A 72,089-nucleotide genomic window follows, 5' to 3' on the forward strand; every position below is an offset into this window, starting at 1 on the left:
ACACTACAACCCTTAGGAAACAAATTCCAAATCACTTGAACATTTTACAGCAGTAAGAAATATGAAATATAAGACTACTGTAAAAATTTGGAGAATTTTAATTGTGATCTGATGTCAGTACAAATTCTCACAAAATCTAATAATTTTCAAAGAAAACATTAAATAATATATTAAAAAAAATCCAAAAATTCTCAAAACTTCATGGTAGAATGTATCAGTATCATATTAGTTTTCCACGAAATTTCATTAATTTTGGAATATTTGTAGTATATATTTTATTTTTCTTCGTCAAAAAGATGTTTTTGAAGAGTTTTCTATTTTTAAAACACGATTTTCAAGAAAATTATGAATCTAGAAAATGTCCTTTAACCTTGTTCTTATTTGATGAACACAAGAAAATTTTGAAATTCCACAAAACAAATCATCCTGAGATAGCTATTTTTTCAACTTTTGTAATTTCTCAGCCATTATTTTAAATGAAATTTCACTCTTCAGTCAAATTTTCAAAATCCTTTGATTCAATGTCCGATCCGATCCGATGGTTATTTTAGTCTATTTAAATAGATCAGTGTATTAAATTTCGGGACGAATCGGAATTGAAACACTCATGTAGATCATGATTTTGAGCACACACATATAATATCGAATTAAATTTAATTAAATGCTAAAAACCATGCAAAAATATATAAAGAATACCAAATAATCCTGAAAAAATCTGAAAATAGTGCACCTACCTATGATGAAAATCCTCGCCGAATCCAAAGGCCGAAAATTCCGAAAAATCTCGCCGACGCTCGATCCTGCGTCCTTTCTTCCCTTTCTTTCTTTGCTTTTTTTTTATTTCCACCACGTTGATCGCGCTCCTTGTCTTTAGGGTGCGTAGATCCGAGGTATATGCTTTGTCGCACCCTTTTTTATGATGAAGAAGACCTAAAGAACACTCCAATAATTCTTGATTGTATGATGCCTTGGAGAAGAAGGAGGAATTCAAGAATTCCTTTTTTGAAGAACACTTGAGAGAGAGATCACACTTCAAGGGAGAAAAGAAAAAAAAATTCTTGGGAGGAGAGAGAAAATGGACGAATTTGGATTTTTTCCCCTTTTCTGGATTGTTTGCTTTGATTTTTATATAAAAAAAAGTTAGGGTTAAGAGAGAAATAGCAATTTCCAATGTGAGAGCTCCCTTTTTTGCTTGTTTCCAATTTTCCCCTCTTGCTTTCTTTCTTTCTTGTTTCAAAATTGGATTTGATTCAAATCTTAATTTCTTGTCAATCAAGACATGTTATTCTCATTCCACATTGCTTCTTTGGAAGAAAACATTTTTAAGCAATCATTCCTCTTTTCCTTCTTTCCTTTTTTTTATTTTTTATTCTTTTTATTTTTCTTTTAACAAATATGATGTCACCATTGTGACATCATCAAGGTGGGTGCTCAACTCATGTGGGTCAACCATGTGGGCCGCCCACCATGGTGGTTGACCCATATGGGTGAACCCACATGAGCTCCATCTTTGCGGGCTTTAGCCCAATGGGCCATTTCACACGGGTTTCGGGTTTTTTCATAAAAAATCAATAAAATCTTTCTAAATTCAACATTCTATATATGGACTTAACCCATTTGACATTTATGGTGCATCCCTCACACATGATCGGACCATCTTTTTTGGGAAATAACTTTTCGGACCAAAATGCCCCTACTTGACTGTTAGACATCCAAATGTGACCAAAATACCCTCAGATTGGTTCACCCCTAAAGGGAAAAATTAAAAATGGAAAGTCTTTGTGGTCACACTTCAAAAATAGAAACTTTTAAAATTGGGTCATTTCGGTGAGAAATATTAAACAGAATCATTTGGTATCCCCTGAAAATACTCAAAATGCCCTCAACACTTAAAATTTCCAAATTAAGCGAAATTCCTGAGAAATTCTAAATTTAGCAGGTTTTCCAAAATTCAGGAAATCATTCATAATCTCTCAGACATATTTCGGGGATCAAAAGAATTACACAGGAAAAGACCAAATTACCCCAAGGTGCTAGAATTTTGGCGAGACTAGGGAAAACCCTGAGAAATTCTAAAAATAGCAGATTTTCAAAAATTTATAAACGGACTCAAGATTTCTTAGACACAACTTAAGGACCAAATATGATATGTTTGGAAATGTCTAAAATACCCCCGAAGTGAAGACTAAGAGAAAATCTTGAGAGATCTAAATTTAGCAGGTTTTCCAAAGCTTACGAAATTACTCATAATCCATCAGCCGTACCCTCGAGATGGTTTTAGACAAATGAGAAATGATTGAAATATCCATAAGATGATAAAAATGTGGAAGCCCCATGAGTTTCTAAAAATAGCAGCTTTTTCAAAATTTATAAAATCACTCAAGATTTCTCAAATATAACTCGAGGGTCAAACGAGACACATCGGGAATGACCAAAATACCCCTGCAGTGCAAAATAGGCAAAAATGAGGGAAACCCTGAAAATTCTAAAAATAGCAGCTTTTTTCATTTGCTTGGAAACTTGAACTTTCATCTTTCAGAGGCCAAAGGAACCCCCTAGAGACATTCAGGATTGTGAATCAACTTCAAAACTCTCATAATGAAATGAAATCTACCCTAAAATGCATAGATGCCTAATCTAATGCTGAATACGGATATAAAAATTGATGATACTACCGAATCTTTTGCTTTTTAAAGCCTAGCAAAATGGGGGTGTCTACACATTCTAAAAAGACTTTGATCTTCAATGTGATGCTTCAAGTCTTTATGCGTCTTGGATCTCCGATGTCTTTGGCCTTCCTAATGTGGTCCAATGAGAGCTTCTTGGCCTCAATCCAAGCAATCTTGTCTTAGCGCAATTATAATCTACAACTTAGACATTCAAACACATTAGTGATATAAAATCACTTGTGTATTGGAATCATCAAAAGAAGATGGGAATGCCAAGGTGAGAACCATTGGGCTTACAGTAAGGATTAGTTGTATCCCTTTCATTTCTTACGAATCATTCATATCCACAGGGGAGAGAGAGAGAGAGAGAGAGAGAGAGAGAGGCTATAACAGACATTTGGTGAGAGAGAGAAAAAGAGAGTACAAAGGTATAACAAACATTTGGTTTGGCGGCTTCTTTTCGCCACCGGCTAGAGAAAAGGGGAAGCATATGAAAGGTGGCACTAAAAAGATGAAAAGTGGACCGGAAATAATGTTCATAACAAACATTACCCAGACTTTGCGATGAGGTAGAGTCAATCTCTATCCATAAATATATAATACATATAATTAAATTACAAGCACAGATTTTTGCATATATGTAATAAAACACCCTAACAAACCCATGCATTCAGTCATATCTCCATAAATTGAATTCATTCCCTCTATCTTAACATAGCATCCTTTCTTTTATCTGATGATATCCTCCTTATCCCCTCTCCCTTATCATCACCACCACCACCCCCATTACCATCATGTCTGCTCTTTCTTCTTCTACATCTCGCCATCTTCTAAGCAGCCTCCTCTCGGCGCCTTGTCAATTTTGCAAGGACTCCCACCAAATCTTCAAGGGCGGAGAATGCGCGCTATCTCGGCCGTCCAGCTTCAATGGACATCATCGTTCACCTTGGTTCCTCCATCGGCGCGATCTCATGATCCAACAACTTCTTACCCATCTCCCCTTCCCATTACCCAAGTTAGGGCACTTTAAGCTCGATGCCCTCTCTCCTCTGCCGTCTCCATCCAAAGACGATGAGGCCATAATAGATGCGAAGAAACTCCTCCAAGTCACACAGTTGGAGCGACTGAGGACAAGGCTCAAGACCCTCCCAAAGGATTGCGTCTCGTATGTAGAATTGGTGGATATGTGCAGGGAATGTGTATCCTTATCATCATCATCATCATCATCCAACTCTGCCATTCCTCAACAGATTGCTCAGTCCCTCGATCAATCTGGCAATGTCCTTGTCCTTGGGGACACTGTCATCCTTCACCCTGAGAGGGTAAGATTAGAAAAATAGAAATATGCTTTCTCCTCCTCTGTTGGATTTTTTTAAACATTAGCCCTCGATCGGAGATCCGTAATAAAATAATATAATTAAGGCCCTGTTTGTTTTAGATTCTGACAACCGATTGTGACTCTAATACCGATTATTGGAATCAAAATTAAACATAAATTTATGTCCAATAATCGCATTGGAGTTACAATCGGTTGTGAGAATCTTAAACAAATAGGGCCTAAATCCGTTGATTTGATGGGTTCTGTCATAGGATAAACCCTTGATCAAATCCGCCATGGAATGAAAAAATCACATGGGTTGATTAAATAGCCACTAACCTTGGATAAATTTTTTCCTAAACAAACATAATACACACCACATGCACAATTACCCCACATTTTCTAATAACGAACATGTTGTACTTTACTCATTCAGGTGGCTAGAGCTATCAATGGTGCTTTGGATCCCTTCTTGTTGGAGCATCCCCTTTGGAAAGAACTAAAGAAGATGGAGAATGCCAAGGAAGGCATAGACAGGCGGGCCGAGAGGGTGGTTAAAAGGGAGCTGTGGTGTGGCCTAGGTTTCCTTGTCTTTCAGATTGTTGGGTGCATGAGACTTACATTTTGGGAGCTCTCTTGGGATGTAATGGAACCCATCTGCTTCTTCAGTACCTCACTCTACTTCATTGCTGGTTATGCATTTTTCCTCACTACATCAAGAAACCCATCCTTTGAGGGCTTCTTTCGAACCCGCCTCGCCTCCAAGAAAAAGAAGCTCATGAAGGAATCCAACTTCAATGTCCCTAGGTTCAATGAGCCCCAAAACCTTTTCAAGGATCGCCATTAGCTAGGATTATTTTCTCATTAATTTTCACCCTTTTAATAATTTTTTTTCTTGAGAGAGAGGGAGAAAGACTTCGGATTTTCCTTGTTTTTTTTGTCAATTTTGTTCGCTTAGGATTTTCATTTTGATTGTCACTTTTGCTAGGTCTCCTCTTATTTGTGGGAACCCATTTTTGTTGTTGTTTATTTTCTTTGATTATCCAATTGTGAGCAGATAAGGGCCATAAGGCTGAGATCCGAATTTTGGATAAACTGTCATGGAAGCTTGTTACAATTTTTTTTTTTGCTTTTTTTGCTTGTTCATTATTTTGTTACAGTTCCAGGTTGATGTGGTGCTTCCAACTGGTTAAAAGCTACAGAAGAGCTTGCAGAGTAAGTATTGGAGTGGATCTTGGATTGGCATTAATATTAGATTAGAGGGACGAGATGGGTTATGGATTGCAAATAAAATGAGTCATAATCATGATAGAAAACCCATAATTAATAAAAGAGAATGATCAATGAAAGTCATGTGTAGATCAACTCTCTGTTACCAGACATTGACAATATGTGGATTGTAAGACGCTTTGTAACAACCTCAATCGAGGAGGATATGTTGGGTCTTTTAGTTCTTTAGGAGTACCCTTGTCTTTTACTTCTCTTGAATCTTATTTAGTTCGGTTGGGTTATTTGAATAAGGGATAACTATGTATCTTATCCTGGTAGGTAGAGATGCTATGTTAGTTGAGTGTTATCTTTTCCTTAATTGTAGGGATGCATAGAGTCTTTATATTGCTGCTGTAATTCTCTTTCGGGTATGAAGAAATAATAGAACTGAAAACTCTGCGTGGTTTGCACATAGGAGACTCATCCTCTCTAAAGGATTTTCTGATACAGAGGTGAAACCTCACATCTGGTATCAGAGCCAACCTATTGGCATGCCAATGCAGCCTACAGGGTTGAAGAGGATGGAAGAAAAGGTCGAACTTTTGGATTCGAACATCAAGGAGATCAAGGAGCTTCTACACACAGTGATCACACGCCAAGATGCCTTATCCTAGTCCGTCAAACGCTTGGAGCAGAATTCCGGTGTTCTTGATAGAGCGTCACCGACTCGTTCTTCACAACCTCAATTCCTTCAAGGAGATCATAGCGGAGGAAGCACGGGAGAAGGAAGGATTCAAGCTCAGTTCGTCATAATCGATTTTCCACGTTATGATGGAGGTGAACCATCATAATGGATTTATTAGGCGGACCAATTTTTTCAATATCAGAAAACGCCAGAGGATCAGCGAGTTCTCACTTCCTTTCATATGGATGGAGAGGCATCCCAATGGTTTCAATGGTACCAACAGTCAAAGCCAAACCTTACATGGAGGACATCATTGATGCTCTATGTGTACGTTTCGGACCTACTACATATCAAAACTTTCACGGATCTCTTTCCAAACCTCGCCAAATAGGGACCGTCCGCAAGTACCCGTGTGAGTTCGAGTGGTTAGCCAACAGGGTAGTTGGATGGGCAGAAGAGGCCTTAGTTGGTTGTTTTGTACAAGGACTTTTGGAAGATCTAGCACTGAATGTATTGGTTCACAATCCCAAGAAACTCGTCAACGCCATTTCCCTTGCCCGAGCTCAAGAAGATAAGGCACAATACCATCTTCGTTTCCAACCTGACAAGCTACCACCTAGCTCAGCGACAATGGCTTCCACGTTGACTCCTAGCCCCAAGATATCCAATCCAACGACAGCCGTATCCAATCCACCTATAAAGCGGCTCAGTTATACACAGTTGAAAGAACGTCGCGACCGTGGGCTTTGCTACAATTGTGATGAAAAGTTTGTTCCCGGTCACAAGTGCAAGTCCATTCAAATCTATATGCTGGAAGGAGATGCAGACTATGATGTATTCGAAGAAGATCTGGAGAAAGTTGTCAACCATGGGCTTTTCAGCGTTGAGTACAAGGCTTATATGAAGCAGGGAGGGATGTAATAACCTCAACCGAGGAGGATATGTCGGGTCTTTTAGTTCTTTAGGAGTCCTAGTCTTTTACTTCCCTTGAATCTTATTTAGTTCGGTTGGGTTATTTAAATAAGGGATAACTATGTATCTTATCCTGGTAGGTAGAGATGGTCTGTTAGTTGAGTGTTATCTTTTCCTTAATTGAAGGGATGCATAGTCTTTATATTGCTGCTGTAATTCTCTTATGGGTATGAAGAAATAATAAAACTGAAAACTCTACGTGGAAACCACGTAGGAGACTCATCCTCTCTAAAGGATTTTCTGATACAGAGGTGAAACCTCACACGTTTCCACTACATAAGCAAAAACTGGAATTAGATCTTGGAAATGATCGACTCAAATAGATGCTCATCACAAGCCTCTTTTTTTCCTCCTCTTCCTATTGATCTAAAATTCTAACCAAGTCAACCTTTGAAAATGGAGATGCTATTGGCACTTTTGCTTTGATATTGGTAATTGTCTCTTTGTTTGTAATTCTCTGTTGATAGCATGTTGAATTGTTAGAGCTAATAAGAAGCAGAAAACAAAAAGATGCACTCCAGAGGTGATTAATTCCATGCTTTATTTGCTCGGGAATGTAAGCTTTGCTTCAAAATCTACCATAAATGGCTGCCTCATCCAGCGTTTTTTTTTTTTTTTTTTTTTTGTTGTGGCAGATTTTGATCGAAAGATCTTTTTGATGTCACCAATTCCGGCTTGCCAATCAGGTGACAAGTGTTGCCTTTGCAATTACTGTGAAGAATCCTCTTCAAATATTTTCATGCACTAAGGATTGGCTTTACTCATTTGGAACAAGGTTCTTAGTTATCTTGGAGTTAATTGGGTATTTCCGAATTCGATTAATAACATGTTTTGGTTCTTTTGGGACAACACTTTAGTACATCATGCCTTCTGCTATTTTTTTGGATCAGTTGGAAGGAAAGGAACACACATCTTTGAAAGTAGGTAGGATGTTTTGGCAAATCAAATCGACAACAGTCTCTTGGGGTCTTCAGCATGACAGCATCATTCTTTTTAAGGATACTCGGATGATATCATCATTAGAAACTGGAACACAACCTTGAAAGGTAGCGTCCCTGTTATAGTGAAATGGAAACCTCCTAGAAATGTTCTCAAACTTTATGTCGACAATTGCTCCCTTGGCAACCCTGCAGGCATTGGAAGCATGTTCAGTAATTTTTCGAGTGATATCATCTACTCTTTTGCAGGTCCTAAAGGTATCACAGAATCAATAGAAGCTATTATCTTCACGAAGGATTGATCATTTTCACTAGACACTTGGAAGGCGGATTGGAAGTGAAAAGTGATTCTTCTAACACTGCCTTGCGGGCTAAAAGGATAAGCAATAGCCCGTGTAGACTCAGAAATCTTGAAGATAAATAAAAGATATGAGGTTGTTTGGTGTTGTAGACACCCCATTTTGATCGGACCCAAGTTCGTAGTGTTTGTGCAAGACCTCGTCAAATTAGTGAGTTGAGGCCCTGAATTCTATCCTAAGCTGGGTTAGGGTCCCACCGAGGCCCCTGTCGAATTTCATCAAAATCCGAGCATATTTGTCAAATAGGACAAGCCAAGAAAGAGTTGTAGCATAAGTATAGAAGGGGGGTGAGTTATCTGCGGAAGGGGATGTCCAGATGAGAAGGGGGTGAGTTATCCTGTGATGGGCGCTCCCAAGTCGAATAAGACAAATCTGGCGGGCGCGCCTCCTCAATTTCCGCGCGCCTCATCAATTAGGAGTGCCGTTATCAACACTTTTATTTATATATATATATATATAAAATCAAAAAAAAAATCAAGAGGAGAATCATTTTCTCGCTGGAAATCCGAGAGAGAAAAAAAAAGAAGAGAAGAAAACCTTGTTCCCTCCGGTCATTCACCATTTTTTCCGACCATCCAAGGTCAGATCTGTTACTTTGCCATCTCTCTCTCTCCCTCAATCATCATCGTCATTACCATTCCCAAAACCTTATTTCTTTCACCTCCAAGCCCATCACCATCAAAACCCTAACCGATTTCCTCTTTTCTTTTCTGGTAGAACTCTAATCTTCTTCTCCGACGACTTCACCTGATCTCCGATCCTCATCTCCAGTCAAGATCTGGTTGATTTCTTTTGTTTTTTTTAAAATCACTTTATTTTTCTCTTTTTGCTAGATTATTCTATCATTTTCTTCCAGCCTTTAAATCCTAGCTTCTAGCAAACTCTAACTCATCTCCATCTCTTTTGCTTTTGAAACCCTAACCTTTTGTTCTTCATTTTCTGATCTGATCTTTGTATTCTCCAATGAATCCTACCGGATTCCGGTCATACTCCGGCCGAAGTCTTTCATCTTCGCGATCGATTCTCGCTGGAATCTGATCTGGCAGATCTGGTGTGTTCATATCGTCAACAAGCTTTCCATCAGTCAATTTTGTTAAGAACTTCCGGCAGGTAATTCTATTTTATTTTTCATATTTCTTGATGTTTCTTTAAGGCATGGATTCGATATTTAGTGGTCTAGATCTAGATGAATGACTTGAGGATATCTAAAACCTTGCTTGTAATGCTCCGATTCATGATGTGTATATCATAGATTCTATCTGAAATCATGAGAATATGAGTTGGTAATTCATTGACAGGCATGCTATGATTTAAATTCTTTCATCGTGAAAAAGCAATTCTAGTTGAGACTCCTTTGAATTGGTTTCTTCTCGACAATCTAATTTCTGGGTTTTAAATGCCCAAATTCTCTGGGTGTTGGTTTCTATTTTGTGTTTAAATTGTGCTTCTCAGTGCTCTTGGTTGTTGTTATGATATATCTCTAGGTAGTTGTTGTCATTCATAATGAGAAGGGCAGATTGTAAAAAAAAGAGGATAGAGGGGGGAAGAGGTCTTTTGAATTAGAATTGAAGATTGTGGTAGTGGACCAGGTTCTATAGTATTTTAGCGTGAATATTTGAATTGTGGGTAATGGGAAGTGTATATTTGCATGTATTTGTTATCATAATTGTGCTTATCTTTGAGTTTTGAACTTCAGATATTGACATAATACATGCCCATCTTTTTTGTTGGTCAGTTAAATGATTCTTTTAGGTATTTTCCATGGTTCAAGTTTATTATCTTTGTAAAATCAATCTTTCTTTTCGACTACAGAGGGCAAACTAAATTTGGTTAAATCAATTGGCAAATCTGTGTTGTGATAGTTTATAGTCTGAGCTGATATGATTATCCAACTTAAGGAATAAAATTAGAATGTACGTGATTGGATCAGAATAATGGAGCAGGTTAGTGGTTTTGTATGTTATCCCAAACATTGATCATAGTTGTGTTCGTTGGCTGGTTGTAGCTTTAATTCCAATTTTAATTAGTATTTCTTTTTCCCTGAAAATGATACCAGCACAACAATATTTGATAGGTTCACAAGCTCTATTGGTTTTCCATTGTGTTAGTTTTTATTAGTTTGCGTGAAAAGCTATGATTATGTTGTCTGTTGATGTGGTGGTAAGAAGTTAGGATGAATTGGTACAAATTTTAGAATGAAGTTATGAAATATTAGTTTCAAGAATGGAAATTTTGGGGAATATGTCTCATGCATAAAACATCTTGTGTGAAATTGGATATGTATGATAAGTATGATAGGTATGGTAGAAATGCCGTTATCAATGAGCTTGTAAATCAAATGTGAGCATAGAATCTAGGTATGGTAGAAATGTCGTTATCAATGAGCTTGTAAATCAAATGTGAGCATAGAATCTGTTAGTCATACTTTGTTGAGATACTTGTGCTACTCGACTATGATAGCAATCCTAGATCTATCTCCCAAATCTGTTGGGTCATCACCCTTGATAAAAACAGCCCTCTCACCCCTTTTGATAAAAACAACCATCACATTTTGAAGATGGCATTCCTCCCCAGTATATTCTTCAGTGATTGACTTTGGGGTCATTTCATAAGGCAGTAATTTGATGTTTTTCTTTTGCCTGAACAGGCAGTGATAGAGTAAAGATATGTTTGTGTATGTGTGTAAGTGTATGCACCTGTTTGTATGGCTGTACTATCTAACTAGATGATTTATTTCAAGTGAATTTTCAAGAAAAATTTGGTTGCTTGAGGAAGAGTGAATGGAATTTGAGCATTTGCCTTTTGTAACAGTGATGATGTTTTCGATTATCTTGATTTATATCTCAAATCAGTTTTATTATTTACCTCATAACTTATTCCGCATGCCTATAACCCTGGCGCTGTAATGACTATCATTTTTTTTTATTTCTCTTAGTATATAATAAGCTACAGATTATACCTAACACATCTCATCGAATTCTTGGGAGGGTTCCTTCATTGATTTAGAACACATTTTCATTTCCTCTAGTATCCAAGACACTTGCACTGGACCTGCACATACATATATATATATATATATATATATATATATATATATATATATATATATATGTGTGTGTGTGTGTGTGTGTGTGTGTGTGTGTGTGTGCGCGCGCGCGCGTACGTATGTGCATATGTGCATAAGTAAATATTTGTCAGTCAATGTGCGTTTATCTGTGAATAAATGTATGTGTATATGTATCATGCATGAGTGTGTGTATTTGTATGGTTGTGCAAGAATATATGTGGACGTATGGCTGTTAAGATAAAGTAATGGGAATGTCATTTGTAGTTCTTCATTGTTTCAAATTATATACTAACGAGGAGGCATGTTCTAATAGGCCTATAAGAATTCAGGTAGAGGCACAGCATTATCAATCCAGGTTATCTAATTTCTTGATAATTCTTTCATATAAGATGCCACATGTTTTTATATGCAAATTGAACTATGCTGCTATTTCGATAGATGTTTCTACATTAATCTGGTGTGCTGCTGGTTCTATACAATACATTTTCCTTAGTTAAACCCCCCTCATTCATTCATAGTGCTAATAAAGCTTGATTTTAACATTGTAGTATGATGATTTTATCTCTCAGAAATATTAACACGCATTGAGTTAGTGTTTACATTGAAATTGGCATTCGTATTGTTTTGAAAAGGTGATCGAGTCATATATCTGTTTTAGTGTATGTGCCACCATAAATCATGAGGATGTAAAAATTTTGGAATAGTTACTCGATTCTGTATGTTGTTTCTTGGTTCTGTGATTATAAGATAATGATTGACATGCTAAATTTTAGATCCATGACCATGCACTGTTATGTACAAAGGGAAGGTAAACATGAATAATTCAACTTCAAGGCAACTCTTTCTTCGGAAATGTTATCAATCTTAGCGTAATTGTATTGTGGCTGATCCCTGTTCTATTCTTAGCCTTGACTCATACTTACGTTTCCTATGATTACGAGTAAATAAATCAATGATTTGTGTCATTGGGTTCAATCTTTGTGTTTGGTGATTTTAAAGTGTGAGAAGATGTGCCGTGATTTGCAGATTAATCAGATTAATTGAAATATCCTAAGATTGCTCAAGTATTTCTTGAATGATGATTTTCTTGTGATTAAGTAATGCTCATATAATTCTTCTTTTACTTCATCGTCACTATTTTGAAATGTCTCACCCCTTCTTTTGTTTATGGTTAATGTGAAAATTATGTTTGCTATGGTAATTTGAGTTCTGCGGATAATCCTAACATGATGAAATTGGTTTGCCATATAATGTTGTGTGCTAAGATTTTAAGGAAATGTAAAGGGTTTGAATCATTCCTATAGTTTTAAGCTGTCAAATATTCTTTGGGTTCAGTTTTAGTGTTGATTTTTTTTTTTTAGTCTATTATTTGAATTAGCAAACAACTGAAGCTTATCATTGAGTGCCTGTATATTGTGCCTATTTGGAAAATGAAGATCAGAAGCTGTACAAAAATACTTATAGAAACTAAAAGATGTTTGTAAATTTTATGTAAGTTCAGTTGTGTTGAATAAACCATATAATGCAATTGTGCATTTCTGAGTGTTATCTCTATATTATATAATATTTACCTGTGCTGTAGGTGAAGGATAGTAATTAAAGAGGTAATACTCTATGTTTCTCCTACTTGTTTACTCTACTGAGTAGCTTTCAACCTTATTTAATTTTAGTTTTTGGCATTTCCATCAAATAAATTCATGATTGAATTCCTAATTCAATTTTTGGAGAAGTGTATCGGTTTGAGCTTTCATTGATTTTAACTGTCACTTAATTGAGTCTCGATATAAGTTTGATTCTCATTAAATTGTTTTAGCTTTATCGTCATGTTTTGACAATGAGATGAGCTCATCTCCCTGTTGTGAATTTCCTAGTTGCCAAAGGTCCGTAGCAGTTCTCAGCTTTTGCTCATATATTTTCTTCTACTCCTCAATTGAGAAGAGCCCAACTTTAGGGGACTTGCTCAGTCCTAATAGTTTTCCCCTCTTTCATTTAAAAGGCTAGTCCAGCCTTTTAGACTCGTTTAGACATTGGACATTAGTAGCCCAAGTCCATCCTTAGGGGATTTGCTTAGTCCAAGTAGTGTTCTCCTCTCAATTTAGTAGACTTTCCAAGTCTTTTAAATACCTTTAGATAGAATCATTCCCTCATTGCAAGGGCAATGAAAGAGTCATCTAGAGTCCTCCATTTAGGAGACCATTGCAATCTCATTAGTGAGTAGCATTTAGGAGACACACTCGTTCTCATTAAGGATTTTCCTTTGGAGACATGCCTTGTCATTTTAGAATCTATCCCTTAGGGAGCCCTTTTTTTAGTTTTGTAGAAATTTGATCCATAGGAGACATACACTGTCTCATTAGAGTTTAGATGTATCTTTGAGGAGACAAGCTTTGTCTCACTAGAAAGTCATACCTTCTTAAGGAGACAGGCTTTGTCCCATTAGTGAGTTTCTCTTTTAGGAGGCTTATCCAGCCTCATGTTAAAGTCCCCCCTTTCTTTTGGAGCGAGTCTTTGACTCGTTTGTCCTTTTAGCGGTATTATTAGAGTCTTTGACTCATTTGATATTATTAGAGAGTCTGCTACTCATTTGACTTTTAATGGTATTATTAGAGAGTCTTTGACTCACTTGTCCTTTAGATGATTTTATTAAAGAGTCTTTGACTCATTTGTCCTTATTGGGGAGTCTTTGACTCATTTGTCTTTCTTGGCGGTATTATTAGCGAGTCTTTAACTCACTCGTCTTTCATTTGGTATTATTAGAGAGTCTTTGACTCATTTGTCTTTTAGGTTGTATCAGTATAGAGTCTTTGACTCATTCGTCCTTTTGATAGTGTCATTAGAGAGTCTTTGACTCATTTCCCCCTTTCTTTAGTTGTTTTTAGGAGCTTCTCCTTAGTGTTGTCGTCGCTTTTCTTCTTTAAAGACTAGCAGTCTCATTAGAGCTTTGCCTTTTGGGATCTTAGATCATTTCTTTATCTTTGACTTTAGCTTACCTGGTTTAGGGGTTTCCCCTGTTAGCCCTAGGGTTTGACCCTAAGGTGTTGCTTTGTGTTCCCTTAGGTCTTTGACCAAAAGGGTGAAAACATTTAAAAATTCAAAAACACTTTAAACTCCAAAAACATTAGAAACTTTCAAAATCCAAAAACATTGGAAAAGCTTTAAAATCAAAAAAACATATTGGAATATTTGAAAACTCAAAAACATTAGAAATTTAAAACATCAAAAACATTTGAAAACATCAAAAACCTTAAAAAAGTGTAATGTGTTGTGTTTTGGAGTAGTTTAGGAAAGTTCGTTTCGAACTACGTTGGCTTGATCCTCTTCCACAAGGTACGTAGTGTAGCTTGGGATCCATATCCCATGTCCAGCCAAACTTTTGTAAATAGTATTTTAAACCTTCTTCAAAAACCTTTAAAACCTTGTTTTCAAAAGATCTTCCTCTAGAGTTAGGAGTTTCTCCTAGATAGAGAGTTTTAGAGTTAGGAGTTTCTTCTTGATAGGTTGTTTGATTGTTTGTTTGTTGTGTGCTTGTTTTACAGTTAGGGGTCTGTCCTAAAGTTATAGGAACGCCTCCGTCCGGTCAATTGGCGATCCACATCGCCGATTGATGACTAGAATAGGATACGTTAGTCCATCCTTAATTTTCCTTAGGAAACACAGCCTAGTTACACATAGGTTGTAGGAACCACCTGCATTAGCTTAGGGCTAACCTGCATTTAGTTAGGGCATATAGGGTGTCCTAAAATCCACAATTCACTGGAATTTAAATAATCGCACAAGAAACTTTAATAACTAGTCTGGTCTCTTAGATCGAGTCTAGGATAGAGGTCTAGGTGTCTTAGGAATCATAGCTTAGAATAGGCGCGAAGAACTACGTTGCTCTGATTCTTGCAGAGGCGGGGATACGTAGGCTTCTTTGGATGAACATCAGACCATCCAAGGACTCGGGCTCAATCATTAGAGTCTTATGATTTGTTATGTTGTGTATTTTGTTGTTTTCTCTTACTTTCATGCGCAGACCTTATACCTTTAGCTGTAGCATGCATGTGTTTGCACACCAGAACTTAGACACCCATTAGGCATGTCACTCATAATCTAGTTGTGCTTAGGTGACACATCTTTTATCTTGTTTTGTATGTGCTTATTATTTCATTCCCGAGTCATGCATGATTAGGTAGACGTTCACTCGGGGATATTTGTTCCCATTTGACATGATTTTCGCCCGAAACTCTTCGAGGTTAATAATAAATAGCATAAGAGACCAAGTGCTTGCACTCGGACGAATTGGGGGTGCTCTTCAGACCTTCTCCATTCGTAACCAGGCACGAGCCCATATATATTTCTGGTTATCCATTGCACAGAGGATTTGATTTTGGGGTTCCATGGCCTATCCATGGATACCGACTCTGAGTTTATTTCAGGTACATCTTGGTTTGGGGATTTATCCTTGGATCATGAGGTATCTCATTTATCGTCACTCGTGCTTTGCTATGAGGGTGGCATCTGTTTCGAGAGTTCCTTGGCAGAGCTCTCCTTCACACGTGGATGATCCAGAGGATGTAGGGACTCGTTTCCTCGGCATCCTCGGATCGGGGTCCACAGGTGTTTGCACTTTTTCTCTCATTACAACCAAGTCTAGCCAAGCTTCTAGCTGCTAATTTTACATGGGGCAATGCAGACATGATTTGGGTCCATCCACTTGACCCAAAAGCTTTGCCCTCCCTCTCTATCGATCCAAGGGATGGAAGGGCATAGTCCCCAAAACCCAAAATCTGCTCTATCTAACAAACGCGCTGTTTCAACCAAGGGACCTCCGTATCGTAGGAATTTTTTATCTAATAAAAGGAGGGCAAAAATAAAGACAATAGATTTTGCATTAATTTCTCGCACTTATGAAGTTAATTCGAAGAATTCTAATAACCAAGAGAGATGATAAATGTGCCCCATTTCATCACTTGGGACACCCAGCGGCAGTGTATCAATGACTACATAGGAGCTGATGTACTTCACGTCAGAAGGATTCAACAGATTTGATTGCCATGTACACTGCAATTGGGTGTCCCATGTGATGAAAAGAGCGCATTTATCATATCCCATAACTAATAGTATAATGGCGCGCCCATCTACAAGGGGGACCCTATTGGTCAATCATAGTATGGTTCCCTTTGTCTATGATTTGACTAGAATTCCTATCTCCAAAACTACTGCAAATGATATCCATACTCCCCTCCTGTTTCAGTAGTGTACTTGAACAACAAGCTTTGTTATAATTCCCAGAAGTCTATTAGCAACCAACTTTAAAAAACAAAAAAAACAGCAAATAAGAAAGTGGGATGTGCCAAAATCAAAGCTAAAGAGTGCCAAATTAATACAGAAGTGATTTGACATGAGTGGAAGGTGAAAAGCCGCAACCTTCAACTCCCAACGACCAAAATACATATAATTTAACTAAACAGAATCAGCCCATTAACTTGGATTCTTGGCCATTGGAGATCACAAAGGGTCCGTTACACCTATCTCCACGTAGAGTAGTTGTCAAGTGGGGTAAAATAGTAATGATGTGGTCTTTAAGTAGTCTTAGTAGAATGCATCAAAAGTAAATTGATATTGCATTTGATTGCATGTAAAATCCTAAGTAGAATGCAAGCATAATCATCTCTTAAACCTCTCTTCTCCACACCACCCTCCTTTCCCAAGTGTTCAAACAAACCACACAGAAAGCTGAAAAAAACGATGAACAAAATATTTGCGCGAATTTACATCAAGAATCTTGTCATTGCAACAACAAGAAGCAATGAAGTCTTGTTGTTAGAGGAATAAACACAGTATCCAATGTGTGAGCATATCCATTCTTACACGTTTAATCATTACACGAGGTGAGGCTCCCTTGTAGAACTTAGGATCACGGCATTCAATCAATATGCCATGATCACAAACATAATAAAACAAATTAATCTAAAGAATCTAACCTTGCAAATTACTAGAGTACACAATTAATCAATATGCCAATATGCCATGATCAAAATTAATCACAAACTTAGGATCATGATATTCAATCAATATGCATGATCACAAACATAATAAAACAAATTAATCTAAAGGATCTAACCTTGCAAATTACTAGAGTACAAAAGAAAGATTGAAAACATATCTCGATCGGCCATGGCGGTGATCGACTGAGCTGGATCATCTACTGCTTCTTTGGCCTGCCTAATCTCTGATGGGAGAGATCTCCTTTGGCCAAGCTAGATGGCCGCAAAGACTGACCCCATATTTATAGAAAAGGCCTCCTAGAGTTCCACTGAGAATAGAACTCTATTTGGCTTAATCTATCTAGACTTAACTGTAGGTGGATTGGGCTACACACTAACCATCCACGTCTCAAAAGGGATGAAATGCACTGATTACCTGTATAGCCTTTACTGATCATTGTCTTCAACGGTTTCATTCTTCAATCTATTACGGAGCATTGCGTTCTTGTTAGCCCAACCCTCTTGCAGTGAGACAGTATAGCATTTGTAACTACGCCTGCCGCTAATGCTCAATCTAAATCTAATTTCGCACATGGTTCTGAGTCTTCTGACTGAACAGATGTTACTGCAAAATGCATCTGTATTCAAAACTTCCTTTTTTTTTAATGGTATCTGTATTCATAACTATCTTACACAGATGATACAGAATACAGAGGTCATTGGCAAGGATGGATAAGTCAACAGTCTGCTAGTTGTCCATAGGATGGATCATATCTATCTACCTCTCAAGTTCCAAGTTGCCTTTACTGTCAGAGAGCAGAATGAATGCCCATAATTCATCAAAAACTAAATAAATATACAACTAAATTTGTTATTGAAACTCCTTAGTTTTATGTAAGGGTGGACCTGGTTGGGTTCGGTTTTGGGGTAAACCCATAACCGAACCACCAATCATCGGTTCCCAAATACTGGAACCAGAACCAAACCAGGCAAACCTGAAACTGAACCGAACCAGAACCGATTTCATTCGGTTCGGTTCGGTTCTAGGTATACAAGGAGTTCAAATGGTAGGTTTTTTAACCTGTTGTGTAGGTTTTCTGAACCTGTTGTGTTGGTTTTTTGAACCTTCATAATGATATTAGCAGCCCTTTCTTTTGTTAAAGAATTAACCAATTCATAGCCTCATGAATGGTATCAACACCCCCCTTTCTTGTTAATATTTAATAAAATGATACGAAAATAATAACATAATGGAAAGAATTCTCGGTTCGGTTCGGTTCTCGGTTCCTCATCCCCAAAACCAAAACCGAACCGAAATCCATCGGTTCCAAGATTTGGGAACCAGAACTGAACCGAACAAATTTTAGAACCGAACCAAACCGATGCAGCCGGTTCGGTTCGGTTCTTCAGACCATGTCCAGCCCTAGTTTTATGTATTGTTTATGGAATCCTGTATCGATTACAAATTTCTATAGAATCAACATACACCGCTCAATACTCCAAACTCAAAAGATAACTCCATCTCCAACAAACTAAAATCTCGATCCACAAGTATTCCACTTAATTTGGAAGTCTCTTAAATCAAGTAAGGCGAGAACAAGAAACGGTACTAAACACTAGCAGCATCAAAAAACCTATAAGACAATTGTTTAATCCCCATGCCTAATTGCGCTACATACGGTGGCACTGTACTAGATTAATCTACAAGTCTACCATTCTCATATACTTGCAACCAAGAGACTGTAAAAAGGAAGAAAAAGGAACGAAAAACATGCTGCAGATAAGGTTTTCTTTTCACATGCAGTTATGTTTTCCCAACGCACTGGTTCTTGGAACTTTCAAATACCATTTAACATCTCTCACGGTGAAACCATTTGTAAAACATTATGCGAAAAACACATAACAAAATCAAATTTTGAATAGCCAGAATTTGTTTATACCCACCCTACTTCGACTGTGACAACCATATCTACTAAACTCTTTCACCACAGGAAAGCTCAATATCCGCAAGACAAGGATCATTAAAAGGATTAAAAGTTGGCCCCGCCACAAAAACAACAAAAGCAAATGCAGAACTTCAGAACTTCACCTTTACTCAGCTTTGGCCCTCACCGTCGGCCAATTCCCTCTCCTCCGCCGCAGCAGCCATCAACTCATCAAAGTTCTCCGTCTTCCCCAGCAATATCTCAATCTATATATACAGAAGAGCCGAAAATGTTACCTCTCAAAGATGGCATAACAAAGAATGCAATAGGAGAAACCCATATAAAATGCATTCTTCAAATCTACCTTTGCCTTTTGGATAGGCCGTCCTCTCGATTCATCTTTCATATCAACCGTTGATGTCATGATCTCTGCAGATAAGAATTAAAAAAAAAAAAAAAAAATTGGTTTGATACTTGCTTGAAGTTAGAAACACAAAAGGCGGCAGAATCTCACTCTTCTCAACAGCCAGTCCATTGTTCTTCAGTATCTCTGCGATGGTAACAACAGTGGCAATTGCTGCAGATATAACAACACTAAATAAATGATAAGAAAAGATTAATGAGCATTCACTGCAATTCATATCCCAGATTTCAAAAGCACGGTTTTTATGAAGATTCCCTGGTTAAACATTGAGTTTTGCCACATTCCTTTGTTAAATTCTTACATGGGCTTAATATTATAATATAAATACCAGAAACAGTGAAGGCTGATTCATGTGATTGGATTGATGGTTTGGACCATCAAATCCACACAAATGTTAAGCAATATGGCCCATCGAATTCTAAAAGGAAGTGCAAAAACCATCTAGAATCCAACACCAAAAATCCCACAAAAGAGGTGTAGATCGATCATATTTCTTTTTTCTGTTTTCTTTCTTCTATGGGCCACCTCGGCTCCTATCAACGTATTTTGTTTGGACTTTTAGTAAATTCTTTCTCACCTTTGTAAAAATATTTATCAAGCAATATAATCAAATAGAAAATGAAACAACTTATTCAAATGATAAGGTTAATATCAACAAAGTGAGGATGAAAATCACAAAATGACTTTCCTTTAAATCAAGGAAAGAGACTTGTTTAAAAGTAAAGTCATTTTTAATTAAGGAAAGAGACTTGAGAGTTGAGACTTCATTCATGTCTTTGATTTTAAAAAAGTTTTTTGCTACCGTTTCAAAAAAAAGGGGGCAAGAGACTAGTTCTGTCTTTAATAATCAGTTTACGACAACTATCTCTGTTGATCGAAGAAGCGTGAGATTATGAAAAATATATGACAAAATAGAGGCATAGTGTCTGTTATTTGACTTTGTTAGGGTTGGGAAGTGCAATAATTGGGAGTGTGTGTGTGGTTAAGAAGAAATAGTTATCGGGGAGGAATTCCATTTAACATAATGATTGGCTAGCTTTTGTTCACTTTTTTTTCCTTTTCTTTTCAGTTATTTTTCCTCCTGCAGTTTGTCTGGGGTGATCTCGTCCTCTTTGTATTTCTCTCTCACTCTGGGTAAATTCTCCTTAATTGTAAAAAAAGTGAAATGCAATGGGCCTGAATACTTACCTAGTGCATCATATATGGCTTCTTTGTATCATTTATTACTTGTGTCCCATTTAAATATGAACAGGTTAATTATGAAGAAAAAAAAAAGTTAAGATTCAAAGCACACAACACAATCCCATCCATAAAAGGTACCAAAGTAAGCAAAGATGCAACACAAAGGTTTTTATATTTTATTTTTTGAAAATTGACAAATATATTCATACCAGCAAAATTACAATGGGGACTAGTAATCCCACGAGATTTACATAGTATGAATTGCCCAGGAGCATTCTCCTTGGCCCAAAAGAAAAACACATTACCCTTTACATTAACCAATAGCCTCAATTGAATCGAATCCAGCAAAAAGTGCCATATTTGCGGGGTCTACCAAGTCAAGATTGTGACCTCCCACGTCACACCAATTTCTCCACCACAATCTAGCTAGCAAATTCAATTTTCAAAAATCCCGCTCGCTCGAAGGCCCAGAGCTATTGTGTGCTCCTGACCGTGCACGATAGCCAACCACCCAACATCATCATTTGATCTCGGGCGGCCTCCACCTCGAACCACCACCAAACACCGGCGTGTCCCCATTAAAAATATATCAAATCCTTCCACCATCCTCTCCAAAATCTACTTCTACTAACCCAAAAATCATCCCATCCGAAAGTATACTCCAAGCCCTAACCTTAAACCATGACCCTAAAAACTATAATACTCCCCTCCTCCTTCCCCCTTCAACCCTAACCCTAACAACCCTAATACTCCCCTCCTCCTTCTCCTTCAAACCCTAACCCTACATGGCTACTAATGCGTCTCATTGCCACTGTCCACAACCTCCCTCACCTCCACATCCAACCTCCTCCCCTTTTTCCCTGAATCCGGACACCATGTTCCTTACATCGGCCCCTTCCACAGCCTCCAACGACTCCCCCACCCATTTTCTCTATCAACCCTAACCATATCCGGCCTTTTCACCTTTAAATCCGACCTTCTCGAGCCCAGATCCAGCCATTCCGCCCCTCCAGCCACCATCTCTGCAATTCCTGCGAGATCGGCCCATATCCGGGCAACATTCAGCCACCTTCTTCTCCCTTGCCCATCAAGAGATAGATAGATCAGAGAGAGAGAGAGAGAGAGACCAAAGGGAGCGGGAGAGATCAGAAAGAGAGAGGGAGAGAGATAAAAAAAGGAGAAAGAGACAGGGCAAGAAGAGAGAGAGAGAGAGAGAGAGATAGAGAGAGGGCAAGAAGAGAGAGAGAGAGAGAGATAGAGAGAGGGCAAGAAGAGAGAGAGAGAGAGAGAGAGAGAGAGAGAGAGAGAGAGAGAGAGACAAAGAGACAGAGAGAGAGAGACGCCTCCCTCCCTAGGGATTCCGTCGACCTAGGGAGGGAGGGAGAGAGCCCACAAAGGTTTTTATTTGATGTCATGAAGTATGGAACTTAACAGCTTCATTACTTTACGATCTAGTTTAGTAACTCAGCATTTTACCAACACCCAAAGTACATTCTTGCCCACTACCAACATGGATCTTACAGCAAAAAGGACACACTACATTGGTGAATTATCACAACATACTGTGATTGTAGACAGCGCGCCCCCTCTGCTATCCGGGATCCACAGTGATATAGTTAAGGAGATATTATATGGTGAAAGTGCATGTATTACCATGGTAATACACATGGAGCCACAAGTTCAACAGTGTCCACATATCGGGGGTTAGGATCATCCTACGGAGATGGTTTTTGGGGCACTGACCATCTACTATAGGGACCAACAAATGAAGGGTTTAGATCACCCAAATTTGAGGACCCCACTATACTTCGGATGTATGTGCGGACACCATATCGGAACTCATCATTAAGTATGACATCTAAAACTATATGACTATGCAAGTATACTTTGGTTGTTACTAAAACTTTGAATATGCTATTGTGACAGGCCAACAATGCCGATGTTTCTGATGCTTTCAAATTGTCGGCGCAATAAGAGTACCCATCTCTGACCACATTTATTTAACAAACCATTTCAGCGTGTTGAAACAGCATTCCTCAAAAAAATTTAATGCAGTTTTGCAAAATCCATCTGGACTGCTACGATATGAGATGAGCCTAGTTATGTATTTAACTATCATCAAACACTCGGCTACTCTCAATCACAAACAATTAAATGATAAGACACCATGTGTTGGTAAATATAGAACTTTAAGCTTAGCTACATTTAAGTATCCACCTAGAACTACAATTTAAAGGCCTTGTTTGAGTGAGGAAAAGAACGAAAAAAAATTGAAAAAAAAAAAAAACTCTAGATCAACTATGAGTTTTAGCGGATATTTGGCAAGTCAAGAACGCGGAATACCCAAATAAGGATATGGATACGGACACGGACACCGTCACAAGAATATAGATACAAAATAGAATTTTTTGAAATCCAGGACATGGACACAAGTAGGGACAAGACAATTTTTATTTTTATTTTTGAACGGTGTATATTTTTTTTTCCTGAATGGTGGAAAAGACGTGTATAATTAAAACAATATAAAACTTAACTGAATTCAACAAGGGAGTTGGAATTAGTACTATATTACAATACTCATTCTCAAATTTATAATTGCAAAAGGTCAACACTAGAAAGCAAAATGCATAAGGTTATTTTTAAGAATAATTGACAAATAGAAGTATCCATACAGTATCTGGTAAGATATAGGTCGTGTTTTGTGTCAGAAACAATACATGGGACAGGTACCGAGTATCATAGGTCAGGAAGCCACATAAACACTTCATGTCATGCATGCCCCATATCTGCACCATCAAGTTGAGGATGCCTCAAGCACCCAAGCCTTACAGTTCAAAAAAATGCAAGGGTTATAAACACAACAGTTGAGGAGCCACCTACCTAAACTTTGTAATGATCACAACAGTTACAATGCACCGGAGGTAAAATTACATTTGCACTCCTCTCTAAAAAGGAAGGCTCAAGACAGAAGCCTCCAATAGCATTGTTGAAAGAATTCAAAGAAGGGTGGAAGACTGGAAAAGGGATGGTATATGATTGATTGATGCAGGAGAGATCTATGAGAGGAGATTAATTGATTAAAGATTGGGATTCTGAACATGGGCTGTGAAGACTGGTGTAACAGATCTCGTTTGATCTACGAAAGCAGGGTAATCAGAGGAGATGTGATCGTTAGATCGTTGCGACATTTATATGGGTGTTAGGAAAGCACCACAAGATGACAATATTTCGATTTGGCATCGATTAGATAAAAAAAAGTCAGATCAACATATATGAAAATTGATTATACAACAGTATCCGACAGTTGGATCACGTTGCACCTTAGAAAATATTATAGGCGCCAAGATATCCAAAATTGACGCAAATCCAACTATTGGATATTTGATCTAGGTGAAAAGACTGAATTTGCAATTTTTAACAATGGATGATCCAATCCATTAAAAAAAAACAGAGAACAATGGCTGGTCCAAATCTGATTTTGAATTCAAATCTACCTGTTAGATCACTCTAGGATTTGGATATGTAAGGACAATTAAGAAATAGGAGCAAAGCCTAAAGTTTGGACAAGATCGGACAGTTAGATAAATGTAGGGGTGCAACTTGGGTCGGGCTCAATCCGAACCCGACGGGTTAAACCCGATTTTTTCCTGGGTTGGGTTGAGCACCACTGGGGTTGGGTTGGGTTGAGCACCACTCGGGTCGGGTTGGGTTCGGGTCAAAAAAAATGAACCCGAATAAGATTCGGGTTGGGTTATGTTTGACAACCTAACCCGAATTTTTTTTCGTAAAAAACCTAAAGACAACTATGCTGGCACACTATTCAAGTGATTTATAATATAATACTCTATTTCCCTTTGTTTGCATTGATTGTGTTTTCTTTTTTATAGGCGTGCTCTTTATTTGTCTTTTCTTAGCACTAATAGTTTATTTGTCTGTTCCTTTTGTCAGTCTCTGGCCATCATTCGTTTCTTTTTTGGGAAATGTCGCTATCACCATTAGTTCTATTTGTCTCCTTCCCTGTAAAACCACAATCCTAGTCTGTATGGGCTATTTTCTTTTTCTTTCTAAAAAATATGAGTGAGTAATGGAAGCTCTTCCAGATTTCCTCCTCCAGACCAGCAGCGCTTAAACATTAACAGTAAACAGCTGGAAGAAGGCCATTTTCTTGTCGGCAGCATATCTGCACTTCCGTGGAGACGACCTGGAAGTCCCTCTATTAGAAGATGTGGCCTGGGTTCTTTCTCATCTTCTTTTCTTCCCCTGTTGTTACTAATTTCTTTTTTCTCTTCTGCAACTCGGGTCGGGTTCGGGTTGAGAAAAAACATATGCGGGTTGGGTCGGGTTGACTCCCTTCGGGTTGAGATTCGGGTCAGGTCGGGTTAGGATTAAGCACATGGCCCCTCAAGTTGGGTTCGGGTTGGCCTCAACCCGACCCGAGCAGCAACCCTAGATAAATGGCTATGATCGTCGGAGTACGACTAGTTGCAGACAACAGAAGTGATATGAAAGAAAAAAATACAAGAGAAAAAAAAACATTGAAGGGAATAGGTAGAGATGGGTGGATCCCAGATCTGGAGGGTGCGCCCCTCCGAGATCTCCCCACGCGTCCTGGCACGTGTGTGTTGCTGCTCGTTGGTTATTGTCATTTTTTGTTTTCTTTGGTCACGGAGTGTTTGTAAATGCGAGCGTTTCCTGTGAACTCGGGATAAAGATCCGAATTTCACAGAAAATAGATTCTCAGAGTCGCCACCTAGGTTAGGGCCTAGGACTGATGTCTGTGTTTCTGATGAATTAGGGATAAAGATCTGAACTTCATAAAAAAGACAGTGACCAAAGCTACCATCTAGGTTAGGGCCTAGAACCCGTAATTAAGTCTGTTTTAAGGCATGGTCTCAACAGAAATCTGGGTAAGGGATATGGTTACATTCGGGGAAGGTATTAGGCACCTCTCATGCCCGAGTAAACCCGGTCTCTTGACTTGACTTGGCGGTTTTGGGAAAACTTAACAGAATTAGTTTTAAAACCCTTATTACGATTAAGCTTATTCTCTGGTTGGATTTCAAACAGAAGTGAGGGTGAAAATAGTAAAGAAAGTAGGTCTTTTGTTATTTATTGAATACAGAAAAAGAAAAGGATTTTCTTTAGTTCAATCTTCGACGAACAGTAATGCTCACAAGATTGAGATTGCCCATAAATCTACTTCTTAGGTGTAAACCCTCTTGAACAAGTCAAATGAGCACCTAGAAGCGAAGACGATTTCAAGCTAGTTGATTACCAACGGGTAAGAGTGAGAACTCGAGAAAATCTTTACGAAGAGTGAAAAGGGTTTAATGAAGGGAATTTCCTTAATCTAGTGTATTTATAAACAACAATACTAAATAATTGGGATAGACGTTGTTTTGGATTCCAGACATCGGGGGGGGGGGGGGGGGTCGAAGCACATATTTCCTCGTATCACTGACGAAAACCGAGAAGAACAATCTATGGTTAATCAGATTGCTTGTTGCATATAAATAACCGGAATTAATAAAATATCCTTCGTTTAAAAATAAGGAGAATGAGGGGATTTATGCTAAGGGTTTGGGGCCAAAGGATCCCAGACCCTATAGCACCCACTTCTGAGTTTTGTAAATGAAATACAGAAAGCTGGTAAAAATACCTAGCAAGTGGTGTAGCTCTAGGAATTTCGACAGAGTGCCGGTGTCCTAGAGCTCGCAGGAGTGTGGTGTCGCTTTGAGTCCTCAAAATTTCGGCAAAGTACGACGCCCGGAGTTTGTAAGGAATTTTGGAAGAAACTGAATAGTCAAGTATGGCAATAAACCAGTTTCTAAGAAAATTCCAAAAGCTTCTCTAGTATCTCTCTCTCTCTCTCTCTCTCTCTCTCTCTCTCTCTCTCTCTCTCTTCAAAAGGAAACTAGGAATTTTGAAAGAAACTAATTTCTGGGAAAAGCAAAAGATGGAAATCAAAATCTAGATGATCCTGATCTGTTTCTAATCTGAAAACAAAAACTCAAATGGTTCTGATATGCTTTTTAAACTGGTTTTCACTTCTATATATAGGGGAAAATCTGGAAATCGCAGGTTGTGATTTGAAATAGCAACCTGCGAATTGCTCTGACACCAATGTCAGTCGGTAGGCAAATCGCAGACGTGCAATTTGGAATCAAAATCGCAAATTGTGATTTTTAGGAAATCGCAGGGGGGATTTTTACTTCAAAAAGTGGTTTTTTGATTCCTGGAATTAATTCTTTGTTCCCGAGAAGCAGTTTTTTGCTCCAATAGTTAGTTGTTGGTTCAATGCCGTGTAAAAACGGGCTTTTTGGTAGTGCCGTGAAAGGCGGGTGCCGTTCAAAGACGGGTTTCGGTTTAACTTTGAAACAAATTCGTTTTAAGGAAATATTTTCACTCGGAAAACTTGATAAGATCAAGAGAAAGACGAGAGAAGCTCTGGGACTCATCATAGGAAACATTCTCGTGACAACCTATCATTAGCACAACCTTGAAAAAATGGGGTGTCTACAAGATGTAACCTGGAATCCCACCAGGGTTCTAAGGAACCTCTCCCCTGTGCTTCTAGGATTCCCACATAGATGGATCAAGCATCACTTGTAGAGAAAAGGCTTGACACCATAGAAAATTTTTCAAGATGCAAGACTGCGTTTTTATTTCATGTTCCATCATGTCAAAGGCCATATGGCCTTGCAATATATATAAACAATCCATTTCCACGAAATTTGCAGAGGAAAAACACTACTAGTAATAAAGTCCTACCCACTTAGAGAGTTCTAGACCTATCATGCTAGTAATCCTTCTTAAAGCAAACTTCCGATTTAAATCCTATAACTAAAGAGTCAAGAGTCCCAAATAGAAACAAACTCTATTAGTAACACTAACTCCTATTCACTAGCTACAAGCCAAAGTTGTCAACCCATGACTCGACCAGTGGATTTCTCAATTTTATAACTCGTGACTCGTAAGAGTTTTTGCCAATAACGGAAATTCAGTTGAAAAAAAATATAATTATATATCAAAAGATGAAGCATGTAAAAAATATAATCTAATAGCACATAGATAAAGCAGTAAGCACAAAATATAAATAACTATATGCTAGTAACTTGCATGTATAAAAATAATTAATCATGGGTGAAAACTTTTCCTTGCTTTAGATTTGTATCCGCCCATGATTTATGGTATGTTTGGAAGGAAATTTGTGGTGGTTCAGGCCAAGAACCCAAGATTGTAAGACCGGGAGCCTCCCACACATGGGTTTTGAAGCTAAACTTCAACGGGGGTCTAGCATGGGGAATCATGGTCCTGCCGGAATTGGAGGAGTCTTGAGAGATGAACTTAGAGCTATGAAGTGGGCTTTTGCAGGTCCCATTGGAGTCGCTTGCGCAATGAAACTGAAGTGCATGCTATCTACCAAGGAATAAGATATCTTGAGAATGAAGAATTGAATAAGGTAGTAGTAGGAGACGCTCAATGTGATAAAGTGGCTTAGTGGCTCTCATTCCTTCCCTTGGAGATTTGCCTCTTTCTTCAATGACATACAAGACAGCGTGGGGGATGCATCGATTTCTTTCCATCATGTTAGGTGGTCAGCTAATAGTGTGGTGCACAGTTTAGCTAGATATGGTGTCTTGAGGGAGAGAGTTGAGCAATTTGGCTTCCTTCCTCCTTGACGCTTGTAGTGGGGTGTGTTCTGGTATTTCTTTTTTTTTTCTGTCTCTTTATTTGTATAGACCTCTTCGGTCTTTTTCCGTATTTAATGCAATTGCCTGCCATTAAAAAAATAATTAAGTTTTAAGTTCCAACTTTCAAGTTTTCAACTTGTAGACACCCCCATTTTGCTACGCTTTAAAAAGCGAGAGATTTGGTTGGTCTGTTAAATCCCAAGTCAGTTTTCTGCATTAGGTTAAGCATTCTCGCATTTTAGGGGAATTTCATCTCATTTTAAGTGTTTTAATGTTGCTTCGCAATCCCGAAGGTCTCTAGGGGATTCCATTAGTCTCTAGTTGATGGTATCTTATGTTTCCAATCAAGTGTGAAAACCTGTTATTTTTTGAATTTCTCAGGGTTTTCCCCGGTTTTATCATTATCTGCATCTTAGGGGTATTTTGGTCATTTCCAATGTATCCCAGATTATCCCGAAAGTCTGTCTGAATTGATTTCAAGTATTTTGGGGAACCTACTATTTTTAGAATTTCTCAGGGTTTCTATCTTTCTTGGAAATTTTGTGTTCTAAAGGCATTTCTAAGGAATTCCAAATGGTCATGTTTGATGTCGTCCATCGAACTTTATTACTTTCTATTTTTTAAGTTTCCTTCGCATACTTGCTATTTTTAACTTCGCCCTTAAAGGGGTATTCCGGTTTGGGGGCATTTTGGTCACTTTTTTATATGTGTTGATTAAACGACGTCATTTTGGGCAAAAACGATTTTTCCAAGAGGTGAATGAGGTTAGGCCATGTGTGTAGGACCCACCATGTGCATCACATGGTGTGAGCCCACCATTATAAATTTCGAATTATTCTTTGAAATGGGTTGGATGTCATAAAAGATGAGAAAGAGAAAGGGCTAATATGATCAGATCACTAAAACGACCATAAACTTGTACTTGTTGGAAACATCTCGAGAAGGGCTATAATTTTCTAGTTTACAACTTTTCGTGATTCTTCCACGAAATAAGTCAAAAACGAGCTTTAAAATCAGCTAGTGTCATTTGTACGGGAATTCCAGCCCACTAAAATTGTCATAACTCTTTAACCGATTGGCCAAATTTAAAGTGTAAATATGTGTTGGAAAGATCTTTCAAAGGGCTACAACTTTGTAGTTTACAACTTTTCGTGATACTTCCGCTAAAGAAGTCAAAAACGAGCTTTAAAGTTGGGCAGTGCTTTTTGGACGGGAATCACCATGATATCTTGCATTGGTTTTTATTTATTTTGGAAACTATAATATTTAGAAATGCAAAATAGAATGCCTAGGCCATTAAGATAGCCTTTTGTATGGAATTTGGAAACAATTACAATTAGGAATCAAAAAGAAAAGCAAGCCAATAGAGAAAATTAGAAAGAAAGGTAGAATGACAACTCTCACATGGAAAATTGACATTCTTGTTTTTTGCCCTAACTTTCTTTACAAAAGGAGATCAAACCAACCTTTTAAGGACTTGCAATTTCGTCCAGCCCATTCTCTCCCCCAAAAAATTTGTCCCCTTTTTGTGGAGGAATTTGCCATATTTCCTTGGATTCAAGTGAAACAAACCCATCTCTTTCATCTCTTCTTGGCTATTATTCGAAGCGGCTCATCTCTTCGTCAAACTTGAGTTTTTCTTTGGCATATCAAAGGCTTGTTAAAGCGTATATCTCGGATTACAAGCCTTAGAGACCTCGGATTTGCGATCAAATGTTAGTTCTTCAACCCTTTTTAGAGTAGAACTAGTAACATGTTTAAGGGTGTCTTTTTCTTGTTTTCCATAGTTTTTTGTAGAGAATTCATGAGATATTGTCTTGCATGATCATAATATGATTTATGATGGGCCAATTCACATTATTACTGATTTTTGTGGAAGAAAAACCATTTTACATGTAGAAAATAGGATGTTCAACGAATTAGGGTTTCAATTGATCTTTGAGTCAATTTTCAAAGAAACTAGTTCAAAACCAAGGATTTTTTCTAAGGTTATATTTTCTGAGTTTTAATTGAGTTAAAAGAACATTAGAAATCCAAAAATTTCAGTAGGATTCTTTCATCTTGATGATTTCAAAATTCTTTTAAAAAATACCTAGAAAAATGATATTTGGCGAATAAAAATTTGTTTACATATCAAAATAATTCAAAATTTGACGAAATTTTATTCTCGGTAGCCTTTTGATATTTGAAGATCATACAAAAATTTTGAAAGGATTTTGAGTTTATTTATTATTTTTATTGAATTTTTTAATGAAAAATAATTATTTTCCACATGTATAAGAGTGATGTTATCAAATGAACTCCTTGGAAGCTGAAATTCTATAATAAGATGGATTGGCCCAGAAAAATCATATTATGAATTTTTCAAAATTTTTGAGCATGTTTTGATATTTTTAGTGATTTTTATTTGAATCGGCAAGAACATAAATAAATCTATTAAAAATAATAAATTCCAGAAATAATGTGTGAAATTTCTACTGTGATTTGCTATTATTATGAACATGTTCCAGTGTTAATTGGATCAATTTGGATGATTTTTGCTATCGGTTGCATTAGAACTCCAATAAATTGCTTAAATTTGTAAAAATCATTAAAAATCACATAAAATTCTTAAAATCATGAAAAATTCCAGAACATCACAAAATTCCAGAAACATCATAATTCTCATATTGTTTAGATAAAAATTGTTAAAACTTACTAAAAGTCTTCACGACTTGCTAAATTGGTCAAAATCCTAATCTAGGTGAAGTTACCCTTAGAGACTTAGAAAACCTGATTTCTAGGTGATAGGAACCCTTTAAAAGATGAAAATTACTACCTTAATAACTTGGGTTGGGCAAACCCAAACTCAGATCAAATCTGGAACCGTTGGATCACGGTCCCACATCGTAGGAGCCTTTAGAGCCCCCTTTAAGAACACTTACGTCACATCAAGTTCTAGGTCTTAAGGAGTCCTAGAGTTAGGAGTCCAGTTAGCCTCATCACAGCCGGTTGCTACTATTAGCAAATGAGCCATAGATTAGAATTTACTAATTAACCCCTTTTCCCTATAGGACATGCCTAGTTAACCTAAGATATAGGGCACCTGCATTAGTCTAGGGAGTGTCTTGAATTTAGATAGGATCATATAGCATCTTAGATGGAGTCCTAGGATAATAAAATGTAATCAAACTGGAATTAATTAATTTCTTTTAAAATTGTTGAAACAGTCTGTCCAGTCTAGATCGGTGTCCTAGATGAGTTAGGCATGTAGCTTAGTTTAGGCCACCAAACTACGTCAACTTTGATCCCAGTAAGGCTTGGGTACGTAGGCAACTTGGATGGCATTCCGAGCTCAAGTCGACCCTACACACACTCCAGTACGGTTTTAGGATTTTTATTTTGTTTATTTCTTTATTATTTTTCGAACCCTTAACTGAACTGATTAAAACACTTAGGACTTCCCTAAAATTAGATTTTAGGAGAACTCTCACATAAATTGAACCAAACTGAATCAAGAGAATAAAAAGATGCATCTACGAATCACATTGAAATTAGATCATCTAGGATGTATGTCTCGTAGCTTGCACATCAAGAGAGTTTAAATGAGCTTTTTAAAAGAAATTCAAAAGAGTTAACTTTTGGAATTGAAGACCGGATTACCGGGCAAGAATGGTGAATATGGTGGTAATCCATCATACCTTCCATTTACGTAATCAGGTAACGGATCTAGACTTCTGGGATCGAAGATCATTGCAGTGTCACTTATGGGTCCTAGGTCCCTTACTGTCACCCCCTTAAAATGTTAGTTCACACATTGGCTTGTGGTGGCACCTTGCACCCTTGCCAATGTGCACTTGGAAAATCAAGGTGGGAAGAAGGCCATGGGACCAAGGCTTTGGCATGGCATAAGGGGCATAGGCATGGGCTGTACTCATCTTGCACTAGACTGGTTTTGGGCACTGGTTAGGCACTGGACTGGTCGGACATTGAACTGGTTAGGCACTGGACTGGTGTTGGGCACTAGTTAGGCACTGGTTAGGCACTGGACTGGTCGGGCATTGAACTGGTTAGGCACTGGACTGATCGGGCATTGAACTGGTTAGGCACTGGACTGGTTGTGGGCACTTGCTGGTTGGGCACCATTCGTAAGCACCAGATTTGGTGTGCACTCATTCGTGGATGCAAGCAAAACCAAGGCACCAGTGGGCACCGGGCATTTGGCAACACATTGGCTTGGTTACAAATGGGGGGAACGGTTAAGACAAACCTGAGCGCTCTTGGGCGTCACTTGGGCAACACTTTGAAAAAGAGTGGGAACTGTTATATTCAAATGAAGGCTGTTGTTTGTGGCTATTATGCTCACATTGTGGGTAGTTGTTTGTGCCACATGGTGGCTTTGTATTGGTTTGTAACTAAGCACATGGATTGTGCAAAGTTTGAATGTAATATAGGCACTCATAGGCAAAAACGCCCAAGGCATAGGCAATCTTAGGCAACTGTTGGAGTTTCTTTGTAATTGTACTATGGCAATGGTGAAATCCGTGGAGTAGGCAGAGATTTGGCCGAACCACGTTAAAAAGTCTCTTGTGTTGTGATTGTGTGTGTATTCTTGTTGATTTGTGTTACTTTGTGTGTGAGATTTTGTGTGGCTGACTAGCGTAGTGCTAGGCAATCACGGACAACCCTTTTTATCAAACAAAATTTGATTTTTGGTGAGTTGCCCCATGACATTTTGGTATCAAAGCAGAAAGTTTGAAGGAGATGGCGGGTGGATCTGCCATTGAACAATTGAAGGAGAGGGTTCAAAGGCTAGAAGACCTTGTTGGTGTGCCAACGGGTGAGGCAACAGTAGCAATTTTGGAGCAAGTTGCTTTTCTTGCAAGGGAATTGGAGATGCTCAAGAAAACTCTCGAGAAGGGCAGCAATGAGTCGGTTGTTTCTTACGAAAGACGTCTACAAGAACAAGCGGAAGAGATTGTCCTTCTTAAGAGAGCGTTGTTGGGCAATGTTGGTGGTGGCGATGCCGGTAGCCAACGTGCGAAAGTCCCTGAACCAAAGCCTTTCTCTGGCCAAAGGTGTGCAAAGGAATTGGAAAATTTCCTTTGGGATGTGAACCATTATTTCAAGGATGTTTGAACTCCTGATGTTGACAAAGTAGAATTTACAAGTATGTATCTTGTTGGAGATGCAAAATTGTGGTGGCGCACACGATCTGAGGATTCAAATCGTCCACAAATCACAACTTGGGAAGATCTGGAGAAGGAAATGAAGGAACAGTTCCTTCCAAGCAACACAGTGTGGGTTGCTAGAGATGCTTTGCGGAGACTTAAACACAAGGGAACATTTAGAGAATATGTGAAACAATTCTCTTCCTTGATGTTGGACATCAAGAATATGTCAGAGGAAGACAAGCTTTTCAATTTTATGAGTGGGCTGCTGCAAGGTTGGGCTCAAGCGGAGTTAAGAAGGCAAGGCGTGAAGGACTTGCCTGCGGCAATTTCAGTAACGGATGCTTTGACGGACTACAAACAATCAACAGGGAATTCTAGTGACGATTCTTCGAGCGAGGATGGGAAGAGGAATTCCAAAGCAAAGAAGGGCAAGGCAAAATTCAGCAAGAAGGAAGAGAAGACTGCCAAGGAGGTCCAAGTAGAAAAGACTTCAATCACTAAGAAGTTGGGGTGTTACATTTGTGATGGTCCTCATCTAGCCAGAAATTGTCCAAGGAAGGAGCAATTGGGTGCCTTATTTGCGGAGAACGAAGGCGCTTCTAGTTCACAGCCCGTGTTAATCCTCTCCAACTTCTCAATGTGATCCAAAGAGAAGGGGAGCAAAAACAGGGTTTGATGTTTGTAGAAGCTAGGGTCAACGGGGTGTTGGTCCGTGCAATGGTTGATAGCGGAGCAACGCACAACTTTGTTTCGGAAATTATGGTGCAACGGCTGGGTTTGAGGTTAACCAATGATGGGAGTCGTATCAAGGCAGTGAATTCGGAGGCAAAATCTGTGCAAGGAGTGGCGAGAAAGGTTCCTCTAAGTGTGGGGGAATGGAAAGGTGCTGCTGATTTCTTGGTAGTACCGTTGGATGATTTTGAAGTCATTCTTGGCTTGGATTTCTTTGTTCAAGCCAATATATCTGTGGTGCCTTATTTGCGTGGGATCTTTGTTATGGATGCATAAAGTCCGTGTTTTGTGCCGATTCTTGATGTTAAAAGGGAGGTGACTGAAAGGTGCTTAGTAATCCGGGTGGAGGAGCTAAGCGAGGATGTCGTTCCAGCCACATTGACAAAAGAAATGGGACACAAAAAGAAGCAAGGTTATGAGAAGGCATTTAGTGAAGAGAATACCAAGTTGGGGTTAGTGGAGAACCTCATTGAGAAGAACCTACCAAGAGATCCAACGAGGACGTTGTGGGGGAGGTTTCTCACCCCCTTAAAATGTCGGTTCACACATTGGCTTGTGGTGGCACCTTGCACCCTTGCCAATGTGCACTTGGAAAATCAAGGTGGGAAGAAGGCCATGGGACCAAGGCTTTGGCATGGCATAAGGAGCATAGGCATGGGCTATGCTCATCTTGCACTAGACTGGTTTTGGGCACTGGTTAGGCACTGGACTGGTCGGACATTGAACTGGCTAGGCACTGGACTGGTGTTGGGCACTGGTTAGGCACTGGACTGGTCGGGCATTGAACTGGTTAGGCACTAGATTGGTGTTGGGCACTGGTTAAGCACTGGACTGGTCGGGCATTGAACTGGTTAGGCACTGGACTAGTTGTGGGCACTGGTTAGGCACTGGACTGGTTGTGGGCACTTGCTGGTTGGGCACCATTCGTAAGCACCAGATTTGGTGTGCACTCATTCGTGGATGCAAGCAAAACCAAGGCACCAGTGGGCACCGGGCATTTGGCAACACATTGGCTTGGTTGCAAATGGCGGGAACGGTTAAGACAAACCTGAGCGCTCTTGGGCGTCACTTGGGCAACACTTTGAAAAAGAGTGGGAACTGTTATATTCAAATGAAGGCTGTTGTTTGTGGCTATTATGCTCACATTGTGGGTAGTTGTTTGTGCCACATGGTGGCTTTGTATTAGTTTGTAACTAAGCACATGGATTGTGCAAAGTTTGAATGTAATATAGGCACTCATAGGCAAAAACGCCCAAGGCATAGGCAATCTTAGGCAACTGTTGGAGTTTCTTTGTAATTGTACTATGGCAATGGTGAAATCCGTGGAGAAGGCAGAGATTTGGCCGAACCACGTTAAAAAGTCTCTTGTGTTGTGATTGTGTGTGTATTCTTGTTGATTTGTGTTACTTTGTGTGTGAGATTTTGTGTGGCTGACTAGCGTAGTGCTAGGCAATCTCGGACAACCCCTTTTATCAAACAAAATTTGATTTTTGGTGAGTTGCCCCGTGACACTTACCTAGGTGGCGACTCTAGTTATTCTCTTTTGCGTGAAATTCGGATTGCTTTAGTGATCCCAAGTTCACAGAAAAGATTATTCATATCAATAATCAAAAGCACATGCCATTCGCGTGGGTACGAAAGACCAAGAGAGGCGGGTCGCGCCCCTCTCGCGGGATCGGGTCCCACACAACTGTGAAAACAAAAAAGCCTAGGCTCAGCTACTCGACTTGACTCGTAAGAGTCTTTTTTTTTTTTTAACTCGACTCCCAACGACTTGGAAGAGTCACTAGACGTCTCGTAAGAGTCTTCAACAGAGGGGACTTGCCTCGAAAGCCCAACGACTCAACTCAAGATTTGACTCGTAAGAGTTTGACAACTATGCTACCAAGGTCAAATTTATAAAAATATTACAAAATGACCACCTTACCCTCCCCTCTCTTGTTGCTGCATCTTGTGGCCTTCCGCACTAAACTGTGAACAATCCTGGCACTATCGGGATATTTTCAAGTCACAAATGGCCCTCCATCATTCTCCCACACTTGAAAAGGCACAACCCAGTCAAGTGTGTAATAGATCTGGGCAAGTCTGTGAGAACAGGGTAACCGAAGCCAATTCAACCATTGGATGGCTACGAGATTTATATGGATGGTAGCTAAACACTGGAGGATGACAATATTTCAATTTGGCGTCGATCGGATAACAAAAACTCAGATCTGTCTGGGTTTAGAATTCTGCAGGGTCTCTAATAACAGATGTAAAAATTGATCGTACAACACATTCCTACTGTTGGATCACGTTAAATCTTGGATATGTACAGGAGAATATAAGAATGATCCAGACCTGAATCCAAATTCAGATCAAACCGTTGGATCAATCGGAAATTTGGAAATGTGAAGGTAATTAAGAAGTAGAGACAAACCCTAAAATTTGGTCTGATTCGGACAATTAGGTCAACGACCAAGATAGTTTGATTAGGACTGATTGCAGGCAATAAAAAGGGTGGTGATCAGGGATTAGATAAAAGAGAAAAAACAGTAAAGGGAATAGATGTAAATGGATAAGGATTCACACCATGGGTTAGTGCTTCCCACCACAAACGAACCAAAGGACCCCACCTATGGGCTTCTAGGATTCAAATCTGATCCAAGATGGATCTGTGGGAGGAGATTAAAGATTTGGATTCCGATAGTTGCCTGCTAAAAGTGGGGTAATGAATCTGGGAGAAAAAAGGATAATCCGAGGCGTTCCAACCGTTGGATCACTCTGAGATTTAAATATATTGTAGGAAAACAGAGGATGACTTTCAATTTCGGGTCGATGAGATAACACAAACGTAGATCGGGGTCGGTTTTAAAAGTTCGTAAGATTTCTAATAACATATCTGAAAATTGATCATACGACACAATCTGACCGCCAGATCATGTTGAATGAATGCAAGCCGGGTCGAAGAGGAGAAGAAGACTGCTACTGGCTTCCTACCTGGGATATTGGTACTGTAGTGACTGTAACTACCACAACTTCAAACGCAGAACGGAATGCCGAAGATGCCAGAAGAAATATTGCCGAGCTTCTAAAGGAAATGCCAATTAGAAAGCCCCACGAACATCGGACTACAAATTTCCGTTATGGCCAGAAGACGGAAAAGCTGTAGTGGTGGAAGACGATGATACAAGGACGGTGGAGATTGCCGGCGAACAAGTAGACACTCGAACGAAGCTATTGAGAGCTTGTCTGATTGGCAAGTCCGTAGATAACAAAACAGAATGGAGCTTGGAAGAAATATGGTGTTGGGCAAAATGGTTTTGGGATCTACCGGACTTGCCGGAACCTTTAACCGTCAGCACAAACAAGGTTTTATTCGGATTTAAATCAAAAAATCAGACGAATCTGGTGTTTGCAAAAGGAGCCACGCTCTTGGCGAATTTCTACTATCCTTCTTTTTTTTCTTTTTTTTTTTTTAGAAAATTAATTTCTACTATCCTTGAGTCCATGGCATCAATCATTCAAGACTGGGGCCAAATTTATTTGGATGCGATTCTTCGGGATTCCTCTGCATGCTTGGGCTAGAAAGACGGTGGAAGCCTTGGGTAGTTTGATAGGCTCTGTATTGGAGGTGAAAATGGAAGGGGGAAATCCGCAGAGTAGTCTCGAATATGCGAAGGCAAAAATCTTCACATCGGAATGGGCATTTCTAAGATTCGTCCTTAGACTCGAGGTTGGAGATTAGATATACTTGATAGGCATTGCGGGTAAATACGGAGACGATATAAATATCCCCGGCGAAATCGGGAATCTAGAAGGGTGCAAACTATCCTTTCTCGAACCACGACGGCATAAGGATCCTAAAACGGGAGGCAAGAAATGGGAGAAAGAAGGAACGAAAGGGTCTGCAATTGCCGCCGGCGACAATTGCGAGGAAGACGAAAATTCAACCGTCGGATGTGAGGCGGCCCAACGTCTCCTCATCCGACGACTTGGATATGATGGCAAAGAGAACGAGGAAGGGAAACAATAAAAACTCCTTTGACTCTCCTGAATTATTACCCTGTCAATCGAGTACTCGGCCGCGCAAACCAAGAACTCGACCACATCGTGCCGAGTCGACTAGGGTTCTCTTCAGCCACGTTCCGGTCCGCGTTCCGCGTTTTTAAACACCGAGGTTTGTACCAAAAGTTGCAAAGGGGTCACTCCAAGAGGGTCAAGCTTTTTGTCTCAAAATTTTCAAATCCAGACACCACAAAATGATTTAAATGTATACAAATTGAACATTTAGAAAGAAATACTAGAATGGTTAGAAACATTACCAAACATATATTTGAGGACTGGGACAAACAAAAATTTTGCAAGACAAGAGAAATAAGATGATAGTAGTAGTTGGGCAATAATTTTCATATGTTATGGTTGAAATGTATATTTTAGAAATACTAGAGTGGTTAGAAATATTACCATACATATATTTGGGGTGGGACAAACAATAATTTTGCTAGAGAAGAGAAATAAGGTGATAGTAGCAGTTGGGGTGATGATTTTCATATGTTATGGTTGAAATGTACATTTCTTTTGTAAGAGATTGTGAAAAGGTAGATGTTGAAGGAAAGAGATGCTTGAGAATAATAAAAGCAAGAGTTTCCTAGACATCCTTTTTATCTAAAATTAAATGAGGAGAACGAGAACTACAGGAAAAGAAGCCTCTAACGAAAATATGTTTGAAAAAGAAAAAAAGAATATCGAACTATTTTTTGTCTATATATACAGGGAAATCTCTCTGATGTCCCTGAGTCAGGGGGTGTTATCTCCTACACCCCTACTAGCAGTCAGTGTACCACGAATCTATAGATGCCTCATGTTTCTATAGATTACCATTTTTTGCATAATTTTACAAGTTGATCTCTACAGTTGGAGTCAGATGACGCATGCAACCAAATCAATTATATGAATCAGCATCTTTAAGTGGTAGGGTTGTACTGATTCCGAATCGGGAATCTCGACGCTTCCCCAAAAAGTGGGAAGCACGATTCCCCAAAATGGGAAAGATGCTTCCCCAAAATGGGAACGCATTCCCCGTTGCTTCCACTAGTTTTAAACTTATGAGAATCACAAAAAATGGGAAACATGCTTCCCCTTCGAGCTTCCCCGGCGCTTCCCGCTTTCGCTTCCCACTCTGGCAACCTTGGTAGTGAATGCTACGAAGGGGTCACTACAAGAGGGTCAAGTGTCTTATCTCAAAATTTTCAAATACAGACACAAGGATAGGATTGAAGTGTGAACAAATTGAACATTAAGAAAGAAACTAGAATGGTTAGAAACATTACCATACATATACTTGAGGTTTGGGACATTACTAGACAAGAGAAATAAGATGATATGAGTAGATGATTTTCAGATGTTCTGTTTGAAATTTATATTTCTTTTGTATGAGATTTTGTAAAAGTAGATGTTGAAGGAAAGGGATGCTTAAGAAAAATGAAAGCAAGAGTTACATGGACGTCTTTTTTATCTGAAATTGCCAAGAGAACGAGGAGAATGGAAACTACAGGAAAACAAGCCACCAACGACAATATACATGAAAAAGAGAAGAAAAGAATATCCAACTAGTTTTTATCAATAAATAGGGAAATCTCTCTGATCACCCTACATTATGGGGTATTATCACTTACACACACCCAGAAGTCGATGTACCCCATATCTCTAGTCACCACATTTTTCTCACTTTTTTCATACGAGATGCTTACTGAATACAAAAAGCATGGGATCCCGGGACATACTATGCCAACTATAGCAGAAAACAGAAAAAATAGGGGAAAACAGATGGTGACACCCTGAGTTATAAATTCTATTCAGTTCATCATAAGATAAACCCGTGCTGACGAATAAGCAACCCGCAATGTTCCGGCCGGAATGGAGCGGAATTCCGGTTCCGGTCTGGAATCCGGAACGGAACGACCATATATTCCGTTACGGTCCAAATTGCGGTCCATTCTGGTCGTTCCGGCCGGAATTCTGTCGGAATCCGAAATTTTAGACAAAACAGGCGGAATGCCATGTTTCATCCGGAATTCCCCATTTTTTGTGTTTCATCATCTCCTCTTGTTTCCTCTTCATGGTTCTCCTTTTTTCTTCCTCTTTCTTCCCAGTATTTGCATGTAAAGTCATTCAAGTAAATGTCTCCATTTACTTGAGATTTACATGCAATTAAGGGAATACCCCCCATTTGGATCTATTAAAAAGAGTTTCAAGACCCAAATCTTAAAGGATAAAAAGTCAACTTTCTAGTTCTAGTACAAAATTCGAAAAAAATGGGTCGGGTCAAAATCTTAACTTCCATAACTTCCAAACAATGGTGTATTTTTCTAATTTAAAAAATTCATTCCAAACATTATTAAATCCCAAAAGTCCAGTAGAAAAATCTCATAATTTGGTCTCTAAAAAATTTTCATCTTGTCAGGCACTAGTCAATACACTTAAGATTTTCCTTTACTTAATTAAATGTTGGATCTTTTACATATTTTCAGAGATCTGATTATGGAAGTTTTAACTCCTCGGAATCATGTTCCTCTTCTCAATCGTCGGGTGACTTATATCTGTGTGATGATGAAGAAGGGGATTTGGGAGTCTTGTCAGGAAGTTTGGATGTGAGCTCGGGGGAGGAAGATGATGGACCGGCGGAGATTTGTGCGGTTGGGGAAGAAGATCTGGTGCAGGATAGCAGAAGTTGCTATCGTACACCACCTGCAGCGCATATAGGCTAAGTTGCACCGGCGGTCTTTTCAATTTTCAATCGGTTGGATTGCCAGCTGGATACAGGTGGAGGAGCGTATGTGGTATTGATAATTCTTTATCTAATAGGGTGGGGCCTTTTTCGATTATAGACTCTTTTGAGAGTATTTTAATCGTGACTTCTCCGAGGCAGGCTAGAAAGGCTTTTTTGAGTGATCCAAGGGCCAGGGACTTTGATTTTGGGCCTGGGCCTTTATATAAGAGCCCATATGGTAATATGGATATGCGTGAATATAATGGGGGGATGGTGAATAGCCCGGCCCAAGTTTTTAGTAATAGGTGGGACCGTTGGCATCTAGAAGATAGTCTGGATGCAACTCTCAGCAAGGACTGTAGAGATCCAAGCATTTCAGTTCGAATGAAAACCTAGATAATTTGGAGGTGGATGCTTCATCTCCGTCCCTGGGTGAAGATGGGTCTGGAAGGCTTGGATTTCACCGTCCTGGGTGGAGAAACTTGAAAGATATTATTATCACCCTGGACTTTGAGTCGATTGAGTCTGAAGCAAACCCTGTTATTGTGGCATTGAATCCGCAGGGAGCTGTTGGGCTGAGAGTGTCTCTTGGTAATTCGGCATCGATGGTGGCAGGCTCCGTCTATTATCTGATCTCGCCTGCGTATAAAGACAGCTTAAATGCGAAGTGGCTTGGCCAGTCAAACTCCAAGAATCGTTGTTCTAGAGGACTTCCCGATAAGCAGGTATCTTTGAGCATGGGGTTGGGTGCTTTTCAGTTGAAGAGTGGCAGCCTAAGATGATCATCTCATGGCTATTGAGAACGAATCAAATCAGATGGTTCTATTTCTCAATCTTTCTGACTTGCTCCTACGGAACCAAGGTCGAAAAGATTGAAAAAGTGATCCAGGTTAAAGCATCTCATTTGAGGGTGTGCTATGATGATGGGAAGGATCTGATAGAACCCTCCTGTGATCCTGCTTCTCCTTGCTCCCTCAGCTCACCTGTAAATATAAGTGAAATTCGGTCCGAGTACGAAGGGGCTGATGGTCCTTTATCAGAAGGTACGCTCCCTGATCTATCGTTAGTTGGTCATGTTTTTCCTTCACCTTTGGTTGATGTGCAGGGTACTCAGTCGGGCATTTCATCTCCATCTCTGTTTGAGTCTCTGGGCTCCGAGAATTCCAATCCATACTCTCTATTGTCGAATCAAGGGTTATCATCTAATAAGGTATGGGAAGGTTCTAGAGAAAAAGCTGTTGAGTTTTTGGTAAATCACTCTGTTGCAGTTGGCAAGAGACTGGGTCTGGAATATGCAGGGATGGGTGAGATGTTAAAATCAGCCTTGGAAGCTGCAGAACTGAGAGACTATGATAGCCATTCTAATATGCCGATTCGATCTGAAGAAAAAGGGAGAAAGAAATGTCGAGAATTAGAAAGATTGAAGTCTAATAATTTGTATGATGGGGGGATTGTTGATGAGACTGGTGCTATGACAAAGCCTAGTGGGCAACAATCCAGTGTAAGGAAGGGGAAGAAGGACTCTAGAAAGGGTATCCCATAAAGATTGTGTCTTGGAATGTTAATGGCTTGGGCTCTTAGGAGAAGAGAATTCAAGTTAAAAAGTTAGTGAAGGAAATAAAGCCTAACCTGTTTTGCATCCAGGAGACTAAATTGGAAGACATTAATCGAAGGGTTATTAGGAGCTTGAGGGCTTGTTCGGAGTGGGATTTCTCTTTTTTTAAATCATCAGGTGCGTCTGGGGGTATTCTGATCGCTTGGGATGAAAATTTTTGGCTTAAACAAGAGGAATGGAGTGGTAGATTCTCCATTTCTGTATCTCTTCCAAGGGATGATAATTCGATGTGGTTGTTCTCTAAAGTGTATGGTCCTATTCTTAGATCGGAGAAGGGGTTATTGTGGGAGGAGTTGAGTTCTGTTATGGCCCTATGCGCTTATCCGTGGTGTCTTGGGGGTGACTTTAACGAAATCAGAGCAGTGGGGGACAGATTGGGATGCATCAGATCGAACCATAATATGAGGTCATTTGCTGACTTCATTGCTAAGTTTGAGCTAGTAGACCTTCCTCTTTCGGGGGCTTCCTTCACATAATGTCGTGGTCAGAGTAGAAGTCGTATTGATCGCTTACTTATTTGCCAAGGATGGCTTGATTTAACTCCTGAGGTTCTTCATAAAGCCTTGCCCCACTCTGTCTCTGATCATAGCCCTCTTATCCTTGATCCTAGATTGACGTCGTGGGGGCCTCCTCCTTTCAGATTTGAATTATTGTGGCTTTGCATTCCTAATATGGTGGAAAAAATGAGAGATTGGTGGGTGTCTGCTTCTCCAGCCGATGTTTTGATTGGCCTAAAATTGAGGTATGTGAAGAAAAAATTGAAAGAGTGGGTTGGGGAGCGGAAGCGGCAATATGGTGGAAGGAAACTTTGGTTTGAGAATCGCCTGGTGGAGCTAACTGCCTTAGAGGAAAGTGGCCTTGGTGACGAAGTGGAGTGGGAAGAATTCGGAAGGTTAAAAGAAGAGCATAAAAGTGTGCTTCTTCAAGAGGAGATTTCTTGGCGTAAAAAATCTAGAGTGAAGTGGCTCTTGGAAGGGGACAAAAATATGGCATACTTTCACGCTATGGCTAGTGCTAGAAGGAGGGAAAACAGAATAGAGTCACTTAATGTCAATGGAAATGTGGTGAATAGTAAAGAGGAGATTTCTAAAGCTATCTTAGATTTCTTTTCTTCTATATACTCATCAGAGAACATGGTTCGACCCATTCCTGAGGGAGTTGAGTTTTCTAACCTATCATTAGAAGAGTGTTCGAGCTTGGAAAAACCTTTTGGGGAGGAAGAGATAGAAAGAGGATTATATTCTATGGGTAAGGATAAGGCTCCTGGGCCCGATGGCTTTTGTTTAGCATTCTTCCAATCGTGCTGGTCGTATGTGAAGCTTAACATTTTACAGTTCTTGAATGAATTCTATGATGGATTGTCTCTGGATAGGGGAACGGGTGCGACTTTTACTACCCTTATTTCTAAGGTGGAGGGAGCCTCAAAAGTCTTGGAATACCGTCACATTAGCTTGGTGGGATGTTTGTATAAATTGTTGGCAAAAGTTTTGGTAGATAGACTGAAAAGCGTGCGTCCAGTAGTCATCTCGGATAGTCAAAGCACTTTCGTTAGCAAGAGGCAAATACTGGACTGTTCTCTCATTGCAAATGAAGCAATTAGACTCCTATCAAAAATCTGGAAAAGGTGGTGTCTTATGTAAACAGAATATGGAGAAAGCTTATGATAGAGTTGAGTGGGACTATTTGGATTACCTCTTTGGGAGGATGGGTTTTGGTAGCCGGTGGCGAGGATGGATCAGAGAGTGTTTCCTCTGCTTGGTTCTCTATTTTGATTAATGGATCCCCTAGAAGTTTTTTTAAATCATCTAGAGGTTTAAGGCAGAGGGATCCCCTTTCTCCCTTTCTATTTGTTATAATTGCCGAGACTCTGAGCAAGATAATAAAAAAGGGTAATAATTTGGAACTCTTTGAAGGTTTCAAGATCGGCCGTGACTCTGTGGGAGTGTCATTACTCCGATTTGCAGATGATACCCGTCTCTTTTGTGCTCCTATGGAATATCAAATGTTGAACTTAAAAGCCACTCTCGATAGGGAGTTGAATTCAGTTTCCTAGCTTCTAAAGTTGATTGGGGGATGTTACATCAAAAGATCTAGTTGTGATAAGAGAGTATGGATTTGGAATTCATCTGGCATCTTTTCTACTAAGTCCTTCTATCATCATCTTGTCCCCGGCGGTGTACCCTCTATCTCAGCCAAGGTATGGAAATTCCATTGTCCTCCTAGAGTTAGTTTCTTTGGGTGGGCGGTGGTTCATGGTCGGATCCAAACGATAGACTTTCTTTGGAAACGGGGCATGTCTCTCGTGGACCATTGCCCCTTATGTTTGGAAGATGGTGAATCTATTAACCATATATTTATCCACTGTAAGGTGGCTAGAGAGGTGTGGAGCCGCATTCTTGTGCGGTTTGGAATATGTTGGGTTTTTCCTCAGTCTATCCCTAATTTAATGACTTACTGGGAGAGTGTCCCTTGGAAGAAAAAAGGGAAGGTGTTATGAATATTTGTCTCCTTGCCACATGGTGGGTTATTTGGAATGAGAGAAACTCAAGAGTCTTTAATGGGGTGGCCAAATCTCCATATTGGCTCTATATCAAAGTAATTGTTCTTTCTAATGCTTGGGCGAAAAGCCTTTCATTGTTTCAATTTGTCTCGGCCTTTGATTTATGGGAGGAATGGCAAATAGTGTGCAATGAAAGTGAAGCTAGATCTCGAATCATTAAACATTGGGAGCCTCCTTCGGTGGATCGTCTCAAGTTTAATTTTGACGGGTCCAGTTTGGGCAATCTGGGGCCGACGGTTTTGATGGTCCTTCTCTGGCCCTATTGGAGTTGGTGACGGTTTTGATGGTCCTTCTCTAGCCCTATTGGAGTTGGTGATGCGACTGAGGCGGAGGTTAAAGCGGTGTACCAAGGAATTATAGTAAGACAACTGTAATTATAGTAAGACAACTGACAAGGCTCTTTATAGTAAGACAACTATAGAGGGTGATTCTAAAAATGTGGTGCAGTGGCTTTCGTGTTGAGTGGTTCCCCCTTGGAGATTTTCCTCTTTTTTTTAGAAAATTGAGGATTTAACTCAAGGATCCTCTATTGTATTTAATCATGTAAGGAAATCTGCTAATTCTGAAGCAAACTCTCTAGTTAGGGATGGTGTGGTTAGGGGGAGGTTGGAATGGTTTGATTTCTCTTCCCCCCTGATTTCTTGGTTTATTTTGTATCTTTTCTATCATGTTTGTTCCTTTAAGGACCTTCTTGGTTCTCTTTATTAATTCATTATTTTACCATTTCAAAAAAAAAATTGTTCTTATATTTTTCTAACTATTTCTGCTTTTTCGGATTTTTTTCATATTTTTAACTAATAAAAAAATATTTCCCTCCTCGTAGCGGAACGAAACGCCGAACGAAACACCGAAACGTTCCGTTCCGGTTGCCAAAACAAAACGACGAACAAACCGGAATTTAGAACTTAGCTGACACCTATTAACAAGCACCAATCACCACATGCCACCACTAAAAGGAATTCTCAATAAGCATGACTAAGCCCCTACCCAATTATCACCTACAAGAAGGCTTGTATGCAGACGCGAGTAGATTCAACACTGACCAGAGAGGTAGTAGAAAGTCTCCTCATCCTCTCAAACTAATAGATTCAACCCGCAAACTCATAAACCGCAATCATTTCCTTGTCCTCTCAACCAAGACCATACACAAGAGAACCCACGAAAACCCACCCAAGAGATAAACCTGAGAGAAAACCCGGATCCGTTTCAAGCGGATATTATTCGAATCCGTTTATGAGATATCCGGCTCTTAGCGGATGCAAATCTGGTAAATGGTATATCCGATCCGTTTAACATCCGAATCCGAGAAGTAAATTTTCTTTTTAGAAAAAAAAAACAAAAAGTGTTTTGAATAAGAAATGAAGTAATCTCTCATTTTAAGGGCATTCTTGGAGTTTGACATGGCTTCTTTATGAAGCAACAAATGTGGGCTGTAGGATGAAAAAGACAAATGGATGATGGTGATTGAAAGAAGATGTCATAGTTTCTAGAGAATTCTAGAGCAAAAAGGCCATAGTCATTGATGGTAAATGGACAGCTCAGATCAATTTTCCAACTTAGGGTTATATAAAAACCCAAAATGCAATTAAAAGAGGGGACTTCTAAGGTTTGCAAGGAGAAGCAAGAGAGATGAGAAAGGAGGAGGCTGAGACACCATCTTCGGCATTCCTTGGTGCCTCCAATCCCACCAAAATCCACCGCCGCCCATCTCCACCTTCTCACAGCCACCTCCATCACCGCCAGTCACCTCCATCTCTAACCCAATCATCATCTCCATCCCCATTTCTCTTCATCTTCCACAATCAGCACTCCCACTTCCACTGTTCAAAATAGCTCAAACCCATTCCATCATATACATAAAAAAAGAAAAAACCCAAAGACCATTACCACTACCATCATCCATCCCCACCGCCTCTCTCTCTCTCTCTCTGCCTTTGTTTTAAAAGGAATAAGAGAATCTCATATATTTTAGGGTTTGAGAGTTAATTTTGTGAAGAGAAGGTAGAGGTATGGTTTTAGGGTTTGGAAAATTTATTCGAGGAGTAAGAATGAGAAGAAAGATAAAGTGCTGCAATAAAATGTTTAAATTTCCTGGATAAACGGATACAGATAATATCCGAATTCGAAAAATATCCGACGGATACGAATTCGGTAATAGATATTAAATATCCGTCAAATTCGAATCCGAATCCGAATTCGGATAGTGTATACTATAATCGAATTCGGATATAGCCATATCCGATTCGAATTCGATCCGTCTACACTCCTACACACCTTCCACTAGATTTTTTATTTTTTTTTGTCATTGTGTCTTGTGCTAACTATGGTTAGGAGATGTCAGCATGTCAAGTTCTCAACAAGTCCCGATGTATTTGTCATGTCCTAAATAGACATGTCTGCTAGTACTAAGTGATAGCATTCAGCAGAAATAGTAGCTAGCTCATTATGATGGAATAGCCCAATAAAAATTAGTTATTACGAGACACAAGACATGGCTGAAAAAAATACTCAAACGTGGAATGGGAAACAGAAATTTGTTACAAAATATCATATTCTGCCATACGAAGGTAGTTTACACTTACTTGTAAACCACAAAACAAGAATTTAATGCATAATATCAAACAACAATATTCAATAAAAATAGGATGTAAACTAATTAAAGTAGAAATTTCATATATTAGATGATTTCAAAGATAAAAAAATGATTTCAAATTGTTAACTTACCAACTTCTCCAAAAGCTTAAGTTGTTGGAGAAGGGCGTTATTTATCTTTTATACTTTACCACTCCCCCACACGTGTGGCCCACTTGGCAAAAACGTGGCACATGTGGTCCCACTTTGGGCCGACCATCGCATGTGGATTTTTGCTATCCGGGAGGTTTGAACTCGAGACCTTTGGATCTGATACCATGTTAACTTACCAACTTCTCCAAAAGCTTAACCTGTTGGAGAAAGGCGTTATTTATCTTTTATACTTTAACACAAATATTTCATAGATTAGATGGCTACGTCCTTCCACCTTCCGAGGGGAAGGATCAGAAGATTCAAAACTACAAATAAATTAGAACATCTGAGGTTGGAATGTTCTACATGAATGAAAGGCAATCGCAAACTCTCTGAATTCATTGTCTCTAAATCTATCTTTCCAGTTGTTCTTAAATTTCAAAGAAATTAATCATCATTTGATCAGGAAAAAAAAAACCTTTAGTCCCAAGTCGTGATTATCTAAGAGAAAGACCCCAACTTTCTTTCATTTAGATAGAAATTCAAAAACTAAATTAGCATCAACTAGATATCTAGACCACAATTCTATAATTTATCAAAACAGACACCGGTGTCGTGTGTCGACACAGACATGGAGTGTTGGACACGGCAAACCCCAATACTTTAGACACGGGGACATAACTAAAACAAAAGGTATATATAATCATGATTTGCGGATATGGATTCATGTGTCGAGTTTCGTCACAGATACAAGATGTTTGGCATGGCAACCCTTATAAATCTAGAAATTGTGACACGTGCATACACGTAAATACATACAAAATTACTGATTACTATCATAATTTGCAAAAATATAAATACGGTATTCATTTAACAAACTAATAAAGTCTAAGATTAATCTACTATAATCTAAAACTAAAATAAGATAATCAAATAACAACGTATTCATAAATTTAATATATTCTCTCTAGTCTCCAATATGCAGCGAGAAAGGGAGACTAAAAGGATACAATGAATATAATAATGAAATAAGACTTTGTTTAAGGTTTTATTAATTTGGTGAGGGGGTATAATAGCAAATATTAGTTAAAGAAGAGTATAATAAAAGAAAAATTAATAATAAAAAATGACACACAACATTAAATAATAAAACATAATGTCACTGACACGGTAAAAAAAAATTATCGACACACGCGCAATAAGTCTGACACTTCTAGCTGTACATTTAAGTGTCGAAAGGAGTGTCGATAAGTGCGGACACGTGGATACGACACGACATGTGTGTCAGCAATAAATTAAAAATGTCGGCTAAATCATAGCATAGCCAAAATTGCACTTCACCACAAAGCCCAAGCTTTCCCGTAAAATAAAAAAGTAATTATCAATTTCCAGAGCCTCTTTAATAATACAATAAAAAGTGTCTTTCCACCAACAAACTCAGGTTTCCAGAAACATGTAGCAGCCAAAATAAAATTTATGTACCTCTACAACCAGACAAGAAAGGGCCAAGAAAAAACTGACCATATAAATGACTCATTACAAGAAAAAAATGCATCGATTAAAAACAGCTCAAACAATCAAGGCCCTTGAAAGTACAAAACCATAAGATTTTGATAACACCCATTTGATATATGTGTGTGTGACTGGAAGTATCAACTAACTACACAAGGAAAAACAAGTAGATGAGAATTAGGAGGTAAACAGAAGCCAGTTGTATAGATGCAACTAACTTATATAAATTGGTCCAAGAAAATTAAATAAATTGGTTCAAGAAAATAAAAGATTAACTACGCGAAAACCATAAATGTGCAGGTGAGGGGAGTATAGGAGACAGATAGCTGGAAAGTACCCATTCCAAGAGCAGAAAGCTCCACTTCATTATATTGCTGCATATACCTCTGCAAAGATGATTGAGCACTGATAACATCAAATTTATGTAAAGAAAAATACAATATAGATGTCCAAGCTAAAATCAGCATTTCATGGTCTATCTTCCATACAGCCACAATACATACACATATGTTTCAATACAACCATCAGATAGAATCAAAAAGAAACCCTAGCCTGTTTGGATGAACAATAAATAGGTTTTTTAATGTGATTTTTTCGCATCGCCTACACACAGCTAACAATGTTTCATTCTGAATCGGAAATAGCCTCCAAGAACTAAATATTTCTAAGTAGAAAAGAAGAAAACTAGCAAGAAGACCTAAAAGGCCTTGATTTTGTTTCTTTTTTTTGTTTCTTTCTATGGGAGCGGGAAAGATTAGGGTTTAGATATACCTTAGCAAGATTGACGTAGAAGAAGAGGGGCTTCTTGGTGTTGGAGACCTGAATCCGGTTCTTCTTGTGCACATCGGCGATGTTCAGGTTATTCACACCCTCTGTAATTTCTTCCATTGCAAAGACAAACAAAGGAGAAGAAGAAGAAGAAGAAGATTAAAGAAAACCCTAGCTTAGTGTAAAACAGAAACAGGGGAAGAAAGTAGAAAACGAAAACCCAGAAAGAGCAAATCGCAATCTCCTTTATAACGTAGTCGGCTTAAATAGCGGGAAGACGGTAACATGTCTAGGTTTTCCGGATAAAACTTAGGCGCTGTTTGGAGCGGAATAAAAACATTTATAATCTAAGGCTCCATGCACTTGCTATCATATGGCTGGAAAGGAAACGAAAGTGGGCCGTTTTTTCCCGAGAAGGGCGTTTTCCCACTGTTCTGTTACTTTCTTGAGAAAATACGGAAATGACGTGGAAATAAAATAAAAGTACATGCATTCTTTTGGTTTCTTGCAAACGAGCCCATCCGTTTCTCGCCAAAATGGTACTTTTCCTTTCCCGAGAAAAAGAATCGTGCGACAACCCATAAAAAAAAAATCGTGCGACATTGGTTTGTAAAACAGAACAAAATATAAAAACCCTAGCTCATTTTTTCCCTTCTCCCTTCATCCTCTTCTCCAGCAGGCCAATATTCTCCGACGAGGTCTTCTCACTGCCGTTCACTCTTTCTCTCGTTGGTACTCCCTCTCCCTCTCTCTCTCCCTCTCTGTGATACTCCCTCTCTCTGTGCTGAGTTTTGTGTTCTTTGCTTCGATTTTGGGGTTTTTATTGCAAATAGGATTTCTGTTGGAAGTAGGGTTTCTACTGCGATTTGAGGGATTTTCATTTTTTGGGTTATGTGCTGGTTGAGTTGGAGTTTTATGTTATTTTTGTGTTCTGTTTAATCTTCTTGTGGTTTACATCCCTTTTATTTGAGGAATCTCAAACTTCTTTTGCAGATTTTGATTGTTTATTGTGATCGAACCATATATTTGTGGTTTACATTTCTTTTTCTTGTGGTTTACATCCCTTTTGCTGTAATCCAACATATTTTCCTGCATATTTTCCCACGCTTTCTGGGCAAGTGAACAGCGAGAAAACATGTTTCGCGTTAGTTTCTTTTCTTTTTCTTTCCATTTTGCCACGTCAGATTCCTTTCCTTTCTTTTATTTTCCTGCGGTGGGAAAACAAGTGAACAAAGCCTAATGGAAAATTATTTCTTGGGAAGATTTTTTCTTTCATGGGAAATGTTATTAGCACTACTGCATTTTGATGAGGGCATTCCTCACTTTATTAAAAGTACGGTATGGCCCACACCATAGGATGATCCAAACCGCCCATTAGATGGGCCACAGCCTAAATAGTTGTGCCCCAAAAATCATTTCCATAGGTTGATCCTAACCCTCTGATCTGAATATTAGAGGGTGGATCCAAAAGATCGGAGGGTTAGGATCAACCTATGGAAATAATTTTTGGGGAACAACCTATTTAGGCTGTGGCCCATCTAATGGACGGTTTGGATCATCCTATGGTGCGGGCCATAGCGTACTTTTAATAAAGTGAGGAGTGCCCTCATCAAAATACAGTAGTGCTGATAACATTTCCCTTTATAGGGCAATATTATGATTTTTTTTTGGAATGGTAGGGAAATATTATGATTATAGTTAATTTAGAGGGATATTATCATAGAAGTTCCCCCTATATAAAAGTTGAATAGAGTTGCTTCTAGTTATCTTTTTTCATGTTTAAAAAAAGGGGGAACTTTTAGAAATGCTTTTCCTTTCTAAAGTTTTCTAGAAAATTCTTGCAATCCAAACATGGCCATAGAAAATGAAAAATTTGTTTTGTTTGAATTCCTGGAATTTCCAACTATTTTTTACAGATGAAAATAGATAACGTGAACCGGTCTTATTCAAGTCTGGCTTGGAGAGACCTTCAATATATGATAATATCCCTGCAAATTAACCATAGTGATATATTTTCCCTCAAAATCATGTAAAAAATCCTTTAGAAAGATTTTCTTGCAAACCAAGCAGGGCCTAACTTCTTGAAAGATAGATTTTGAAAATTTTGAAAAAATCTTTCCACCAAAATAAATAATTTACAGAACTTGGGTAAACCTGTTATATTTTGGGAAAATGACCTAAAAAAGCTCTTTTTTGGACTATTATTCAGTAAGTAGTGGAGAGTTGAAAACGACCAAAGTGAAGTGCTTTTCACTGTTCACAGTTTTTTTAGGACCCTTTTGCCCCTCCTGCGCATTCACTTGTCAGATATCATTTCAGAGAGAAAAAAAGTGTTATTTTATTCTTTTGCCTTCTTTAGATGTCACTTTCACCTACCACCCAAAGCTTTCTTCTTCTTCAACATCTACACTTTTTCCTTTTACCTCCATTAGAACTACTGGCGCAGCCCAAATACCAAGATAAAACAAAACCAAGAAAGAACAAGTAACAAGAAGTACTCGTACGTAATCTCACATATGCCGTGAAGATAAAATTTTATTCAATCTCAAAAACTCTGCCAACTTCAATCTTCCATTTCTTTTATTACATCTCTAAAAGATTTCCAAAAATTTCCAAAATAAAAAAATAGCTAATAATGATATTGGCATATCTATTTAAAATATTAAAGTTTCCTTAGCTAAAAACTAGCTGCAAATAAGAAAAGCAACTAGAGCCTATCAAATCTAGTAAATAGCTAAATTAGAAAATGATAACCTTTTAGGAAACAAAATACTCAAGGGAATAGGAAATCATATTTTCCAAATCTTGAAACTTGTTAAATCTCAAAGCTTGTAATCTTGCAAGCTTTCCAAGAATGTAAGTTTCCCATATCTCAAAATCAAGTAAGCTTGGCAAGTTTCCATTCCGCCAAAACACCTCCTTATTCACGAAAACTTTCCGTATTTTGCACTTATGAAACTTCCACTTATGAATCTTCCTAAAATAGCCATCCTCAAAATTTCCTGCTAATCAAATTTCCTGCTAATTTTTGGATTGCATCAGACACTCCCTGTTGAGAAGAATTCACCCTTGAATTCGATACATCATCCTCAGACAAATCTTCTTCGCTTCCTCGTTTCCACCATACAATCTTGTAGGGATTTAGATGATTTGTGAATATAATATGTAACTTGGTCGCGGTAGACTCCGGTTGGATGTTCTCACAACTGTTGTTGTGGTAAACTATTTTGGCCACCGTACATGTAGTATGGAAAATAATATTTTTGAGCCAACCATTTGAATTGTCTTGAGGTGAAATCATTGCCTTTCGAATGACTGAGGCGTTCTACTATTTTATCCTCGTCCTCGTCCTCATACTCATCATAAATGGGTTGTAGTTCTACTATTTTATCTTCATTATCATCCTCATACTCATCATAGATAGGTTCACCTTGGTCTTCATCGTTCGCTTCTATAAGTAATGGCTCTCTCTCTCTCTCTCTCTCTCTCTCTCTCTCTCTCTCTCTCTCTCTCTCTCTCTCTCTCTCGAATTCTGTAGTTGTTGATAAAGATATTGAAAGTCAATAAAAGGAAAGAAGGCTTCCATCATTTTCTTCTTCATCTTCTCCCAAGTATTGATTTAGATTTTGCCACTACGGGATCGTGTGACTTCCAATTGTGTCCACCATGCCGAGGCTCGTCCCTGTAGACACCCTCATTTTGGTACACTTTAACCAACAATAACCTAATATATTGATCCGTGGAATTTCATTAGTAAAGTATGCATCCTCAAATTTTCTGAAAACCAAAATGATAAAGAGATGTACCTGGTGAGATGATTACATCCGAAAAAGTGAAAAATACCCTGATTGGTAAATTTAGTGTGTTAAATCCATGTGAGAGCCCCTCTATCATGGATTTATATGTTTTAGGTCATTAATATCTCGATCTGACTTTACGGATCATCAATCGGGACAAAATAAGCTAGGGTCACTTCACAGCCCGGGCCCTAATTCCATTCCGAGACCCGATTTTCGTAAATCGCCAGATCGAGGGCAAATCTTGACCTGGGTATCTTTCTTTACCAATAATTTGTGATCATTTAATCAAAATTAGATTGTTCAAGATTGATTTCAAATCCGGATTAAACATCAGATCACTTAATTGAGCAAAAAAAAAACCAACGAAAAGCCACGGATCAATGCGGGTGAATGAGAGCCGTCGAAATAATTTAACCAAATTATCAACAACAATGCTTTCAGTACTTTAATTGTTGTCAAATTCATATTTCAAAGGTTAGGATCAATCATCAAAAATTGATCAAGTTGGTTGGACCAATCGAATTGTCAATTTGATCAACGGTTGAAAAAACGATTCGCTGTTAAAAACCGACGGCTCTCATTTGACGGAGAATTTAAATCTGGAATTTCTATGGAACTATTGGGCTCAAAATATCAAGGAAAAATCAGGGAAAACGGGAAGGAAATTTCAGAGATAGTTGCCCAATCTTACAAAATCTCTCAAAATGTGCAATTTCCTCTAATTTTCTCTCTCCATTCACTCTCTCCATTCACTCTCTCTCATCAACTCATGTTTTTTTTTTCAACTTGGGAAAAAGTGTCTTGCTGGAATATTTCCTAATTTTTAGGATTTGAACATATTTTGAGAGATTTTTGAATTGTTTCCACCAATTGGGATGAAAAAAGGGAAAACTAGTCTATATTACCAATTTTAATAATGTTAGCATATTCTATACAAAGAGACCAACCAAAGGCTTTCTAAACCTTAGCTTGCACGACAAAATTGGACATGATTTGCTGTCCTTCAAGAATTGCCTATCATTAGCAAAGAACATTCTTGTTTGCCTTCATCTCACCCTTGCATGTATAGCTACTTTTGATCTTTTGATCTCACCCTTTATTTGTCTAGAGCCAAACTATAGCAACCCTTGTGCCCAAGTTTAGCATTTTCCTTTGTTCCAAAGACTTGCTAAAATAAAGAAAAGGAATATTCTATTATTCTTCCATCTCATCCGTCGAAATATTACCTAGAATAAGTGGTTAATCTCAGCCATCCAATCTCAATCATTTAAATCCTCTCAATTTGGCAACTCTTGCCTCTCGCTCACCTATAAATACCCCCTCCCTCCCCTCGTCATTTTTTTACATTATTTTCAGCCCTCCCTCCCCCCTAAATTCCGCCCCAAACTTCCCCCTCCCCATCTCTCATTTCTTCTTACCCTCCCTCGGTGGTGGTAGAAACGCGAAGGAATCGAGTCATCTCCGAGGAATCGTCTTCAGCACCTAGAGCAAGGATCGACATCAAGCCTTGGGAGAGGTAGGCCATCATTTTATTCTTCATTTTTTTGGCCCATTTTAATGAACCAAATCTTTTGAAGTCACACACCATTCCTGAATCTAATATATTGTATATGCAAATGCATTGCCTGTGCATGCATCCGTACATCATGTACATGTGCTGTGCATAGACATACAAGCATTTGTTGCATATAACTAAGTGTATCATGGTCAACCATCAAAACACAGTGTGTGCAAATGTGGAGAATAAGCCTACGAACATAAGCTCAAAGAAACAGATCTGCATGCTATGGTATAAAAATTAATGTTCTGTGTGGACCCAAGGCTCGTGGATTGAATACCTATGCTCAAATGACTCATGCATATATGCACATGTGCACATGATGTGTGTATTATTCATGTTAAATATTTAATCGTTTCCATCTGGCTGAAACGTTGAAGTGGCCCGGCACCCCAACAGATCCCAACCCAACTCGGGTTGCACCTCAACAGATCCTAGGCCTAGACCTGACCCAATCCGATTCAGCCCCAACCCACCTGGTTCAATCCAACCCAATCAGAGTCAACCCTGGTTCAATCCCATCCAACGCGAACCTAACCCGGCCCAATCCGGTTCAGCCCCAACCTACACCATAAAGCCGCACCCTAACCCGAACCCCTTCAGCCCCAACCTACACCATAAAGCCGCACCCTGTAACCACAACACCAAAAAATCCTTCCCTGCAACCAAAGAACAATTTGGAACTCTTTCCTAGCATCCAAATGGCAGCAAACCTACCATCTACATGACCGAAGCACAGTGGAACTACGTGTGGCTTGATCCCCATCACGGGATACGTAGGCAACTTGGCACTCCCAAGTTCAGTCGCACCTTTCTCCATCTTTCTCATTCCCTCACACCATTCCTCATCTCTTCCATTCCCTTTTCCACCATTTTCTTTTTCTTAAACCTTTTTTTGCATGATAGATGTTTCTTTTTGTCTAGTTGCATGATTAATTACATGTTTAGATTTCTTCAGTATCATATGCTTGCTAGTTGTTTTGCTTTGTTACTTCGCATATTAGTTATTTTGCATGATTAGTGATGTTTGTTAGGTTTGGAACTCAAAAGAATTCAAAAATCTTAAAGAATCTAAGAACTTATAATAATCTCAGATGAAAAATCCCAATCATAAAGTTCTAGGTTCTAAACTTAAAGATCACACTCTAGGTTTTCAAAATAAAATTCTTAGAATCCAAAGTTCACAAATATACTAAAAATGTAACTTAGGTCCATTGCATTAAATCTAGGTTCATATAGCATAGGTCACTCCACTTCAAATCAATCAATCTAATTCAACTCAAACCGAATCGCAGTAATCTCATGAAATGTTAAAAACACTCACATAGGCACATAGGCATGTAGTTGCATGTAGGATGCACTCCTGGCCCGCATGAGTTTAAACTGTGAACGGCTAAAAAAATTAGAATGCATCTAGGTTAATAAATGTCACATTCACCCCCATGTAGGAATCACATTGAAATTAGATCTTAGGATGCATGTCACATAGTTCGCACATTAATATAGAGTTAAATGAGCCATTTAAAAGAAATTCAAAAGAGTTAACTTTTGGAATTGAAGACCGATTATCGGGCAGGAATGGTGCATGTGGTGGTAATTCTCCATACCTTCCATTCTCGTAACCAGGTAACGAGTCTAGATTTCTGGTCAATTATGGGTCCTAAATTCCTCATCTAGGTGGCGACTCTTTCACTCTCTTTTGCGTGGAATTCGGATTGCCTTAGTGATCCCAAGTTCACGGAAAAGATGAATTAAATCACACCTTGCTAGGCTCGGCGGCTTACCCCTGCCCTTATGGGTACTGGGTTGCACGTTTGTTTGCATCTTATGGCTTGGTTGCTGCCTGCTTGGTTGGGTAATTAAAAGCAATAATAAAAAGCACACGCCATTCGTGTGGGTACGAGAGACAAAGAGAGAGTAGCGCCTTGCGCGCCTCATCCCTCTCGCGGGATCGGGTCCCACAGTTTGGCGACTCTGCTGGGGACCACCTAACTTCATTACAACTTCAAAGGATAACTCATTTGAATTTAATTTAACTGGCTCATAAAAACTCTATCTCTTACATGTTTGCTAGATTAGTTTGTTTGTCTTGTTTTATTCTCTCATCACATCATATTCAAACTTAATTTAACAAAACCTGAAGGCATCATAGATTGCGCAAACTTATTGCACACACTTACATCACTTGCATCTAAACCCTTGCATCTCACATGCACACACATCCTATTTTAGGAACCCGGAGTGTTATCTAGCATGGTTGACTTGGATTTCATCACCTGGTGCCTCTGTACTAGAGAAGCATTCCACTCTTAGCCTAGTACCTTTATGGTGCGTAAACGGATCTCTTGTTCACGTACTGATACGCCGGACACTGGTACAGTATATCGAACATGGATTCGCGCTAAGGGAACTCTTGGCCTTACCCCTAGATTAACCCACACATGCATGTAGTATACGAACACACGTGCATCACGTGTGTAAGCCTAGTTTAGGATATCCTACCCATTTGTGTCTAGATGAGGCCGTAGTCCATCTTCCAATGGTTACGATTGGTCCTTAGGTACACAAACAAAGTCCTGAGTCGAGATCCTCTCTCCACTCCGCTAGATTAGGATTAGGGTTTGATGCCTTCAGGTAACACTGTTAAAATGAATGAAGATTAAAAAAACTTTCCCTTTGGGGTTAGGATCTAAATCCCATCTTTCCTAAGATCTCATAGGATTAGTCATTCTTGATCTATCCGTTGAAAGCAATCCTATGCAATCTCATCTAATCTTTTGATCGTATGCCTTTCATTCTTCTATCATGTGATTCGATCATGTCTTCATACTTTCTCTAAATTGGCAGGAACTTGTCCCAATCTCATGTTTATGTAATCCGATCCTTCTTGTATCCCTCCTCTTGGCTTACAGGCACCATGTCTACTCATACAATTCTTGATTGGATCCGTGGTACATTAAGAGAATCACACATCTATGCCATAAGTGAGCAAGAGAAAAATCTCTTCGGCTACGTGGCAACCATTAAGCTCGATTGGGGATTACTCTATGCCGCATCAGAGTGTTGGGATCCCGATCATCATGTCTTCCGTTTTGGCAACCAAGAAATGTGTCCCACTTTTGAAGAATGGTGTGCCTTATTGGAATATCCTGTGGGTGGCCCTCTGGTGAAGCCATCCTGTGTGCCGGATTATCGTCCTTTGTTCCTTCGCTTAATGAATAATCCAGATGAATCCATGAACTCTTTCATAAAAGGCCAAGAAGTGTCCATGCAACAGCTGATTGACATTTACCCTCCTATTGGACACATTGGTGCTGTTGATATTCAAAAAGCCCGACGTTGCGCTTTGAGATTCTGCTCCTTTGCTAGGTTCCTCACTATCCAGCCTTCTCGCTTTGCGTCAACTGTTCTTTTGGACCTTGTTGATCAAATGGATCGTGGCGCCAATCCAATTCCTACTATACTTGCAGAAACCTTCAATGGATTGGATGATATAGCTCGTCTTCATGCCAGCTCAGGTCCAGCTAAAAATTGCAGCTCCTGTCCATTTTGATCATACGTTGTACACCTTCAGCGAATGGCGTCATGATGTTTCCTTCGATCATAAAAGCGATTGGGCTGATTGGTTAAGTTCTCGCCAACAAGATCAGATTTGTTGGCAAATTCCTGGATTCGAAGAAGCTGTCTTCAACACTGGAGAAGCTAACTACGTTCACCTTCTTGGTCTCAAAAAGACTTCATTTTAGGATTCTGCTAGGATTCTGCGTCAGTATGGAAGGGAGCAATCTATTGTACCTCCCCTTCGTCATTTTTATCCGCCTGAGGATCTCAAGCCCAAGATTGTCAGAGCCGTTTTATCTGCTTGGGATGTCAAAATCATCAAACCTTTAAAGGAGTCAGTTGATGAAGATTATCATCCAAAGAAAAAGTCTAGAAAGAATGTTTAGTCTTTTTTTTTTAGTTCTGTCAGTTTATCTGTGATTTAATAAGAGTGAACCATGTACTCAAGCTTTAATGATTGATCAATAAAGTCCATCTTTCTCTTTCATTATATTCGTCTATGTGTGTATCATCGTCCATTTTTGTCTGTGATTTTAAAAGATGCCTTTCAAATATTTCAGGGAAGTAACACCATAGCTAAGCCTACTACTCCTTGGGTTCGGGTCTCTTCACGATTGGAGAGGAATTCTGTCTCTCTGCCACCCTCTCTGAGAACCCCAGCATCTCCTTCTTTTTCATCCTCACTAATGGCAGAAAACCAGGATAATCCTCCACCTGTTACTGTTACCAATACCCTCACCTTAATTCTCCAGCAACTTCAAGAGCTCAAAGAGGAGAACCGAGTTATCAAAGCCCAGCTTTCCGAGAAGTTGGCGCCGTCGTCTTCCAAAGATAAAGGGCCTATGCACCAAGCAGCTACTTCAGCAACACATGCCCAGCCAGTGTTCATCACTATCCCGGATAAAGCCGAAGAAGACTTAGAAAAAGAGCAGTACAGCGAGGATCACAGTAAGCCTCCTCAGTCCACGGTTGATAAGACAGTTATGGAAAAATTAGAAAGTCTTACCAGGAAAGTTCAAGACATCCAACTTCAAGACCAGGGTGGTTTCAATCCAAGTGATCTTACATTGTTTCCCGAAATTCGTCTCCCTGCCAATTTTCAAATGCCGGATTTTGATAAATATGACGGCGTTGGTTGTCCCGTTACTCACTTGCAGATGTTTACCATCATGTGTCAGCCTCAAGGCTTATCTCCTGAGCAGATGGCTCAATTGTTCCCTGTTTCACTTACTAAAGTTGCTAGGAGATGGTTCATGGTACTAGACAAAACCCGTTATAAGACATGGAAGGACATCGGTGAACAATTCATCAAGCAATTTAAATATGATGATGGGACGGAAATCACCAGAAAGGATTTAGAGAGAACCAAGCAAGACTCGAGGGAATCTTTTCTAACCTTTGTGAAAAGATGGAGGAGACTAGCAGCCCAGATGATGGAGCGCCCTTTTGAGGAAGAGCAGGTTCAAATAATCATGAAAAATATTTTCCCCAAACTCCAATATCACATGTCATTGCAATATTATCCAGACTTCAAACACTTCATCGTGGTAGGCACTCAGATAGAAGAGGCTATGGCTCAAGGTGTATTCAACCGTAGCAACCCAAACATTAGAGATTTTCTCGTTCCAATGCTCAGTCCTCTAGGTCCCAGGAACCTCTAGTGATAGACTATGCCCAATCCGCGACCGCACCTCGGCAACGAACCCAGGTAGAATTTACCCCTCTTCCTATTCCATCTTCACAAGTACTTAAGCAGTGTCTTGCCTCAGGTCGCATAACCCTACCTGCCATCCGGCCTCCCCCCAATCCTCTACCTGCAAATTGGCGAGCTGACCAACACTGTGAGTATCACAGGGGTCCTGGTCATCTTACTGACAACTGCATTGCCTTGAAATTTAGAATTCAGAAACTCATTGATGAGAAAGTCATTGCATTCCAGCCAAGACCCAATGTTACCCAAAACCCGCTACCTGGTCATGCTAATCCTCCTGCTGCCGTTAATGCCATAACCATAGGAGATTCTGAGTTTTGACCCTCTCACCCTCATATGTGCCTTAGAACCCGTTTCTGAACCCCAAATCATCTTCTGTGATCACCTATGAGCCACAAGTCCCTCAAGTTATTACTTATGATGAGCCAGAATTGGATGAAGTTAGACATGTTACAAGGGGCAGAAGAATTTTCAAACCTGCTGAATTGAGAGTCGAAAATCCAGGGGCATTGGCTCGAGGAGAAGAGCCACAATATGTGAAAGACCCAGATGATGAGGTTGTGCAGCAGTTGAAGAAAACTCAGGCCGTTATATCTGTTTGGGGATTGTTGATAGCATCAAAGAAACATAGAGAGGCCGTGTTAAAAGAATTGAATACTACATAGGTATCCTCAGAAATATCTCCGGAGCAGCTGGCTGAAGTTGTTGCTCTAACCCAGGCTGCCAAAGTCATTAGCTTCTCAGATGAAGAGCTGCCTCCTCAAGGTCAAAATCATGCTAGAGCTCTTCATGTCACCATTGTCTGTGAAGGCAAGAAAGTACCATCTGTGTTAGTGGATAACGGATCTGCGTTGAATGTGTGTCCGTTGAGAACTGCCGTTACCTTGGGTTTTGGCCCCACTGATTTTGCCGAATCAACCCTTGGAATCCTCGCATATGACAACACCCGCAGAAATGTGGTCGGGGTCCTTACCACCAAAATTATTGTAGGTGGTCAAGAATTTGAGGTTGAGTTTCAGGTTATTGATATCAAGGCCTCGTTTAATATGCTTCTGGGACGTCCCTGGTTGCATAAGGAAGGTGTTGTTGCTTCAACCCTTCATCAAAAATTGAAGTTCAGCAAAAATGGAAAGTTGATCACTGTCAGGGGTGACGAAGAGCCAGAAATAGGACAAATAACAGGAGAAACTCTGATCCTTCCAGTTGCAAAAGCAGAAGACTACAACTTGAATGGTTTCGCGTTCGACGTTGCTGCTATTTCCTATGAAGAGGCCTCTCGGGAGGAGTTGTGTTTACCTTTTGCCATCAGTCCTGTAGTTGCCAAGATAATGAGAAAAATGAATTACTTTCCTGGTATGAATTTGGGCCGTGATCCAAGCAAGGCATCTCACTGGCGCCCAATCAAAGCAAACCATGGAACTGTCGGTCTTGGATATGTACCTACTGAGGAAGAGGAAGAAGCCATGGCAGAATTGTTGAAATTGAGGGAAGAAATCCGCCGCACCGGAGGGATACTCCCAATGGCTCCACACTCCTTATCGATGAACAGTCACTTTGTCAAAGAAGGCGAGACTTCACCATACTATGGGTTTTCCGAACCATGGTATGACTTGGTGACAGGAATCATGATACCTGGTTTTGAAATATTTAGTGGCCTTGCTCTCTCGGATACAGAACCGCCGGTGCATTATGTTGAGAAAACTGTTGAGGAGTGGTTAGTCTACCTTGAGCCAGACATGTTGGGGTCCTTGTTTGAAGAAGATGAGCCTGATGTAGCTTGGCAGGAGCTGCCAGTTTTAGACAATTATGGAGAACAAGAAGAGACAAACCGTGAAGATGTGCTAGTAGCGGTTATTTAGAGCGATTCTACTTTTACTGAACCTCAGAGTCAGATTGCACCTGCAATAGAAAATCTTTCAAACTGGAGTTCTAATGTTTTTCCTACTTATCTTATTATTAAGTCAAGTCCAGTCAAGTCTGTCAAGTCTGTGTCGATGCCTAGTCCAGGCGAGTCATTTTCTGATTTTATTTTCAATGTGAATCCTGAGCCTGTTCAGGATGAGTCCGATGATGGTGATGTAATTTCCTTTAATCCAATGAAATCTGATTCTCAGTATGTCTCTGTGTTTGCTTCTGACTTTAATAATAATAACACTCCCTCCTCAGACGAGGAAGAAGGGATCGACGAAACTCTCCTTGAATTGCAGCACATGCTCAAACAAGAGGAGGAGCGCCGAGCCCAGCCTCTTAAAGATGAAATCAAAATTATAAACATCGGAACAGAAGATTTAATACAGGAAATACGAATTGGAAATACTCTATCTCTTGAAGAGCGCGATGAATTAATAAACCTACTTAAGGAATATAAAGAAGTTTTTGCCTGGTCCTACAAAGATATGCCCGGGTTGAGCGAAGACATTGTTCAGCACAAGCTACCTTTGTTACCAGGAATTAAATCTAAAAAGCAGAAGCTAAGGAGAATGAAGCCCGAGTGGGTCTTGAAAGTAGAGGAAGAGGTTACTAAGCAGTTGAATGCTGGGTTTCTGCAAGTAGTGGAATATCCAGAATGGCTTGCAAATATAGTACCTGTATCAAAGAAAGATGGAAAGGTGAGAATGTGTGTAGATTTTAGGGATTTGAACAAGGCAAGTCCAAAAGATGATTTCCCTCTACCACATATCGATATCCTGGTAGACAATACAGCCGGGCATGAATTACTATCTTTCATGGATGGTTTCTCTGGTTACAATCAAATTAAGATGGCACCCGAGGACATGACTAAAACCTCGTTCATTACACAATGGGGGACCTATTGCTATCGGGTAATGCCATTTGGTCTTAAGAATGCTGGTGCGACATACCAAAGAGCAGCTACAGCCTTACTCCATGACATGATACATAGAGAAGTCAAAGTTTATGTCGATGATATGATTGTGAAAGCCAAAGAAAGGAGCGATCATATCCCGAATCTCAAAAAGTTCTTTGAAAGAATACTCAAATATCAGTTGCGTCTGAATCCGAGCAAGTGTGTATTCGGGGTTACCTCTGGTAAATTGCTAGGATTCATGGTGAGCCAAAGGGGCATAGAGGTAGATCCTCAGAAGATTAAGGCTATCCAGGAGATGCCGCTGCCTAAAACCGAGAAGGAAATTCGAGGATTGCTAGGAAGGATACAGTTCCTAAGACGATTCATTGCTCATCTTACATCGACTTGCGAACCTATCTTTAAGCTCTTAAAGAAAAATACTTCCAAAGAATGGATAGAGGAATGTCAATAGGCCTTTGAGAAGATAAAGCAAAGTTTGTCTGAACCACCGATAGTAGCACTAGTAATACCGGGACACCCATTGCTGCTTTACTTATCAGTAACAGAAACCACCATGGGTTGTATGTTAGCACATCAAGACCTAGAAACCAAGCATGAAAAGGCTGTATATTATCTTAGTAAGAAGATGTTGGAGTATGAACAGAAGTATACTGTCCTAGAAAAAACCTGCTTAGCTTTGGTTTAGGCTACTCAGAGACTCAGGCATTATCTTTTATCCCATAAGGTTCTGCTTTTGTCAATGATGGATCCTCTGAAGTATCTCTTTGAAAAACCAGCCCTGACAGGCAGGACCGCCAGATGGTTATTGTTGTTATCTGAGTTTGACATCAGCCATGTAACCCAAAAATCAGTAAAGGGTCGAGCCATTGCTGAACAATTGGCAGAAGCACCCCGAGAAGAAAGTCAGCCTTTCAAGCCGATGTTCCCAGATGAAGAGATCATGATAATAGAAGATGAATATCCGGAAACTAGATGGACCCTCTATTTTGATGGTGCGGCAAACCAAACAGGGCAAGGAGTAGGGGCATTGCTTTTGTCACCCCGAAATGAGCATGTTCCCCTTGCCGTCAAGTTACAATTTAATTGCACTAATAATATGGCAGAGTATGAAGCATGCATTGTTGAGCTGGAGGCCGCATTGGCCTTAGGCATAGAGAATCTTGACGTATATGGAGATTCGAAGTTAATCATTTGCCAAACTCAAGGAGAATGGAGAACCAAAGAAGAAAAGCTACAGCCATATCATGAATACTTGGATGTTCTTGCTCAACAATTCCGGTGCATCACTTTCAGTTATTTACCAAGGTTGAAGAATAGATTCGCCGATGCCTTAACAACATTAGCTTCTATGATTGACATACCTCACAATATGAAGATGAGGCCCATCACGGTTCAGGAGCAATGGACTCCTGCATATGTTGATGCTATAGAAATAGCTGCAAGATGTCTCGATGGTAAGCCATGGTATACGGACATAAAGAACTACATCTCAGGCCAGGGGCATCCTAATGAGGCGTCGAGTAAAGAAATAAGGACTTTGCAGAGATTGGCAGCTAATTTTGTCATTTGTGGAGGGGAGTTGTATCGACGGTCTTTCGATGGAATTCAACTCTTATGTGTCACTGAAGATCAGGCAGAAGAAATTCTCGCAGATATTCATGAAGGGGGTGTGGACCTCATATGAATGGAAAGATGTTGGCAAAGAAGATCCTATGTCTGGGATACTATTGGCCAACATTGGAAGCAGATTGTCACACATTTGTGAACAAGTGCTATAAATGTCAGATACATGCAAATCTCATCCATGTACCACCCACCGAATTGCATTCTCTTACCTCTCCTTGGCCGTTTTCGGTATGGGGAATTGACATTATTAGCAAGATTTCTCCTAAATCGTCTAATGGTCACGAGTACATACTCGTTGCGATTGACTACTTCACCAAGTGGGTTGAGGCCGCTTCTTACGCAAAGCTTACATCCGCATCAGTTGCCAAATTCATACGAACCAATATCGTATGCAGATATGGAATTCCCCATGAACTTATCTCAGATAACGGACCTCATTTCAAGAAGGAAGTAATCACTCTTTGCCAAGAATTCAAGATTAAGCATCATAAATCCTCACCTTATCGGCCACAGACGAATGGAGCGGTAGAAGCTGCAAACAAAAATGTCAAGGCCATCATTAGCAAAATGTCAGAAACCTATAAGGATTGGTCGAATAAGCTACCGTACGCCTTGTGGGCTTACAGAACATCAATTAGAACTTCAACTGGGGCAACCCCTTATTCTCTTGTTTATGGGATGGAAGCAGTGCTACCTGTTGAGATCCGTGTACCCTCGCTCCGAGTATTGACTGAGGCTAAGTTGCCAGAAAATGAATGGGCAAATGCCAGGTATAAAGAGTTGAACATGCTTGATGAGAAGAGGTTAAAGGCACTTTACCATGTGCAGGGTTACCAGCGCAGAATAGCCCGGGCTTTTAATAAAAAGGTTAAGGTCAGAGATTTAGAATAAGGCAATCTTGTTCTGAAAGAGAATCGAGCACCAGTGTTTGACCCAAGGGGCAAGTTCAAACCGAATTGGTCAGGACCATACATTGTGGACCAAATCTTACCAGGAAAAGCCGTCAAGCTCCGTAATTTAAATGGAGAAATATTACCAGAAACAACAAATCTCGATCAACTCAAGAGGTTCTATGCTTGAACACCAGAAGGCCGTCTTTTGGCTGAATAAATCCTCAAATCCATAACCCAAGATAAAAATATATATAACCTTTTGCGAACCCTTTTTTAGCCTAAGTAACCTTTTTCTTCGAAAACCCAATATACTAGGGGCATTTGCCCCGAACTACGCGAGACCTGATCCTTACACTGGGGTACGCAGGCAGCTCGGTTAAACCGAGTTCGGTCGATTCAAAAAAAGAAAAGAAATTCAATCATTCCAAAAAAAAGGGACAAGTTCCAAAAGAAGAAATTTAATCATTCCAAAAAGAAGTTGAAAAGAAAAAAGAAAAGAAAAAGAAAAAAATTCATGCAAAAAGAAAAGAACAGAAAAATTAAAATACCTTCAAACTAGGGGCATTCGCTCTGAACTACGCATGACCTGATTCCTACACTGGAATACGTAGGCAACCTGTTCACAGGTTCGGTCGAAATTCTTGCAAAACCTTAAGCCATTCTTTGAAAAGCCCTACCTCACCTATAAAGTCCTTTTGGTGTTCAAGTAAAAAAAAAAAAAAAAGAAAAAGAAAAGAAAAGAAATGGAGCTTGAAGATCCGCTAGATTGAAAACTTGAAAAGGCGATCTAGGCAAAATTTAGGATCATTCCCCTGCTAAGTTGAAAACCTGAAAGGGCGGCTTAGGCAAAAGTTAAGGGGGTGGCTTGCTGAGTCGAAAATCTGAAAAGGCGATTCAGGCAAAAGTTAAGGCCGAGCGGTCCGCCAAGTTGAAAATCCAAAGAGGGAGACTTGGTCGTGGTAAGATTGGGTTCATGCCGGAAGAATTACATCGATCTCTGAAATCACAGTAGGTCAGGCAAAAATAACAATGATTCCTGAAACTAGGGGCATTAATTTCTAGCAATTGGAAAGTTGATAGAAAGATATATGAAGTATTACTGTCTTAAAAATAAGTGAAGATGTTTATCAATGGAGAAACATTCTTTAAAAGAGGCTAGCCTAACCAAAAAGAAAAATAAGTCAGAAGCATCACAGGATTACTTGAGTAATATTTCTTACTTTGTCATTTTATTGCATGTACCTGTGGTTTTTGTTAATTGTAAAAATAAAAAATAATTTTTTTTTTTTACGAATTCTATTTTAAGAATTGTTGTAGGGTGCAATCGCTCTGAAAACAGGTTCATTAACAGGTTCTGAGAAACTTGGAAGAAGCAGGACTGTCATGAATGTCAAAAGATCTTTGAAGAATACCTCTGATGAAAGAATAGAAGGAGGTCAGAATGCCTTAAGCTGGGGCTGGTTGCTAATGAAGTGGCATCTCAAATTCGGGCCTTGAAAGTCCTTTATTATATGGTGTTATTAAATTCTTTGCTTCCAAAGTTCTTAAATGAAGATTTTGATTTCCTCTTTCTGATAATCTTTGTCAAAACTCAAATTATCATATCTCTTATTCGCTTTGAAGCATCATACAAACATGATGTCTCATTTCCTTAGAATCCGTATAAATACGGTATTTCACTCTCTCTGAGTCCATTCCAAAATGGTCTCTTATTCTCTTTGAGCATCATACTAATATGATGTCTCATTTCCTTGGAATCCGTAAAAATACGGTATTTCATTCTCTTTGAGTCCATTAAAAATGGTCTCTTTTTCTCTTTGAGCGTCATACAAATGTGATGTCTCATTTCCTTGGAATCCGTAAAAATACGGTATTTCATTCTCTTTGAGTCCATTAAAAATGGTCTCTTTTTCTCTTTGAGCGTCATACAAATGTGATGTCTCATTTCCTTGGAATCCGTAAAAATACGGTATTTCATTCTCTTTGAGTCCATTAAAAATGGTCTCTTATTCTCTTTGAGCATTATACAAATGTGATGTCTCATTTCCTTGGAATCCGTAAAAATACGGTATTTCATTCTCTTTGAGTCCATTAAAAATGGTCTCTTATTCTCTTTGAGCATCATACAAATGTGATGTCTCATTTCCTTGGGATCCATACAAATATGGTATCTCATGTTCCTTGGGAATCGTGCAAATACGGTATCTTATCATTTCTTAGTCCATTTATAAAAATGGTCTCTTATTCCTCTTTGGGATCCATACAAATATGGTTGCTCATTTTTTTGGGAAACTGTACAAAGACGGTGTCTCATTCTGATATCTCTTTCCCTTTGGGCCCGCACAACTACGGTGTCTCATTCTTGTTGAGTCTGTACAGATACGGTCTCTTAGCCCTTCGAACCCGTACAAATACGAGGTCTCATTCTTTTTGAATCCATTCGAAATGATATCTCATGTCCTTTGAATCCATACAAATATTGTATCACATTTTATCTGAGCATGTGATGCTTCGTTTCCTTTAAAAATCTTTCGAAAGTCATCCATTATTCTCTCTAAAACCATTTGAAAATGGCGTCTCATTTCGTCTGAAACCGTTCAAAAACAGTATTCTTTTCTCTCCGAAAATCCGTTTGAAAATGGTATCCCATTCCTTCATTGCCCGTTCTAAAACGGCGCCGCATCATAATCATCTTTTATTCTTGATTGCAAGATTTTTGCACCCAGAGTAAATCTGATTCTCCGTTATTCTAAACTGCCATCTCATGGTGTTTTAGAGTAAATGATTTTTTGATAGATGTTCAAATTCTAGGATTTCATCTAGGGTGTTGCATTATGTTAGGTCGCATGCATTCGCATTTAGGTTGCATCTTGTCTAGAGGGTCCTTTGTTGGCTAAAGCTACGCAAAATGCTGTTGTCTCTTTTGCTTTGGCATCGGGTTACTACGTCACCACTGCCAAAGAGGGGTATCTGTAGACACCCTCATTTTGCTACACTTTAACCAACAATAGCCTAATATATTGATCCGTGGAATTTCATTGGTAAAGTATGCATCCTCAAATTTTCTGAAAACCAAAATGATAAAGAGATGTACCTGGTGAGATGATTAGATCCGAAAAATTGAAAAATACCCTGATTGGTGAATTTAGTGTGTTAAATCCATGTGAGAGCCCCTCTATCATGGATTTATATGTTTTAGGTCTTTAATATCTCGATCTGACTTTACGGATCATCAATCGGGACAAAATAAGCTAGGGTCACTTCACAGCCCGGGCCCTAATTCCATTCCGAGACCCGATTTCCGTAAATCGCCAGATCGAGGGCAAATCTTGACCTGGGTATCTTTCTTTACCAATAATTTGTGATCATTTAATCAAAATTAGATTGTTCAAGGTTGATTTCAAATCCGGATTAAACATCAGATCACTTAATTGAGCAAAAAAAAACCAACGAAAAGCCACGGATCAATACGGGTGAATGAGAGCCGTCGAAATAATTTAACCAAATTATCAACAACAATGCTTTCAGTACTTTAATTGTTGTCAAATTCATATTTCAAAGGTTAGGATCATTCATAAAAAATTGATCAAGTTGGTTGGACCAATCGAATCGTCAATTTGATCAACGGTTGGAAAAACGATTCGCTGTTAAAAACCGACGGCTCTCATTTGGCGGAGAATTTACATCTGGAATTTCTATGGAAATATTGGGGTCAAAATATCAAGGAAAAATCAGGGAAAATGGGAAGGAAATTTCAGAGATAGTTGCCCAATCTTACAAAATCTCTCAAAATGTGCAATTTCCTTTCATTTTCTCTCTCCATTCACTCTCTCTCATCAACCCACGTATTTTTTCAACTTGGGAAAATGTGTCTTGCTGGAATATTTCCTAATTTTTAGGATTTGAACATATTTTGAGAGATTTTTGAATTGTTTCCACCAATTGGGATGAAAAAAGGGAAAACAAGTCTATATTACCAATTTTAATAATGTTAGCATATTCTATACAAAGAGACCGACCAAAGGCTTTCTAAACCTCAGCTTGCACGACAAAATTGGGCATGATTTGCTGTCCTTCAAGAGTTGCCTATTATTAGCAAAGAACATTCTTGTTTGCCTTCATCTCACCCTTGCATGTATAGCCACTTTTGATCTTTTGATCTCACCCTTTATTTGTCTAGAGCCAAAATATAGCATCCCTTGTGCCCAAGTTTAGCATTTTCCTTTGTTCCAAAGACTTGCTAAAATAAAGAAAAGGAATATTCTATTATTCTTCCATCTCATCCGTCGAAATATTACCTAGAACAAGTGGTTAATCTCAGCCATCCAATCTCAATCATTTAAATCCTCTCAATTTGGCAACTCTTGCCTCTCGCTCACCTATAAATACCCCTCCCTCCCCTCGTCATTTTTTTACATTATTTTCAGCCCTCCCCCCCCCCCTAAATTCTGCCCCAAAATTCCCCTTCCCCATCTCTCATTTCTTCTTACCCTCCCTCGGTGGTGGTAGAAACGCGAAGGAATCGAGTCATCTCCGAGGAATCGTCTTCATCACCTGGAGCAAGGATCGACATCAAGCCTTGGGAGAGGTAGGCCATCATTTTATTCTTCATTTTTTTGGCCCATTTTAATGAACCAAATCTTTTGAAGTCACACACCATTCCTGAATCTAATATATTGTATATGCAAATGCATTGCCTGTGCATGCATCCGTACATCATGTACATGTGCTGTGCATAGACATACAAGCATTTGTTGCATATAACTAAGTGTATCATGGTCAACCATCAAAACACAGTGTGTGTAAATGTGGAGAATAAGCCTACGAACATAAGCTCAAAGAAACAGATCTGCATGCTATAGTATAAAAATTAATGTTCTGTGTGGACCCAAGGCTCGTGGATTGAATACCTATGCTCAAATGACTCATGCATATATGCACATGTGCACATGATGTGTGTATTATTCATGTTAAATATTTAATCGTTTCCATCTGGCTGAAATGTTGAAGTGGCCCGGCACCCCAACAGATCCCAACCCAACTCGGGTTGCACCTCAACAGATCCTAGGCCTAGACCTGACCCAATCCGATTCAGCCACAACCCACCTGGTTCAATCCAACCCAATCAGAGTCAACCCTGGTTCAATCCCGTCCAACCCGAACCTAACCCGGCCCAATCCGGTTCAGCCCCAACCTACACCATAAAGCCGCACCTAACCCGAACCCCTTCAGCCGGATCCTAATCCGCACCCCTAAGCCGCGCCCCAACACTAACCCGAGCCCAATCCAAGCCGCACCTTACTTAGCCTTGATCCAAACCCTCGGCCCATTGAACTTTGACCTGAACATCGCAGCCATCTTAGCCTTGGCCCTAACCCTCGGCCCTACTCCTACTCATGTCCCACTTAGCTACCCAACCCCCACTAGCATTAGACCATCCACATAACCACATACATCCTATCACCAAACCTCATATCCACATACCCATCTCCCGTTTACCCATATACTCATGCTCATCAACATACATAGACCATTCAGCTATCTGATCCCATCCCCCACATACCCTCGACCAATATCCCTTCAGATGATATATTCCCTACCCATCACAGCTATGTTCCACCAAGCCATACTCCACCAATCTATAATCCATCCATCCAGCCCACCTAAACCAACCGAGCCATGATACCCAAACCCAATTGGTCTGACTTCCAACTTGCTCCCAAACCGGTCCAACCTGGATCTGCACCGTAAAACCCATCCAAACAGCAGCTTACTCCCCACTCCCTGCATCCAAACCGCAGCCATAATACCTTCCCTGCAACCAAACAGCACTCAGGAACCATTTCCAGCAACCAAACAGCACTCAGGAACCATTTCTAGCAACCAA

General features: G+C 39.4%; 1 protein-coding gene and 1 pseudogene across 1 annotated transcript; one reads left to right on the forward strand and one right to left on the reverse strand.

Moving 5' to 3' along the window:
- The first annotated feature begins 3,463 nt into the window (after window positions 1-3,463).
- LOC143869788 (calcium uniporter protein 5, mitochondrial pseudogene) lies at window positions 3,464-4,834 on the forward strand (annotated as a pseudogene).
- Window positions 4,835-18,934: 14,100 nt separating this feature from the next.
- Window positions 18,935-50,594, reverse strand: LOC143854715 (uncharacterized protein At2g34160-like). The gene is made up of 5 exons (XM_077364815.1): window positions 50,230-50,594; window positions 49,796-49,844; window positions 19,626-19,688; window positions 19,476-19,540; window positions 18,935-19,377 (listed from the first exon to the last, which is right to left on the reverse strand). The coding sequence occupies exons 1-5, from the start codon at window positions 50,344-50,346 to the stop codon at window positions 19,282-19,284; spliced, it is 390 nt and encodes a 129-aa protein (XP_077220930.1). The 5' UTR covers window positions 50,347-50,594; the 3' UTR covers window positions 18,935-19,281.
- Between the last annotated feature and the right edge of the window lie 21,495 nt (window positions 50,595-72,089).

This window comes from Tasmannia lanceolata, unplaced genomic scaffold (assembly GCF_043159265.1).
Source record: "Tasmannia lanceolata isolate RefF3 unplaced genomic scaffold, GAP_Taslan_0.1 ptg000003l, whole genome shotgun sequence".
NCBI lineage: Eukaryota > Viridiplantae > Streptophyta > Magnoliopsida > Canellales > Winteraceae > Tasmannia > Tasmannia lanceolata.

Bases quoted from the DNA above. Each gene is read 5' to 3' on its own strand.
- LOC143854715 (XM_077364815.1), bottom strand. From the start codon at position 50,346: ATGGAAGAAATTACAGAGGGTGTGAATAACCTGAACATCGCCGATGTG. The intron at 19,689-49,795 runs GTACTTTCCAGC...TTATATCTGCAG, and splicing joins GCTTTCTGCTCTTGGAATGG to CAATTGCCACTGTTGTTACC. The intron at 19,378-19,475 runs GTAGATTTGAAG...CTGTATATATAG, and splicing joins GGCCTATCCAAAAGGCAAAG to ATTGAGATATTGCTGGGGAA.